The 72,089-nt window shown below is 43.6% G+C and overlaps 1 protein-coding gene and 1 long non-coding RNA gene across 4 annotated transcripts; one reads left to right on the top strand and one right to left on the bottom strand.

Moving 5' to 3' along the window:
* Positions 1-35,511: 35,511 nt before the first annotated feature.
* Positions 35,512-45,129, bottom strand: LOC146189054 (uncharacterized). 2 transcript variants are annotated; one of them, XM_084603976.1, is made up of 4 exons: positions 44,333-45,129; positions 42,891-42,947; positions 39,283-39,357; positions 35,512-38,929 (listed from the first exon to the last, which is right to left on the bottom strand). In XM_084603976.1, exons 1-4 carry the CDS (start codon positions 44,542-44,544, stop codon positions 38,923-38,925), a joined length of 351 nt encoding a protein of 116 aa, XP_084460102.1. In that variant the 5' UTR covers positions 44,545-45,129; the 3' UTR covers positions 35,512-38,922. The 2 variants fall into 2 exon arrangements, with proteins under 2 accessions (XP_084460102.1, XP_084460101.1); XM_084603975.1 differs by having other exon boundaries at positions 39,283-39,360; positions 44,333-45,121.
* A 1,715-nt stretch (positions 45,130-46,844) lies between these two features.
* LOC146189053 (uncharacterized) lies at positions 46,845-63,598 on the top strand. 2 transcript variants are annotated; one of them, XR_014707627.1, is made up of 5 exons: positions 46,845-47,103; positions 48,225-48,313; positions 49,024-49,078; positions 52,899-52,967; positions 62,371-63,598. It is a non-coding gene; the product is annotated as an uncharacterized LOC146189053 (long non-coding RNA). The 2 variants fall into 2 exon arrangements; XR_014707626.1 differs by having other exon boundaries at positions 52,899-52,990.
* Positions 63,599-72,089: the final 8,491 nt, after the last annotated feature.

Raw genomic sequence — 72,089 nt, 5'->3', positions numbered from 1 at the left:
CACAGGGCGCGTCTCCACAATTCTGGGATGCGAAACCTGCCTTCCATGAGTGTGGTGTGTTGGATATGGAGTCGAGCAAGAAGGCGGCGACCCGACTCTGTTTGCGACAAACGCGTGTACTGATTTGTAAGGTGCGCCTCCCGGAGCTCCAGGAAAGTATTCACCATCCCAAGGGCCATAAGACGGCTGTTTGAAGTAGTGATGGGGAGGTCCAGGGCACGCTTGACAATTTTGCGAAGGATAACCTCAAGGGCATCCTCTTATTGTTTCCGTAGGTGGAGATAAGGTGTCGAATATAGAATCCGACTGGTCACGGAGGCGTTTGCCAGCCGCAAGGCATCCTTACTTCGCAACCCCCCGCGTTTGTTTGAAACCCGGCGGACCATGCGGCCCACCTGGTCCCCCACCTTACGTAGTTTGGCCAATGTAGTGTCTGACCATCTGTGTTTGTGTATGTAGAGCCCGAGTACCCGTGTCTCGTCAGCTTCGTGTATGGGACCACTGTCTAAAGAAAGAGTGATTTGAGTTGTGCTCTTTCGCGAGGAGCGGAGGTGCACAAATTCTGATTTTTGTTGGGAACACTGAAGACCACAGCGGCGGGCGTAGCGGTCTACTATCGTCGCCGCTGTTTGCAGGCTGGTTTCAATGTCCCCGATACTGCCATGCGTGGCCCACAGGGTGATGTCATCGGCATACAGGGCGTGCTGCACACCAGTGACACCATCGAGCTGGGCAGGCAGGTGCATCATAGCCAAATTGAAGAGCAGCGGGGAAAGTACGGCGCCTTGGGGGGTTCCCCACATGCCGAGTAGGTAAGGACCATGCGCATTATCTTAGATGCGAATGTAGGACTAAGCATGAGAAATTGCTTCATGTATTGGAATGTGTTGAGACGACAGTCGGTCTGGCTTAGGTGGGTGAGTATAATCTCGTGTGTTACAATATCAAATGCCCCTTTGAGATCTAAGGCGAGTACTACCCGGTCATTATGGGGGCATTCGAGTGGGTTAAGGACTTCCCGATTGAGTTGCAGGAGGACCTCTTGAGCGGATCTGTGTGGGCGGAATCCGAACATGGTGCCTGCGAATACATGTTTTTGTTCAAGATATTCAGATAGCCGGTCCCGCACCATCGTCTCCATTAGTTTGCCCACACAGGAGGTGAGAGAGATGGGACGGAGGTTATCTGTGTCAATTGTTTTCCCTGATTTAGGAATAAAGGTTACCAGAGCCGTTTTCCAGTCGCTTGGCAGGGGGGTGTCCCCGCGCCAAATCGCATTGATGTAGTCAAGGAGGGACTGGTATGCCGAGTCGGGCAGGTTCGTCAAAAGTTTGACGGTGACCTTATCCCTTCCCGGGGCAGTGCCCTGTTTCATTTTGGCAAGAGCCGCCCGCAGATCATGGAGTTGGAAAAGTTGATCCAGCTCTGTGTTCTCTCTGCCTGCATAAGAGTATGATGATCCTTGGGGGTCTTGGGCTGTACACAGATACTGGTCCCGGAGTTTCTGCGCCAGTTGAGTAGTGTTGCCAGAGAAAGCATGCATGGCTCTCTGCAAATGTTTCTGTGTTTGGGTTCGTGTTTTGGTTGGGTCGATGAGGGCTCGAAAGAGGCTCCATGTGTTGCGGCTAGACATTCATCGCGCGGCCGTGTTGCATCTATCCACCTAGTTGGAGTCGGCGAGATGGGCCACGTACTCAGCCGCTTTCTGGGTGAGCTCGGCATTTCGAGCTTTAAGCTTTCTGTTGTGTTTCTGGCATCGCCAACGGCGGACGAGGCTGCGACGGGCTTCCCAGAGGTGTAGGAGGTGGTCATCCATGTCCGTAACCGCCTCTGAGAGCTGGTTATGTGTTTCATGCGAGCGAAGGTGTGTCAGCAGCTGTTGGGAACATGCTGAGTAGCCCTGCTCGGAAATGAGTGTGTTATCAAGTGAGTCAAAATTTTGCCTGAATTTCGTCCAATCTGGGATACGGGCTTGTGTTGTGGGACGTTTGAGCGGGCGTGTATGTATTGTAATGTTAAGGATACAGTGGTCACTACCGAGGGTTTCCTCGGTGTTGAGCCAGTGTGCGTGTGTTATGTTGCGAGTGAAGGTTAAGTCCGAACACGCATCCCGTATCACGGAGTTTCCTAACCGTATTGGGCAGACCGGGTCAGTGTGGAGGGTGAGGCCCAACGTGGACGCAAGTCCCGCCAACTTACGTCCGCGCGACTCCTCCTTGCGATACCCCCACAGCTGACTGGGAGCGTTAAAGTCGCCCACGATCAGGAGGGGATCGCGACCCACTACTCTTAGCGCGCGGCTGGAGAGGTCTGCGAATGTCACTCGCTTGAGTTTGGGAGGGCAGTACACGTTGAGTACATGCAATGGCAGGTCCCTGTGGCGGAGTGGTAGGATTGTCACCATTACATAGGAATAATCTAGTTGGAGATCGAGACCCACTAAGTTGGCTGTGCATGCTTTGTGTACGAGAAGACAAGACGCGGGATCCTGTTGGAACGTCGTGTAATTTGAAAGTGCGGCGCCCACGCCTGGCTCCTGGAGGGAAACCACGGCTGGTACAGACTCAAATGTTTCAAGGTAGAGGCGGAAATTGGCCCGCTTAGTGCGGTCCTTAAAGCCTCTACAGTTCCATTGTGTTATTAATGTTGAGGTGGCCGAATTGAAGGTAGAAGAGCGCCTTTGACAAAGGTGTCTCGCCATGTTGAACATTTTTGGAGGGGAGGAGGAGGGAGTGGCTGCCCCAGAGCCAGCTACCTGCGGCACCAAGGGGGTTGCGGCAGGAGCGGGGCAGCTGTCATCGTTGTCCGAATCAATGATCCGACGGTTGAATTTTGCAGGACGGGATACGTCCCTAATGGGCCCCGACCGACGGAGGAGGCGGGGGTTGTCCGAGATGTGTTTTCAGACGACCGCGGGTATGGCAGATATGACCTTGGTGAAGATCTGGTCCATAGCGGCCTCGATCATAGATTGCATTTTTGAGGATAAGCGCTCCTCCATCGCGGAGATCGCTGTCACGAGGGCTGGCAACAGCTCCGCATCGCTCTCCATCGCGTCCGAGTTCTGCGAGCTCGGAGTGGCGGACGCCAATTTTGATTCTAAATTTTGAATTTTGTTCAGTAAAATTTCATTCTGTGTCCGGAGCACGTCAATCTGTTTTTTGTATTCCGCATCGAGCGCGGAGACGGTGAGTGGGGAAGAGGGGGGCTGGGGAGATAGGAGGCGATCCCCGCCCAGCTGCTCACCTGTTTGCCATGTTGGGGCGCGGATACCCGGGCGCCGGCAGCGCCACCCGTCTTGAGAGCCGGGAAGTGGTGCTTGTCCATGCCGCTGGGCGCTGGCGGTGGAGGCGCCTTCTTCCCAGGTGGCGTTTTGATGTTGGTGGCAGGAGCAGCAGGCGGCGTTCCGCCATTGCCACCTGAAGCTTGTTGCCTTGGCTGCCGCCGTTTTGCTGGGGGCTCACGGCGTTTGGCCTTGGGGCCTGGTACCTTGAGCTGACGGAATTTTCCTGTGCAGTCACGTGAGTTGGTAGGGCTTGCCCGCAGTCTGCACAGGAAGGAGTGCATTCATGAGGTGCCTCGACCCTGTCGACGGTCGGCACCGTTTGGCCGCACAGGCCGCACTTTTCGTTGTCCGGGCAGGGGCATGTGTCCGCCCGGTGGCCCACAGTACCGCATCGCACGCAGGCCGGGACAGGTTGCTTGTACGCAAGTAAAAGGATCACTACTGAATTATAGTGAATAGATCGCGGCACCACTTTGCCCACAACAGTGAGCGCCGCGACGTTTGATTTTCCAAGCTTGCGGATATCGGCAAGCTCTCCAGCACGCCACTGGATCATGTTTTGGGGTGACTCACTGGTCTCGTAGTTGGCTAAGGTGATGACGCCGCGGCACACATCACCAGTGAGTTTCAATTGGCCGTACATGGGGAGCTGACCTTTGGGTGACTCAATTTCGAAATCACGCAGAAGCTTGTCAGCGACGTGCGGTTGTCGGGTGCCTGCGACGATAAGATTTTGTTCCCACGTGGGGAGGAGGCTGAGCGATGCTGCGACCTGGGTGCCCAAGTGGGCCGCGAACGCTGCTCCCAGCTCGCCATGTTGGAAAACATCCTTGAGAGCGACGTTCACCCGGGGCTTCAGGATGATGACAATGTCTTCGGGGTGAAGCCGCGGAAGCGGCTTTGGTTTCCAAACGGGTCCAGAGTTACGCGGGGGCCCGCTGTGAAGTGCTGCAGTGCGCGCAGCAGCGTTTTGCTGTGTTGGGGGGTCATTCAACTTGGTGTCCACCTTCTTGGCGTTCCGCTTGCGGGAGCGGCGTACAACCAATTTAAATAGCCTCGCATTCTCGATGGGCGCAGAATCCGGGCTATCAGGCGCAGAAGTTGCCGAAATATCTGACCAGGTGGCCGGGTCGTAGCCACGTTGTAGCTGTTGAGACATCTTGCCGCTGTTGGGCGACTCGCCCACGGCCGGGCTGCGGCGCAGCCGTTAAGCCTAGCGTCGCCGCCACGACACGCAAGTGATGATCGGCCCAAAAAATGTCTCAATAGTCCCACCTGTGTGCGGGTGGTGTCCACAGGTAGCTGCCAATTTCACGCAGACAATCGCAGCTGACTTGATGAGGTTGAGGTCGAATTTTTTTTTTTGAATTCGGACTGTGTGAGCCACTTGGCTGGGATAAAGCCCGCGCCCCGAAGCAGCCCAACCCGCACCCCTGTGGTTTGGGAGGCCTTGCCCGGGGATGCTGTAGGATGATGATGGCTGTTGTTTGAGGTCTGTATACCCCTTATAGGAAGGCTGCACCCAGTGTACCCTCTCGTCCATCTGAGAAAGCAAGGATCAACGTGCACGTGAACTGTGGGGACAGGCGACACCGCGTCTCTTGTGAACACTTAGTGTTTACTGCTCTTTTATTTGTTTTGTTACTCCACAAGTGTGTCACTGAGTTGCGCCGCACTCCCTTCTGCACATATACCCATTCTTGCAGAATCTGCGTCCCATCATCGTGATGTATGTCTGACCACATGGAAAGAGATAGGGCAGCGCAGTTTTGTTGGATCTTGGGATGGTTAACGTCTATCGGGAATTACGAGAGGCCCATACTTTCAACCAATAGATGCGCCTATCACAAACGTCACCCGGTCACCGCATTCTAGACCGACTACACATTCAAGGCTCTCCCACTTTTGAGTAACGGGTACGAGCGTCAGAACTCTGGAGACGCGTCCTCAGGGTCAGACCCATTCCCCGCACATGCCACACTCTGACCATAATGGCCGTCGCCAAGCGCATACGGAAGCACTGAAGCAGCATCATGGTCGACAATATGTATACTACGCGGTCAATACCGGTCCCTGCCGTGGGAAGTGGTTCATCGCGGCAGTGGTCCACAACATCAACACAGTGGCATGACTCTCGTTCCACACCCACCACACAACCGCGGAGGAATTTGGGATTGTGCTCGCCATCTCCCTCCCCAGAGTAAAACACATAATTTCCGACTCCATGGGGGCCTGTGGGAAATATGAGCTCTTGTCAAGCATATCCTGAACAATTTCTGCCTGTACAGCAACCCTACAAATTGTAATCTCATCTGTGCTCCCGGCTGTCAGGAACTCCTGGGCAATGAGTTAGCCGATGAGGTGGCTCGCGCGCTCTCTCCCCTGGCACTCAACCTTGCTTGGCAAGTCAACGCCGAGCCCACCCAATATCTCACATTCAAAGAAATTATAACATAATATAAGGACAGCCACAAACCGCTGCTTTCCGTAATCTTGTAAAGGTCTCCGGAGAGCGGAAAAAGGCTCCTTCTCAAAATACTTAACAAACACAATGCTGTGCCCGGCAGTCTTGAAGTACTTCAATACAGGCTTTGATGGGGGCTTCAACCTGTGAGTAGCGACCTTCTCGGACGGTTTCCACATGGTCTGGGCTTGACCATCCAATCCCCACCGTTCCCAATTCTTCATTACCCACCCTTCTAAGAAGGCCTGGGGGGCGGCGCTGCTCAGCTGCCATACCTGCAGTCTCTGCGGACCTTGGTCGCCTGGGCGCGAGCGGCGTTAGATGCCATTGGGGCTCCGGAATCGGAGCTCCACTTACATTTCTGGGGGCCTGGAAAAATACGGCCTCGGTCGAAACACCTCCTGAACAAAAGAATCAATAAATGTTTGTCACCACCACCTGCAATGCTGTGTACTTCTTTTGAAGGGACAGCTTCATTACGCGAGATAAATCGAATGTCACATGCATGGGCTTCCGATGTTGTGCAAATAGCTTCGATGTCCAGTTGAAACTTAAGCAATTACAAACTCTGTGTAGCTCTGTTTTTCCGAAGGTTGAAGTCAAAGCCAAGAACAAGTTAATAGGTCAAAGTCCAATAGATGTCCGAAGTAGCTTAACACATGAGCAACTGCGCGGTGAGGTTAGGTACATGGTCTCTGACGTCCATCTTGAGCAGCGGAACCCGGCCAGAACCGTGCCTTGGAGGACTCAGATGAAAAACACTGGTGGTGGTTTAGCTCTAGTTAAACCTAGTAGAATGGCGACAGCTAGATACCCCAGACTACGCTTAAGTTTCGCTTGAAAGTAAGACACACGGTTTACATCGCGGCTTAACCTTTATTGTTTATACCAATCAAGATGCTCTGGTGGTCAGTAAAGTAGTAAGACTTTCCACTTGGGCGATAGCGTGGTTTTAATCAGCAGAGTTTCGCTGAAGCAATGGGTCATGAATGCCTCCCTATTGCGTGGTGGAAGTCGGTTGTAGTGGACCCAACTCCAGTTAAAATCGGTCTTCGGCGCCTTGAAGAAACGTCACGTCGTCTTTCGGGTCGTGTGCAATAAGGGCCACTTTTGACCTCTAAAGTGCAATGAGGCCAAAGCGCCTGTTACGCGGTGGTTTAAGCCCTCCAATACCAGCACCTCTTTTTCTCTATCTTCACAAGCTATTTTCAATAGGTTCTGGCAAGCACATAATTCCTGTGGTAAGGATCTAGAGGTAATGAAATTTTAACGATGCCCAAACGCGCAAAATAGACGAAGACAAGAGGTTGGCAGAAGAGAAAGAAACGAGGGAGAAAATGCTTGTGCCATTAAGCTTTCAAGCGAAACTAAGTGTAATTCAGTAACATTTTTCTCACAGACTAGCAATCCAACCGTCTACGAATTCGGCCTCTACTACGACCTCCCTCATATACTGAGTAGCATCAGGAGGCTAAACCCTCTAAATTAACCAAACTGATCTAGTTATCGTAGTTTGGCAAGTTTTACACTTTGCTGGACGCAGTTCATCGGGCGAGAAGACATCGCCGTACGAATAATTGAGAAACACTTGGGAGAGATACGCATACGCCTTCATATGAGACTATGGCTCAATCGTTCATTAGCAGAATTCAGGGCAGAGTAAATCATTTCGAAGCCTGTTTATAATTTATTTGCTAGTCAATTTGGTGGCAAGGTTCTTATAGCGTCTCGAATCGACGTGTGTACCTCTTAGTTTTTACCGTTAATGATAAATGTATGTTTACCCGAGAAGTGAGGATAGTTCTACGCATTCCTGTTCCAAAGTAAAAAAAAAGTATTGCTAAATGAAAATGTGATGTTTAAAGCGCTATCTGGCCTCTCTTAAGCGATGTTTAAGCGAGCCTGTAACTTATCTCGCAGAAGTAGCATTGCATTTTTTTATGTCTTCAAGTTAATTAGAATAAAAGCTGCATTGATAACCAGAGGCTTCAAATGCAGATGATGGCCCGTTAGTGAGATTCTCGGAAAGCAACCTATGTGATCTCAAATACCAATTTATAATCACAAAATTTACGAAACGTTTTCAGCATGACTACAGACATTTCACGCACAAATCAATCGTAATCATCTCAATAGCCTCGACGCAAGAATGATATTGGTGCACCAATAACCCCAATAAGGGTAAACAGCACGGCGCCCGCGTGCTGTCCACAGGCGTTCTGTCTGCACACCGCTAACCGCTGGCGCCACAACTCAATGAGCCGTGCTGAATCCTGCACTGGCTCCGTGGGCGGAAGCGCCGGTTGCAAATGTTGTAGCGATGATTGAGCGAAGTGCCATAGCCCGCAGCATGCCGCCTTATAGGGCATTGTGGTTGAGGCCCAGCCCATTGCTGAAGCTCGCGGTGCGTGAAAAGGAACCATTCACAGTAAGTACTTTAACTATGTTTCTCACAATCTATAGAACTAAAAGTATATGAATTAAACTTAGGGTGCAATTGAATTGTGCGTCGTATTTAGAAACGTAGCCGGCCACGCATAACGCAAGCCTTCGGTCATCTAGGTTGCATTCACTGGAAATTCAAGCGGTGCGCTAAACACCGCCTCGTCTTCAAGATAGTAGAATGGATTGATAACAAGCACGTTAGACTGATAGCCGTTTTCAGTGGAATTCAACGTTCAAATCGTCATGCGGTTTTATAGCGTGAACGCGCCAGTAGGTGCAATATAGGGCGCGCCGCCTACCCTGCAGGCGGGATCATGGAGGCGCCATTAAGACAAATGCATTGTAGGAGCACGGCGCATTGTTCGATACATTTGATGTTATATGAGCGGAAGATTATCTTTTTCCTGCTATCGCTTTTATATAACTACTGTACCTGTGTTATCATAGTGGTATTTAGTCCCTCTATGTATGCATTGTGCACATTATAGACCACTTTTTGTGGTTGGTTTAGTTGTGAATGCCTATCGCTCATGTGATGCCCCTTCGGGGGTCATTGAAGTAACAAAAATAAATAAAGTTCAGTGAACGCCGAAAACTTATCTATTTGCATTGGCATTTTAAAACATTTTTTCCGCCGTTAGATGATTATACATTTTGATATTTCTTTTTTCGATTGTACCAATCCTGATAAATGCATGCCTTTGCGCTTCATAACTGTTATGTCCTAATTCCTAAGTAGATACTTAAAACTGACAGCAATCAAAGGGGCTTGCTGAAAGTCTGAATAATAGATTATTTATTCGCCACAAATAATGAATGAGGCGAATATGTGTTAAACTTAGGCTCGATGCTAGGCGTCACGTATACACGAAAGGCTTGCTACGCTGTTTGAAGCTAAAGACGTATTAACTATGGCAGAAAATCATGTCATATGCATTTCCTCAATACAGTTTTGTGTTTATAACGTATTCAAAGTCTTTATTTGAATAAAAGTATGAAGCAGCTCACTAGGTGTCCTCCTCATTATCTGTCCACCTGAATACTACTTTGCAGTCTTGGAGCAAAGAAGACAATAAGAAGCAGCATAGAGTTTTACAGCAGGAACAAATATTATTCCTCTAATTTCTTTATGATTCATACGTAGACCGTCTGCTTGCAAAGTTTGTTCAAGGGGGCCTGTTTTTAAAGTTTTTAGATATGTCGATGACTTTTTAATTCTTTTAGAAAGGGGGACCTTTACATCCCCCGATCATGTTATTAATCTAGTTTTATCTTCTTTTAATCAACTCGGACAAGGGTTAGTGTTCACCTAAAAACTTCCCAATAATAATACTTTGCGTTTTTTAGACCATAAGCTGATGTTCTGCGATGACCATCTTTACTGGGTGTACTCCTCCCGATCCAGAAAAGATTTATTAGGTTATGATTCGGCGCATTCAAAAGCGGTTAAAAGAGCCATAGCCTCACTTTGCCTGGAGTCGGCGCTTCAAAAGTCTTGCCCTCACAAAATGCAAGCTGGTCTGAATGATCAGGTTTTGAGGCTAGTAGCAGCAGGTTACCCAAAACCGGTCATATCAGCTGTAGCTGAGGCCATCCTGCAAAAAGAGAAGGGCACCCGAAGAAGAAGAGCTGAACCCCTTTCTTCCAAGCCGGTTGCGGTGCCCTATGTACACCGTTTGTCTCGCAACCTTAGAAAAGTTGCAGGCAGGCACAACGTGCCCCTGGTGTTTACAGCTCCCAACAAGCTTTCTAAGCTTTGCCCACGCATCACTGGGTGTGCCGGCGGGGCTGCAGCAAAAAACACGTGTCGCCCTATGTGAACTGTGCAGTGGGAGTGGGTTACCGAATCCCCCTCTCTTGTGGTGCCTCATATGTTGGACAAACTGGCCGCTGTGTCAATGACCGGTTGAGGGAGCATGCTCGAAACGTTGAAATTAAAGATGAAAACGCCAACCTTGTGCGGCACATTGCTTCTTGTAAGTCTAGGGCAGGATTTGGGAAGACGACGATTCTGGGCAAAAGTGGGAATGATAAGCCAAGACTTCTATAGAGGCATATCATATAGATAAGCTATCCGATCGTTGTATTAGCGATACATCTGTACACATGTACTCGGCGGAATGTGCCTTTCTAGATGTTTTTGTGCTGACTACTACTGTTTTATCTGCCCCATTCTGCGCATGCTCGATTTTTCCATTAAAAGCTGTGTACTACGGCTTGAATAAAGAGTTGGTAGTTAGCGCTCGTCAAACGTCCTATGTGTTCTTCTTTGTCCTTTGTGTTCTTTTTTTGCGCTAAATGTTTTACCTGATACATACTTTAGTTTTCTTCACTATTGAGGTTATATACACATGACTCGTGTAAAATACTTTTCAGACCACGGCCATCGATCTGTACTCTTTTGCGGTGCTCACAAACAAATGTGGTTAATGCATTTGTGCACTGCAGCCAATTTTTGTGCCCATGTTAGACTCTATTTAATGGTTTTCAAAGTTGAATGGACGAATTGACAATTTTTTTCGAAGTTTATTTCATGATTGGCAGTAGCACTTGCCATTGTTTCATGCACCACCAGCATTCAAAAATAGTTATTGCATGTGGGCACATGTCTGGGCAGTGTACACAGGCCGTCTGTTGGCTTGCTAAGAGCAAGCCATCTTATACATCGGACAGCAGAAATTTCCTGGATATTTGTTCTTCAGTTTGCACAATTCGGCATGCTCACTCATTGGGGGGCATCTGGAGAAAGAAAGGACATATTGCAAAAAGATTAATCACGATAAAGTACAGTACTACCGTTGCAAATTTTGAACCAAAAGTGTGAATTATTATGGCTCTACTTAGTTTCATACTTCATAGATTCATTAGTTTCCATATTCTGTAATCTAAATATCAACCAAGATTCTCTTATGTATGAGTTCATTCTTTTCTATAAGGGTGTATTAAAAAAAATGTCTGAGGGTGACGGCCTAACCCGACTTAGGCGAAGCGAAGCGGTTTGTTCAGTTTTCAGTTGGTTTAGTCGAGGTTAACGCATACGTAGACATAATTTTGCGGACATTTGAAACAAGGATGGTTTCATTTTTAAGAGTGAGCACAGGATGTATCTGTAATCAAAGACCAAAACCAAAGAGAAGGTCATAACTGAGAGTTGAAGCATTGGTAGACCTTAGGTGGTGTCATTGATACGCTATGTCGGCACTTGTGTCGTCTGGATCTTTCAATGTTAAACGACCAAAGTTAAAATGTCAAGGTTAAAGGCTAAGTGGTACAATGCTTAGACTACATAGCCACACAGTGATTTCTTCTTCGTAGCAGCTCAAATAGCTTGCAAGGTTGTACTAGGCTGAAACATGGTAGAGTGACCCTTTCGCTTCAAAATGACGGCGATTAAAGTCATATGATCATGTGCTAATTTGAATGAAATTGCCATATGATGGACGAATATCTCGGCCCAAAAGAGTTGACCAATGTAATCTGTAGCTTTCTTTTGGAAAAATTGCATATCACACAAAACGTCGCTTTCACATTTTGTAAAGTTGCAATTTTGAAGCTTCTTTCATGCACGTGAATGTTTGTTGCACAGATGTGATTTACTGTGTACATCACTGCCACTTTTTCTACGGGGAACCATTTCTGTTGCTGTGATTTTTAGGGTCAAACTCGACAAGCCCTTCGGCCTAGAAGCTTCTGACGGCAATAAATTTACTTTTCAGCCCTACCATGCTGATTCTTTTTTACAGTATCTTTATATAATGTTCTTCAATTAGGTCCAAGAAGGTTATGGTAGACCCGCATAATTTTTTAAAATCCACAGTGTTTCAAGACTTGCAAATAAATATTGTAACATTTGACCGAATTTGATCTTAGCCTAAGAAAAATACACAATCTTAAATTTTCTGTAAAGTCCTCAGCAGCCTTCTGTACTTCGTATGTATAAATCACGAACGTTTATTGTCCTATGCTGGTAGAAATTATAATAAAGGCAAATCTGAGTTCATGCTTTTTATTCCTTTGAAATTGCGTAGTCCTAATTCTTAGAAAGAGAAAGTGCCAGAAGCTGGAATATGTAATAAATGGATGCAGCTCTCTATGTCTTTACTCTCAAGGCCTAATCATTAAATAAGGAATGGGGAAAATTATTAAAGCATAAAACAGAATTAGTAAAACATAGTAAGAAAATATAGTCAGCAACAGCATTTATAAACAACTCGGCAGTAGCAATGTAGTCGATAGAACCGGAGAGGTTGTTTCATTCCTGGGATATCTTGGGTCTGAATGAACTAAAGTGGAAATATTTGTGAACGCTGGGTGGACGAAACATGAACTGGTTGTGGCTACGGGACGAACAGTATGATGGACGCAGAACTATTGAATATATTTGATAAGGTGTCCAAGTTTACATTTTGTGGATACAGCATGTACCTAAAATATTGCGACGAATTGAAGAAGTTTAATTAGTTAATGCTTGCAAATCGAGTGTAGTTTGAAAGAACTAACCGGATGGCACGACTTAGGATAGATTTCATTTGTGCAGTTCGCGAGTTAATCTGTCAGCCCCTTACTGGCTATACCTATTGGATTCTTGGCTTGGCCAGTGCTTTGCAAAGCAGTTTCGAGTTAGTGGCTGCGATCGGAAATTTTCGCCGTAGACATACGAATGTTCAGTTTTCATTACTTATGATATGCTTCATGTGAGCTTGCTAGAGACCTCGCTGCAGGTATAAAAAGCAGGTTTTTTGCAAGATGAAGCCTAGATTAGCAGCGAACCATGAAGTGAGAACACGATATAGCTCATTAGTTTCATGACCACATGATCATAGACCTGCATACACAAAGAAAAATATTAGAGTCGGACTAAGTGTTAAGCCAGTCTGTTGGACCTGTTACTTGACTATAACTAATGCATTTGTTGGCAAAAACTTTACGGAAGTACCTATGTTATATAGTAAGTAGACAGTATTATAAAAAGAGCATCGGCCCTAGCGCTGATTCCTGCGAAACACTAGAGATAATGTCGCAAGAATAAGGGCTATGTTCTCTAGCTGTTATGGACTCTAATTTGGATGGACAAGGCGCATTCATTTCATTTTAACGTTTTAGGGTTAGTCAAAGTGAGGCTTGTTTTGTTTCAGCAGCAGCAGTAGCCTTTGGCAAGCAGTTTCGTAGGCATTAGCGAGGTCAATTAAAATGCTTTCAGTATAGAATAAAATTAAACAACACGAAACAAACTTTTTGTGAACGCTAAAAACCATATCAGAAAACAATTCAAACAATACAGACACTGCTAAAACACGCCACTACAGGCAGGCCTGGCGCGGTAAAAATTTTTCAATCGTACTAATCTTCAAGAAGAGCCATCGATTGCGGCTGCTCCGTTTGTACGAGATACACCTCTGCAACATATTGTCCGTGAAAAGTTTATTGAAAGTGTCGTAGCTATCGAAGCAGCCGAGCATCTGCGTTTTAAATTGCAACACACTTTACAGTGTGAATAAAGGTTTTCCTCTCCGTCAACTGGCGTATATGCGCCAATGCTTTCAGACGTTTTATACGGTTTAACAACATTATAACAGTATCATTTTTTTCTCCAGAAATAACTTTAAAGTCGCGAAGTTGATATGAGCTCGTAAAACGGTCTTCGCTCTAGTGCCAAAAAGACAAATTTCAAACAAGAACTTTTGAGAGACACTGGCTAAGGTCCTTATATTCGGCTAATTTATTTAGCACATAAAACCTCATTCCAATGCTGTCGAAATTGGGGCCAAGGTTCTTATAAGCTAAGTAATCAGGTATGCCGATCATACCAGAATACTTAAGGTAGAATGCCTAATTAATATTCAAGACCGCTTCTGCCGAATTTACCACAAGTTCGAAGCGTTATTTACAATTATTACACTGTGCTTTTTTTCTAATAAAACCGGATCTTTCGTGAAGGGTAACATGCGCACAATGAATATCGTACCCTAAGGGATGACTGCAAATTACAGCAATAAGAGTGCAGCAAATCAAACCTACCTGGCTGTTTCAATTGAGCGCCTAGTTTCTGCTTTTATAACTAATGAAGAAAATTGCTTTGTTATGCGGCCACTGATAGTCAGGTATTGATGCTGTTCTTGAAATAAAAACATGCGACATAAGGTAGTGAATTGCAATAGACAAGAATAACCTACTATTTGCGGTATATACTGAGAAAGGTATTGAGCAGCAACATCTACTAAGTATACATACATATAAATACACAGCGATTATTCATACTGCTATCAGCTTACCTATGCTTAGTATATGAGAAACACCAATTCTAGCTATGTCCGCTACCAGCTTACGTACGTTCAACGCGTCCCTTTGGGAACGTATGCTCAGTCGCTAATTTTCGGCCTAGTGTATACAACTCTGTTATGCACCTCGAGCTGTCACCTTGCTACGACCTATTCACCTTTTGCTTGCAGAACACTTCGAAAAGACACATGGCTTGGTGAAATCTGCTCGATTTTACAGTAAAGATACTCACTCATGTGTACTTATAGATCCTCTTTTGCATTCGACACGTATGCAGGGGTTTCCACCATAGATGTGCTCGCCATCCTTTATTTCCTTACCCTCATGTTGGCAATCACCTGCAATACGAAATCTTGAAATGCCGATATATCATGACACCGTTGACGGGGCACGGCAGCGAATGAATGAAGCGCTCTACACATCGCATTTATTTGCTGTTTTGGGTCGTGTTCGATGACTGAAGGTAAGAGTGAAATGTTTCGTAAGCTGTTGTGTGAGCTTTTATACGCACCAAAGTGCACACTTCTAATAAGAAATTCTCCACAACAAATAAATGCATGCAGAGAACTGCAGTCATATATGAAGGTCTAACGGATGTTTTATTTCAAACCTGGCTTCAAGTAATCATTTATTCTTTTTCCAGGCAAGTTTAACATACAGAGTTGTAATCAAGTAAATGTTGCTTTGCTATTAGCAATCAAGAGAACACTTTACAATAAAATATCAGGAAAAAAGATACTTTAACTACCATTGATTCAGAGGAGCCTTCGAGCGCCCGATTGCTTGATGAATATTTCGTGCTGCGTTTATTTTACCAGAAGACATTTTAATATATTAGATGAGGCTGTCATAAATAAAAAGATTTTTTTTAAAACACAGCTGCCGGATAAATTAGATTCCATCCTGAGTCCATACACCTCTGAAAGGTCAGCTATAAATCTGAATAGAAACTTCCTTGCGCTATATAACACAGCTTCAATTTAGCGCGATTTCAAGGCCCAATGGAGATGAATAAAAATCAAGCCGTACAAGAAGAAACTAAAAAAGACCTTTAGAGGGGCTCGTAATATGTGCGCGATTTACAAATTCTTCTAAAATACGGCCAAAATGCAGTATTCGTACTCATAAACTCTGTAAGATAAACTCGGCAGTCTGACCTTTACAAGTTCCTGCCAGAAACCAGGGAAATTATGAGTCCAGGTATCCTCGTTTAACACAGCGGCTGGCCCGTTAGCTTGATAGTGTCTCAACAATGTTGCAACATTTTAAACTTCAGCCTCAAACTTTCTCGCCAACAATTCTAAAACGCGAAAGAGAGCAAGATTGATATTCGAAATTCAATAGCTTTGAATACCACGATGTTTCTTTTTGGTAGCATTCGGTACGGCGCGTTCTGGTAGGGCATACAATGTGTGGTTTTCACCATTTCTCGACCGCTTTCATCATAGCACTACTCCATTCTCTCATCAAAAATAGTGTCGCCTCCCATGTTTATGACAACCACGCGCCGCCATTCTCCAAATGTTCCCTTCGAGTCATAGAAAAGAGCTAGAACACAGTACCTGTTTTGTTACTGAGGAAATGCAATAAATGTAAAGGATTTCGCGCACCGTTGTGCATATCGTATGCGGAAAAAGTTTCGATTTTCTATCTAAAAAGTGCATTATATGCCATCAGGGTGGAAAACATTTTTAAGAAGCTGGTAAATGCAGCTTGGCCAGTTACAGTGAAATGCGTCGTATAATGTGTTCCCGTTATATTCACTGAGGTAAGAGTTTGACTTACGTTTTTTCCCATTGCAAGGCAGAAAGGCCAAGGCCACGAAAATGACGAGACTGAAAACGAAGGCGGCGCGCATCATGTTCTGGGGGTCTTCGCACAACTTCCCGTCTAGTCGTGATAAATGCGAACATCCACTTTTCTTTTATACTCTAGATGCCGCAGATAATGACGCGAAACTCAGGAACAATGGCAGGAACAACAGCATAGCTTTTTTATGTTTTGATAGGTATGTGCTTCCATTTAAACAGTCCTTTATGATAACAAGAAATGATGGGTGAGTGACTTCTACAACGTTCGAAATGGCCTTGTCGCAGCTGCTGCATTTCGAATTCCATAATTGTCAGTAAAAGTAATAACAATGTTTAATGTTTTCCAGCTGCTCATCAGGGAGACGTATCAAAAAATGGCGATGGGGCTCCAGACTAAATCTTTACCAGGTTTCGTGGTTGCAGAGGACCCCGGACACATTGGAGCCTTCAAAGTTCTTTAGTAGTCACGAAGTTTACGCGTGCTGGCTTTGTGCGTTTTGGCTTCCGCACATCATGGAGCTGTTATTGCAATCCAACATGTCATCTTGTGTTCAGTTAAATTGCCATTGGGACTTCAAGTCAACAGAACACTGAAAAAATACTGCTGTTGTGTTTGAAAATCAACATCTATCGAAGGCAAAAAATGTTGCGAGATCACTGCGCAATCTGCACTGAAGAAATGCGTAAGCCTCAGCATTGCTGTGTTGTCCGCGGGATGTGTCAGCGGGATTCTACGAGTGGCAGACACTGCGCCTTTCTTTTTGTAAAGCAGTATAGAACGACGACAACTTCTGATGCGTTCAACGGAACGCTGGTTGAGTTCGACGAGGGGCGCGCGATTAATCGGGTTTGGCAGCAACGCCCAGGCTTTCGCATTTCTGCACTACCGATTTTCCTGTGATCTCGGAGTTTTTCAGACTGCTGTTTGTTGAATACCTCTCGTTACACATATTTTAACCATTTCCACTTATTGTGGGACGAAAATCCTGCCCTTTCGCTCTCGATCGCGTTTGCACATTTTAATGTTTTCTCTCTTTCCACTTTCACTCCCACCTTCCTCCCTTCCCTTACGGCGCGATTCAGGTGTCCACAGAGGAAATATGACAGTTACGGCGCCTTTCTCTTCCTGTGAAGCAACCAACCAACCAACCAACCAACCAATGTTCTCGCCAGTGGAAGTTAGGTACACACTATAGTACACGTCTCCGAACGTCCAGCATGGCATGACCCCCTTTGGAGGTTGTAAATACCCCTAACGGCTATTTCGACATCTGTTGAAACTAATTGCCTCGAAATATTTACCTAATTACCCGCTTGCGTCTCCCTACTTCCCAAATAACATTTTCTGATGCTATATCGCATGCAACTATTTTTTTCTTATAAACTAATTCGTTCGAACCTAACATGCGGACCCAGGCAGCACCCCAACAATGCACCAACCCTGGCCCAACGTCGACAAAAATTGGTACCAACATTGGCGTAACACTGGCTTTTTGAGAAATTACTACATTTTTAAGTATTGGTCCGGCTTATATGCCAACATTGCACCTGTCATGGCACTGCCAACATAGACTATCAGCTGGCCGTGCCCCTAGTGTCACGTATTGGCATGCCACTAGTATTCATTGGCACATGTGACATTGGCAATAAGCCGGTCGTGCCGCTAGTATCAGATATTGGTATTTATTGGCATGCAACAAGTATTCATCGGTACACGTGGCACTGTCACTGCCACCGTTAAGCCACCTTTAGCCATGCAGTTATTTCACCCTTGCCCTTACTGCTGCCATTTGCTTAACTGTCACTCTGACAATTGTAGTTTTCGTATGCAGTCATTTCCTAATACCACGTACCTTGCATGTCATCTCCCTAAGGAGCTATAAAAACCATGCAATTAAATGAGGCAAGCAAAATATCTTCCGAAAACATTTTATTGAGAGCTCATATACATGTACATGCCACAAGGACATCAGAGGGCCAAAATGCAGTGCAGGAGGCATTGGGTACAGGGTTAATATGAGAGAGGCTAGTAGGTGTAATTGGAAGCAGGGCACTAAGCAGCACATGATCAGGTAGTGCAGGTAAAGGTGATGGGGTGCAGTGTGCATTGGTCATGATGGAAGGGGCTGGACATGTTGAGCAGGGTTGATGCACTATAGCCTTGTAGTGCGAGAGGTGTTGCAGGAATAGGAGGCTGAGCATGGGTGCATTCCAAGGCAGAGTCCACCATGGATGGAGAATGGCAGTGGACTGTGTTGAGCATGATAGTTGGCATTGAAGGGTCAATGGATCAAGTGATGAGGTTGAGGGGGCGGGGGAAGCGCATGGCCCAGGTAGTAAGCTGGGCGCCCCGCAGGAAACAACCATTCAGGAACAGTTTGCTGAGGAGATTGGCCCGTGGGTTTTACAAATGACATCTGCACAGAAGACAAGCATTTATCCCCATAAGATCTAAACTCACCTTCTCAACACTTATCCAAACACATATTTGAAGTCTGGGTGCTCTATACGATTGAGTACAAAATACAGAACCCCGCTATAGTAAAACCTCTGATATAGTAAAGGGAAACTGAAGTCCTAGTTCATCTTCCATAGGCAACTGTAGACTTTCCCCTACTACAGTGAAGATGTTCTTGGTAAAAATCGGTTAAAGTGCTTCTGGCCATGGCGACGACTCCCACGCACTACTTAGAGTCTCGAGGCCAAGACTTTTTGTATTTGAAAACAGAACAATAACCCCGGGTGTTCGTTTAGGTGGCTTTACTACTAGCCGTAGCAGCAGTCAGAAGAAGCCTACATTACAGAAGCCTTGGAGCCGTGAGGGAAAGCGCGCAGCGCGAAGAAGAAAAAAGTAAAGTTGTCTACAAACATAACAAGGAGGCGGTGTGTTCCATTCAGAAACTTAAGGAGTAAAAGTGCAGCAAGAAATAGGGAAGGGTTAAAAATGGGTCAACATTCACTGCAATGTGCAGTACAAATCATGAGGCACTGGTGGCAGAAAGTGGAGGTGCAGCGAGTAAGGTCTTACAGCACTTGAGTGCCATGCGAATTTATCAATTATTGCCTTTTAAAAGACAGAAAGAGCAAAAAGGGACACCATGTTCATGCAAAGCTTTAAGTTTTTACATGAAATCGAACTTGGTTGCATTCGCAATCACGTCTTCATGCTTCAGAGGTACTTCCACAGGATGTAGAGAAGAATGTAGAGAAAAAAATCACACAATGAGATGATAAAAGCGAGATGGAAGGTATTTAGGTTTTTTTTTTTCATTAAGCAACAAGACGTGTTCAGTAAGTGCCTATTTAACTACTAGACAGCACTTTCAGGACCATGCCATCACAGACCACTGATACAGTAAAGACCATGATAAAGTAAATATTTTCGCTGGCCTCAGTGGCTTTATTATAAAGGGGTTCTACTGCATAAATTGAAGGCCTATAGCCACACATTCTTCTTTTAGAGCACTTTGCGACAGGTTTCTGGGCCTGCAAGGGCATGCAACATCTTATGACGTAGGGATAATAAACATATATGCAAAATAATATCCATTCCAGATACAAAAGAGAGATATTTGGAAAACAAACCTGCTTCCGGCAAACCGATAACTTCAGGTAGATGCTTAGTGTTCATATAGAATTACAGTTCAGTTCAGGCTCCAGAACTTACAATTTTAAAAACTTCTTCAACATTCCTGCAATAGACAATATGGATTACTAAGCATGCAAAACTGGATATTAAAGAATATTTTTCTGCAGTACACCAGTTACAGGCACGCATACATTACTGTGGCCAGAATAAAGAAATAATTGCCCTGACAGAATCAATCAAGCTATCTTCAATCAGCTAACTGAGGGAGATGTGTACATCGCAGATATTCTCAAGGCTGTACGCATATAATATTCTCAAGATAACCGTACCATTTCAAGTTCCAGCTTTTTAGTTTTCACAGCCGTATTGCTTGCTGCATTCGACTATAAACAATTGCCTTATTTGTAATGTACAAAGGAATAGTTTTCATACAGTGCTCATTATAAATTAAAGCCACCAGAACAACATGCACACAAACAAGAAAAGAACGGGACAGAGAGCCATTCACAACTGATTTATTGTGCAAAATAAAGTACATATATATCTCACTGCCGGCATATGCGCAAATAACCCATTCAGCATCATGTAGTTTAAGATATGTTCAAGAAGCCCATGCCTCATACCACAACCTCTTTCTCTAAGAAAGCATTTCTTGAACATAGCTTATCCTAAACTACATAATGCTGAATGTGATGTAGCTGAATGTGTTCCTGGCGCATGTGCCGGCAGTGAGATATATATGTACTTTGTTCTGCACAATAAATCAGTTGTGAGTGGAACTCTGTCCCGTTCTTTCCTTGTGTGCGTGCATTGTTTTGGCCCCTTCAGTTTATAATACATAAACACGGAAAAGCCCAACAAGAAGTTCTAGTAATCATACAGTGCATGCTTGTTCAGCTAAAATTATTACAGTCAGCCTGTAATGAGCAATTGAGCAAGTACTAGACATTTACTTTGCATAGACAGGAAAATGTAATGCTAGATCCAAGTACAATGATATCGTACTTCCTTATCAGCTAGCAGCCTATCAGGTATGCATTTTCCCTCATCACAGCTAATCATATGGCCATACCATTGGAAACCTTCCACGTGCAAGATTATATTCAGTTAGGCATACATGGGTGATTTTATGTCCAGGTACCAGGTGTGGTGCTCGGGCATCTGATTTCTTCAAACCAATTCATAGTAGTTGTTGGTATAGAGAATAGTAATCTGCCTGAATATCTGAGGCCAAATATTATTTTCATTGCTTAAGCACACCTCAAAATACAATGCATGATGTGACTATGGGATCATAAAAAACAATACATCTAGCATGACAGTGATTTTTCACTTTCACCCTATCACAAGTTCCTTGGAAAACCAGTTTAATCCTTAGCTTAAAAGTTGTTTCGCACACATTTTATATTTCATTAACTATAAAATGTTGATATTTTGTGAATATATTTCAAAATCAAAATTTCTTAACAGCCTCACAAATTAGTTTTTTTTCAAAAATGGACGATATTTTGTACTCAAATTAAAAATAAGATTGTGTCTGGAGAAATAGTACTGTTTGCAGAACAAAACAGCGCATACGCAAGAAAGCAGCAATATTTCTCAAATTTAATGTGCAATACAAGAACTGAGAGTTCACCCAAAATTACAAGTACAATAGCCCTGTGTACATGGACTCGACAGCACCGGGTTGAATTAGCGTTGAGTAAGCAAGATCATCATTTCGACTCGCCTGATGTCTACATGAACTCGCTTTCTAGTGGGTAAGTATCGTAGCAGAGCATAGCATCGAGATTCGAAGTTATTGTGCAAGTTCTTACTCGTATTTGATCCCATTGCCTTTTACTGTCGAGAGCTTCGATTATTTTTTATCGTTGATGAGCGCTAAAAAGCATTCATTTCGAGTGACGCTCGTCGCCGCTCCAGAGGCTTTTTCATGTCCCAGAGTTCCCCATAACTAGACTCCCTGACTGGACAGCGTCTACATGCCTTTAGATAAGCGGATCAAGCGAATTAACCTACCCCCTGCAAGCGAGTTAACGCGACCCGCTGAGCCGCCTATTTTACTCGACCCGACTGTGTATACATGAACCCAACAACTGAATTTTCACTCGACAGACGTACTCGACCCAATTCTGCCGAGTTCATGTATACAGGGATGGAACGCACGCGTAACAAGTAACAATGCTGCTAAGACTCCAATCTGCTTTCTTCTGGCTCATCCAGTTTTCTAAAAAAATATCTTGTCTGACAAAGGAGGATATTTGGAGTTAAGCAGCTAAGCAACACAAGATCCATATGCTTGCTCTAACGCATGACTCCTCAGTGCACTTACGGTTCCAATTTTCTTGGCCATGTGGCAGCTCACTAAACCGTTTGACTAGACATGACAATAAAAAAAAACGGGGGATCAATTCTACTTTTATTAAGACATGCAAAAGCTTTTTGAGACTGCGGGAGTTTGGCAGTTTTATACGTCTTATTTCGTTTGGCAGTTGCAAGGGGATGTAGAAAAAGAAATATGAGTAAGGAATATATGGCGTGACAACATCCCGAAATGAAACTAATTTGCCAATGAAGCACACTGCGTATCTTAAATTGCGTCACTGGTAACATCAAACACTGAAAATCGGCCTTGAGTATGACAAATTTGAAGCCCAGGAGGTAAGTTGGTTGTGGGCAGGTAGTTGGAAAAGGGCAGTCCCCCTGAGAGGTACGCGGCAAGCAGATCACTGCCACCCATTATGGGGAAAGCCCTGGCAAGTATGCAGGCAAAGGTGCACATATATAAGAGCAATAAATGCACAAGGAATGCGCTCCTGAATGAGCAGGTGCACTAATAATTTCCTTTTGTCTTGCAGCCCACCCCTCCTGCACTGTAAGCAAGTCTGCTCTGTTTTCCGAGCACAGAAGCATATGCAGAAACAAAAAGAATGTTCTCTAAAATTTACAAAATTTGAACGAGTATTGCATGATGATCTTTCTGCAAATGTCTTGGTCTAGGGTTGCAGAATAAATTCATTGCAGCTGCGAATAAAGCGAGTTGGGAGCTAATGGTGAATCTCAATGGCTTGGGGAGATAATTATTTATAATCGTCACTTTAAGAAAAGTAAATAGCATTTTTTAGATCAAAGTAATATTACATCAACATGGCTGAAGCCACTGTAGGCAATCAGAAATGTACAAGCAGTCAGTAACTGCATGTCTGTATGAACAAATACATACAGTGCAGGCAGCAGTAATGAAGGGAGGGTGGAAGGCAAATAATTTGAGCAATACTGAATGGCTTTCTTCTCTGCAACCTCAATACAGGCTTCCTGCGAATTCTTGTAATGCAAGCGTAATCAAGTATGCTAAATATTCCACCACTTAAAGCACCTGCACTCCCGTGTTACGCAAATGACTACTACTTCGTCAGTTCAACAAGCTATGTCTGTTAGTGTGCTATTACACCACAGGTTCACTCAATCATGCCTCCACTTGAAATAGTCACATACTGTTGAAATAAAGCAACGAAATATAGCACCAGCTATTAAAGCACTGCCAGGGACATGAAGGATATTATTTTCTGCATACTGTGGGCAAGACTTATGAACAAGTAAGTCTTGAGCTAAAAAGCCAGAAAAAGTCATATAGCATGCAATCATATAGCAAAAACCAGCAGAGCATTTAAAGCCTTTATATAATGCAAAACAAAGGCAATGTGTCGTACCTACCGAGGCAATGTTTCCTTACACACAGCATGTTTCATGGCAAGGCTCCCAAAGTTGTTGACAGATTTTGCAGCACCAAAATGTTGACGATGTTGTCTGCCTCACATTCAGGCAGCATCCCTTTGATGGCAGATGATTGCTGGTGCAAAAGCAGTGCGATGATACAAGTGGAGCAGCTGGACTGCGGGCGTTGTAGAGCAAAGAGCCCTAAATGCAAGGAAAGAAAGTCCCCTTTAAATCGATGCCTCTAAATCATGATAACAGCATATCATGGCTCTTCTCTGTTTAGTAAATCTATAATTTCAATTAAAAGCTTTCTCAAAAAAATGGACTAATTACAACTCTATGTTACACATGGTATAACACAACTGTGCAGGGCGGTGGGGCGATCAGTTAGCATAACGACCGGAAAATGCATACTGATGTTTCATGCAGTCTTGATTTTGGAGCAAAGTGTCATGGTGCGAAGAACAAAATTAAAAGCATGCACGAGCGCCAAACGTGTGCTACACAACCGACGCGACTAGAGGTGTGCACGGGCATAAATTTTGAGCCCGACCCGGGCCTCAGTCTACAAGCCCGAACCCGGCCTGGAACTGAAATTGCCTGAGCCCACCCAGCGCTCACACTTAAGGCTCCGGCCCTGCTGGACATGCTATAACAGACCAGTTGCAAAACCTACAAGTCGGCTTCCCTGTGAGGCAGGAATTCGTGCACAGTGGCGACAGAACCTGATTCAGGGATAATAGGTGCAGTACATGCATCTACCACAGTTTACGCTGCATAGGATGCAGTTCCCCACGCACAGGCAATTGTCAGAGAAAGGTTTGCGGGCATTATTAACACTGGAATAGAGGGGGGAGCACTGTCACCCTAGGGGTGAAGAAAGAAAATTTAGAAAAGGGACAGTAACCGGAAAGGGTAATAGTGGGGTGACAATGCGCACGCGAATAATACTGTGACGAATGGGCAAGAGGTGCGGGAATTACCCTACCCGTGAGGCGATGTGCTAGCACTATGCCGCCATTGTGCAGGAATATCTGCCGCACCGGGAAGCTGAAGTGTAGGTTTTGCAACTGATCTATTGCAGCTGAAGCAACGATACAAAAAGAAAAAAAAATAGGCGACAATCCCTGGCGATGCATCGCGCGACGACGACGCCAACGCCTGTCGCTGCCGCTGGTGCACATCGCTCAGAGCGAATGACTTCAGCGACACAGACGCGTTTTCAGCTTTGCTTTGTTAGCGCCGCCTCTTCGTTTGGTAAATGAGTACAGTTACGCTATATCCAGTTTCTTGCACTAAACAGCAACACTGATGGAATTTCTTGAAAAGCGTCGAGCCCCCCCCCCCCCCCCCCCCCAAAAAAAAAAAATGGTCCCAGCGCAGCGGCGTGCTACTATACTGCGATGCAGACATGATCGAAAGCAGTGGCGTTTTTCTGCAACTTCCGAAAATTAGCAATATCTAGCCACACTAGCCTTTTTTCTTTTGCAATACTACCCTACCAAGCTTTTACTAAACCGTCTCGATGCGCTCATATATGCGCGGATCAGACGAAATGAGCGTCTGCAGGATTTTCGCTCATACCGGACTAGAGAAACAAACTTTGCATGCAAAAAAATAACAAAAACAAAACCAACGAAGGTGAGTACCCCAAAGCCTTTTGCGATTGGCTGCCTCGCGAGCTGGTTCCAGCATCATGAGCGATTTTCTAAAAACACGGAACCTGGGCGACAGCGCCGAGCGCCAATGCTTTAGCGGTCCTCAGCGCACTGCGCATCGTGCTGCCGCGCGACTCATGCGGTTAGCGTTTTATCGCACCAGACACGAGAAAATATGCTTTTGCCCGGACTCCGCCGACCCCGCCCAAAGCCACCTGAGGGAACCCGAGCGGCCGAGCCACGCGACGGCTATACGCAGTTCCAGCCACCGTAACGCCGTGAATATCCGAAGTTGGCTTTTAGGGCTACGATGCCACGCAGTTGTTTACTTTAGAAAATCAGTACTCTGCAAAAGAGTAACGATTTAATTTGAAATAAGCTGCAAAATGATCGGCATCAAGTCGCGCACACTTGAGAACCACTTTTGAAAAGGTAACAACGTAAGAAATATGCTAAAAAAAGACAAATCTCCCTAGCACATGGCTTACGCAGCCTGCAGCAATAAAATGTAAGACAACGCTTGTAATTTAAAAGATACTCAATCTAAGAGGCTAATATTTTGCTCCAATATACATAAACGCTTTATGAAATCTGAATGAAAAAATTTGAAAACTTACATGGAATATTTCTTGAAGAAAGAAGCATTTTCCGTGCGCGGTGCCACCGAACGTCGAGCTGAATGAATGAATGAAAAACTTTATTTACACAAAGGGAATTCTCCCGGCCTTGGTGGGGCCCGCGAACGGCCCTCTTTGAAACAAAATACAACTGTCGCCGTCATGCTGGCTAAGCGATTGTCGCGTCATCCTTCGAGCTTTTTAGTAATCGCTTTTTCAGCAGCAGCAGCTGCTCATCTATGTAGGGCTCTGTGCCAGCAGCGAAGCGGGTCGTCGCCCTGGAGAGGCGCCTAGCTGTTTTATTTATAACACCCAAACCTGTTCAAGTTTTATTTTGTGAATTCTGTGTTCTACTACGAATAGTTTGCTCACTTTCAGCATACCAACGAATATGCTTTCATGCAATAGTGCTCAATCGAGTGGAATATTTCAATCACCCTGAAATCAGGACTTGAAGCAAGTTTGTTGAAAATTATTGAGCTAAGCATCTCAGTATGACGACTTGCCACCTGTTTATAAGCTAGTTGCCTAAGATGCTTACATGTTTTCTCATATATACGCGCCGTCAGCATCATTCTATCTGCTAGATTAGTCGTTGGTTGGCCCGATTCATTAGGCGCTTGTTTCTTTCTCACAGTTCAGTTTCTTGCGTATATTTTATTGGCCAAGAAAATGCGGTAAAAGCACATTTCTTTATGCAACCTGTTGTGAGAGCCCGGAAATGTTTGAAAGAAGTCTCCAGTCTGTTAGCGTTCGTGTTTTTATTACTGCGCAATTCCTTCCCCTGGGCGGCGGCCGTCCGCCCCTTGGACCCTGAGTGGTGCGTCGACCCGTCCACTGCTTTGGCGCACCTGCGTGGATTTCGACGCGCGCATGCAACCTCGGACCTTGCTCGCATCGCATGCGGTGAGAGTCCGATCCGGGGAACGACAGGAGTGCGAAGTGCGCGAGGACGGGATTCAGCGGTGCGTCAGCACGCAGAGCAGGCGCTGGAAAACTGTGCGAACGAGCGTGTGCTGCGAAACAAAGATGTGTCATTGTAATCCAGTTGTTAATATACCCATTGTACCTTTCCGTATTTTATTTGTGTTTCCAGTCTTTTCTTTCACATTTTTTTTTCGTTCTAATGCGAACAAGTCAGTTTACATATGGGTAGCTTCTCTCCATACACAATATCTGTAAAAAAAAATACCTTCCCCGCGCACGCCTGTAACTGTTCCACCACGGAAGTAGTTAGAGAATAAATAAGCTTTGATACCGAATTAAGCTTAATTGTAGAACAACGACTGCTTTTTTTAGTTTTTGAACTCTACAGTTATTCTTTCTTGCCATATGTAGCGCGAGCATTGTATTGCAGTGAACGACAACGGAATCGCGAAATTGCAGGTTTGAATAAAAGTGGAGGAACCTTACAGACTTCTTTTTTTCGCACTTGTGCAAAAAAAAAATAATCCAGAAATTCAAAAATTATGCTATCAATGCACTTGCATGGCGTCGAATCAAATGTTGTTCTGCTGAGCTGCCGTTCTTGTATACTAGCTGCTAGACGAAGCTATTTTGATTTCCTATGAAATTCTGTGCGACAAAGCCTCATGCGGATATATTTCGCGTTTCAAGTTCTTGTGGAATGTGGAAGCCGGCCCGTCGCCTTGCCGCGGGTGACTCTAGCTGGTTCTGCGATCATTTTTGCCACTGCAGTGATTTGAATATTCGCGGCTTGTTTAGCAAATAACTGGCGTACTCGTTTGCCGAATGAGTGTTTCAAGATAATCATAGAGCATTTATCAGTACCGTATGTGTGCGATATTCCATCAGTGATTAATGCGCCATGGTCATTGCAGTCGTACTTTTGATTGTACACGTATGGAATGGTCTACTCTTGCAAAACCTAAGACGTAAGTTACGCTAGCTCTGCGTATGTCAAATAGGTATATGAAAGAAATAGACCCTAAAGTATAGCGGCTTACGCATTGCGTCGTAAGTTCCCGCCCGGGCGGCGGCCGTGTGCACCTTGAACCACACGTGGAACGTCAGGGCCTGCGTCTTGGATTGCATCGCGCAGCGTGTAACCCGACAACCCCGCCTGCAGAGCGCATCCACTCGGGCAAGTCGGCGCCGCTGTTGCTAGCGCCGTGCCTCCATGTTTTTCTTCCTTTGTTTGTGATGTTTTCAATGTACCTAGCAAGCAGCGAACAGAGCGTCCATATTTCGGCGCGAGTGAGTGCCATCAGTGGACTGGAACAGAAGTGCGCGGTGTGTCGTCAACAAGGGCGGACGCTTGAGAAAAAACAAATGTGCGAACGAGTGCGATGAATAAAAGTGGAACTGTAACCCAGGTATTTGTTTCAGCATAGCCTTAATATTATTCATACTGAGATTGTACGTGCAGTGTTTTCTCTCCATGTTTTTTCTAATACTTCACTTCTTAGAGCGACAACGAAGCAGGAAGCGTCGACACGAATTTGCCTTATGTGGGAATGTCCATGCATGTGCGGACGGACGTTTAATTTACCGCTCAATAACCCAGCTTTACTTATGTGCTGCGATGCTTCGTATTCGTATAGCTTAAACCGCCTAGTGTATTTTTAAAGCGTATTTCGATGGAAGCTCGCTTGCCATAGTCGATCTGAGTCACGTACGAGCCTTAATAGGCCGACGCTTATCGCTCATTGTTTTCATCGCACTGCATGCGTGTCCTGCAGTAATCGTCTACTTGAAGCCACTACTGTTAAAACTAATATACTCGGGGGCAAAGAAATTTCCTAAAACATTTGGAATTCTCTTCACCCAGAGCAGCAGGAATCGCCACGGGAGCAGCCATGGAAGAATCTAGACCATTGCCGAATAGAATACAAAAAATAGCAGCCATTGCCTATGCACGATATATGACATATCGTTTTGATTCTTTCTGATCTCCCGGTGGGCGTGGAGCTATTTATCGCCGCCACCGCCCTGACGGACCAGCAAACGGTGGCGAACTTATTGATATTTGACGCCGTTGACCGATCGTCGGTCTCATCCAAATTCGTCACAGTATACATGCGGATTGATTACAGTGCCAGCTTAAGCCAATGAAAATCTAGTGTAAAAGAACAAGGTGTAATTCCAAGCAACATAACAACAGCTAGGTGGGATTAAAGCAAACACGACGGAAACCAGCACCGCGGAACTATAACTATTGAGACACAAGATTTCCGAGGTATTTAAAATTGCAAAGGTAACTTGAAAACATTGATTATAACAGCACAGTTAACGACTCCAAGTATTAAATGAGCCTGTCAACCACAAAAGCACGCTAATGCGGTTTCCCACGGAATTTTGACCAGTAGGTGAAATAGACAAGACAATGTTGACTAAAGTGTATGCCAATGCATCTGGCGGGACATGGTAACAGAACTGACAGTATTGTCCAGCATATGCCGTATATTAGCCAACGTCCGTGGAGTAATGGCTAACGCTGTTCAATATAGCCATCCTTATGAAAGGGCATGCCAATACTGTTGATTTGTAAGGTATGCCATTGTATATCTGGCATTGGCGGGCCATTGTAACAGAGCTCACATTATTGTCCAGCATATGTCGAATATTGGCCAACATCAGTGGACTGACGGCTAATGCTGTGCGTTATAGCCATCCTTATCTCATGGCAGCGCCAACACCGGTGATACGCCGGATATCCAGGCCCATCATTGCCATCTTTGAATAATGGTACCACCGATATTGTGAGGGCATCGGATATGACGGGCCAATGTTGTTATCAATATAAATAGGTACGAACAATATTGGTTACCAATGGAATCCTCAGGGCCAGTGTTGGATGTGTTATAGAATGGCACAACCAATACCAGCCATAAGATGGCAGCGCTGGGCCTACATAGGGCTGATCTCTGCCAACTCACTGACAATATTGGCCCGAGCCCTTTTGCTTCCTGGGGAGGTGCTCGTGATGACACGGAACCGCAGGCAGCCATGCAAAGCCTAAATGTTAATAAACATTTAGTTCATCCACTATTGCCTTACACCCTGTGGGGGTAGGCAAGTTATTCTGCAGGTATATTAATTCACCATTTTTTGGTTATCGAATTCTAAGAGTAATCTCAACATGGACAGTTCCGATGCTGTTGGTTAAAAAATATGTAATAACCATACTTTCAACCCAGTAAATTAGGGGCTACAGTGAAAGAAACTGCAATGTTTTTTTTTTACCCGAGAATGATTCGATGAGCATGGAATTTAAACGCAGCCTGACTCGTAATGAAGGTTCGAATGCAAACATTTAAAGAATAATATTGCTCATTAGCGACCTTTTTAGAAAACATTTGGGCGGGAGAGTTATTTATGACATGCTTTATCGCATCTCTAACCTGGAAACAAAACCGTAAAAACTACAGCATTACAGTTTTGTGTGTTTCAGTTTGACAAGGTATGGGTATGTATGAAATACTTTCTCATTGGATTTTCTAGTATTGTCATTCAAATTATTAAACCTGAAGCAGAAAATAATGTACGGCGCTTAAATAGGTTTAGATATGAAATGTTTGTTTACTAGAGCTTTATTTCATATGTGCGTATTGCTCCAGCATAATTGATATACCCTATGACATGCAGATATCTGCGGTAAGCAGTTTATTATTACATTCTTCATACTAAATGATTTCGGTTTCTGAGCGTCGGGTGATTTTTGATGTCAGTACAAGTAAAGATCCTATTCATCGGGACGCATCGTCTGTTACGTCATCCCTTCAAGCACACATGCTCAGCTCAACAACGTCTTTCGAATGCTGGCCATGTTGGTCAGTGCACTGACATGCTGAGTACAGACGCCCATTTCACTGAAACCGATTCTTGACCGAAGTCTTTGTCGGTTTCGCGTAGCACAGAGCTCTCCCATTGATCGATCCTCGCTCATTTCAATGACTGATTAGAGGCAGTATTTGTATCACTAAGTATGAGCATTTTAGGCGCCAAAAAAATAAAATTTATTTTGCCACCGAACGGAAAAACACTGGCACCAAAAATTATCTGAGGTCAACATACGCGATTTTAAAGCCAAGAATTTCTTTTAATTTCTTTTCACGACAGAGGCCCACTGCGGTGAAATTTTATTATGGTCAGAGAAATCACGAAGGAGCCCGTCAGCTGGACCGCCATTATTCACACAATGGAAATCGGTGCAGAACGAGGGCAAGGCTGCCACTAGTCACTCCACGCCTTCAAAAACCATTCTTGCTTGATTTTCAACGATATCAGGAACATACTGTTTCAACACCGAACGTGGTCTCGAGAAAAATAGTAGAATAGAAAAGAAGGGAGGTGAAAGAGGTGCTGACCATAGACTACATTTTACAACTGTGTAAAGGATGCACGGTGGCGAAAGAGCGTCGAAGCGCAGGGCGCGCTAATCGAGAATAGCACCTTGTCTGCTAGTCGAACCTTAGGAATCTATGAAGACGGAGATTCCTTAGTTCAGAAGGGCCGAAGCGCAGAAAACAAACGGCACTGGAAGAAGAATATGTTGATCCCATCCCATATTTTGGCATCCACCCGGCCAGCGCTCCTGGAAGCGACAAAAGTTTGTACACGAGGTGTGTTTAACAAGCGATATCAGATTTCCCTAACTGCAGTATGCGGAAAACATTGACACTCATGGTGAACAAGATCCCTTCTTTCCACACTGCATTTCATGAAATTTCAAAACCGTTTCAGCTTTCATTGAAGCATTGTTGTCCAACCAGCCGTGACGGCTCGGTGGTTAAGATGCTCGGCAACTGAAGCGGAGTTTCGTGTTCGAATTTGACTGCAGTTACCACGTTTTGATGGAGCAGACATAAAATGGCGGCTCTTTGCTTTCCCATATCAGTGCATGTTAAAGAACTCAGGTTAAATGAATTGTTAAGGCGAAAGCATTTAATGGCTCATGCTGTCGTCTATAAAATGTATCCCATTTTTGCGGCGGCTCTGATTGGCTGAGGCTAGAAGACGTCATAAAGGTATCGACCAATGACAGAGCACCGCCACAGTATGCGCAAATGCGTGTCTTATATACCGTATGTCAATTAAGGAGATAACTAAATAAATAATTTCCGTAACCTTCTAACTGACCAAAAGTTAAATAATTTATTATTTAAATAATAATGATCAAGTATTTGAACACCTAAATAGTGAATAACAAATTATGAATAATAATAATAATAATCAATTACTATGTATATAAATCATTACTAATCAGTACCAGTTGCGTAGCAGAATGCGGCCCTCAGTCTTTCGCCTTTCACTACTTTTGTCGTTGAAGTCTCGTAATTTCTGTTTTTTATCTCTCCGGCCCTTGTTTTTCTTTTCATTCCTACTTTGGGCATTTTGTTTACTGTGTGGTTTAGCTATACATAGCGATGCGCAATCGATACTGCACTTTTCCTTTCATACAAACAAATTTCCAGTGTAAAATTTTTGTTTGGTTGTCATTGGTTTAGTAGTGGCTCTACATTGCTTGACGGTGTTAGCGTGCACTCAAGCTCCCTTTTAGTGTTGTAACAATGGAGTCTTTAGAGTCGCTTCTTCAGTGCGACTAAGTTTTTAGGGTCAACCAAATCACGCGTTTATTTAAGAATTATTATATATTTGTTTATTTGGTTTCTTTATAACTTGGTTGTATCAGTCAAGGTAAATCCGGCCCAGCTCAAGGCTACCCTTAGCAAAAAGAAGTACGTTTGGAATACACAGCGGCATATTTTTTACGCATTTTAAATGTAATTCGTATTCACGAATGTGCTCAAAATATGTCTGAAATATGTTCATCAAATTCCTTGCTGAATATTCAAAATGTATTTTTAAAATGTGTCAAAAATATCGTATCTTAAAGTACATTTCGAGTATAGTTCAAATAGGTGAAAAAATATGTAGGCATTTTTTACATACTTAAAATGAATTAAATATGTACTTTTGCAAATATGAAATAAATTTGTCTGAAGTACACTTCAGGTATAGTAAATGGGTGGCCCTTGAAGATATATTTGCAGCACCCTTCAAGCATCCTTAGAAAAACCATGCTTAAAATCATATTTGGGGCAGCATCTTGAAAATGAATTTAAAATGTACTTTTGTAAATGTGAAAGCAATGTGCCTAAAGTATACCTCAATTATGAAAATGGATATTCCTTGAAAATATATTTCAAGCACACTTCAAGCTGCCTTCAAAGATCAGTGCTCAAAATCATATTTGGGGTAGCATATTGGCAATGAACTAAAAATGTATTTCTGCAAATGTGTATTTAATTTGTCAAAAGTACAATTTTAATAAACGGACACTGGGGACTAAATTTAATGATCATTAAACCTTGTGCAAATAAAAATGCATTGTAATGATGTAGATGTGGATGACAGCTCGTGCGGACTGGCCACACGTGCGCATCCGAACAGTGATGCCGTTGTTAGCTGGAACGGTCAGGTAACGTGGCCGCGTGAGACTGGCATTCGGCAACGCATCATGGTACCCTGCCAGCCGCCAGCCCGTATGTTATCCGACGCAAGCGCTCAGCGCTCCAAGCCACATGCAGGCGACGCACGCTGCTGTCCCACACCTTGCTGCCAGCCATTGGCATTAAACAATGCCATTCATGTAGGATGCTCTTTTTGTTTTGTTTTCCTGTCATTTTCGTTGCCGTCCGTGGGTCCACTACATTGCCATGTGTGTTCAAGCTGTCTCTGGCTCCTGGTGGACCTGGGGCCACTAACAATATCACAGACATTACACTACCTATTACCGCGCGAGCTTTTTTAAACACATAAAACAGTGCTTTGAATAGTGTGCAGAACCCATATTCATTGCTCAACCCTTAATTCCTTCTGTGGATTATTTCAAAGGTAATGAAAGATATATTTTTTGCATATGCAACAAAGCTACATTCACAGAAAGAGTGCTCAACAATTTCTGAAATTTTAATCCAGCAGAAAAATTGACACACACATAGGCGCTATTGCACTGTATGGTGACAAGCAAAAGACATAATGTTGCATTTCAAGAAGAGAGCTTTGTCGGGCTGGCTGGTTCATGTTGAATGGAAGGAAGGAAGAGCTCAAACGGACGGGACGTGTAGGAAGGCGAGACAGACACATGAGCTGCTCATGCGCCTGTCTCGCCTTCCTACGTACGGTCCGTTTGAGCTGTTCCTTCCTTCCATTCAATGTTGCATTTACCCACAAGCTCCTGTTCCAAGAAACTGCCAAAAAGTTCTTGCACAAAGTGAGACAGAGCAGGTCGGGCTTTTTACTCATTCTGGAACACACTTTTTTTCCAACTTTTGCATGGTTTTAAATATTGATAATGTCAAACTGAGCTACATTCATCAAGCTGACCATCTTTCCCAATATTTTTTCATTTAAAAGGGACTTCTTGCTACTGCGGGTCTTAATCTCTGGCCATTAATGAGCTGGTGGCCAAGCAGCGCTGAATTAAGATGTGGGCTAAGGAGGCTGCGGCCCAGGGTCTTATCTCCGAAGATAGGAGGAGAGGGCCAATTTATTCTAACCTGCTTCATATATAGGACGGCAAATAACGTAACTTAGCAACAGGTATGAAGAGGAAAACTAAGAATGAGACGGGGTCCCTGCTTAATCCGACTAATTTGTTTAGCAACAGGAGAGACCTTGTCGAGCTGCAAAAGCAGGGATTCCCCACCATTCTCGGAGGCCCCTTTCATGTGAGGTGATCTGCACCTGCTTATATTATCACAGAAGTTTTAATAGTTTCCCCTCCATCCTGTGACATATATTATGTTGAGGCATGCAAAAGGAAAGAAAAATAAAGAGCCTCTGCCCGTGCCACAAAGTATAACGGGTTTCCATCCTGTGACAGTGGACTACATAAAAAAAATGTAATTGAAAGAGCTGATGCAAGTAATTTTTTTTTTTACACCGCCACCTTCATCCCTATTACTATCGCCCTTCATCTCTCAAATAGTTCTGTCTGTTCTTTTCTGCTTCTTTAGGGGAGGAAAATGGGCTATGTCAGAGTGAGTGCCGGACTAGTCATGTCTGACTGTTAATGGCTTTGCTTCTGTTCTGTGTGGTGCCAAACTAATGCATCACTCTCGCACTAATTGCAATAATCACATCTTGTCCTTCTTAAATTTAATATATATAAAATAAAATGGGGCATATTGCAGAAGTGTAGGATAAAAGTGAGTAAGGACAAAAAAAAAAGGGGGGGGGGGGTTAGGTAAGCGCTTTAGCCCAGGGCTATTTTTTAACTCTGCAAAAGACAGAAAATTCACGCTCAAAATCCAGTCAGGCTCAGCAAAATGTGGTTATTTTCATCATGGTAAAAGAAAACAGCTTTTCTTTATGCCCTCTAACTTTCCAAACAAGTGTTTGTTGCAATCTATAGTTGTTCCTTTCTGTGCAAAAAAAAAGGAAATCTCTTATCTGGCATCTTTATTTTAATGAATCTGCAAAAAGCTATGAAGTTTCGAGCTCTAGACTCGCTGCTTCATCAAGTAGGCATGGCTGAAATCATATTTAAACAATGTGTTGAAACTTTACGGATATATGGAAGCACAGAAAAAGTGGAAATCATGACTCATGTGTCCCTTTGCAACTTATGAGCTGCTCAGTGATGTATGTATCATTGTAGGACAATAATCACGAAGGTTGCAAGACATTCAAAAAATTTATTACACATTTTAAACCAACAAAGAATGGTGACTGCACAAAGAAAATAATAGAATCAAAATATAACAGCACCTGTTCTACAAAATGAAATGAGTGAGAATACGAGCCATCCATTAGAATCAGCCAAGTGACACCCGAAGAGCAATGGAGTCAAAACAATAAGCTTAGCCCATTCACGAAGCCAGAGACAACCACGGCTTCATTTTGCATTATGAGCCTTTGTTTTAGCCATCCTATGTAGTTCCCTGTAACCCAGTTGTTTGAGCATCAAAAAAAAAAATTTAACAATCGAGTAAGACGTGCGAAAGCTTTTGTGCACAGGTGGCAGTTGATGGAGACGAGGACATCCAGTGCACAGTGCAAGAGTGTGTTGCAGTCTGCACATGGGGGGATCCACTGCAGTTATAGCTACAGCACTTCATACTTGCTTCCCATGAGTAATTCCTGGGTTTGAATCCACTATGTCCCCATTGTTTCTTTTTAGTGTGAAAGCACTACAAGCAGACACACAAGCATTAGACAATTTGGCTATGCCCTGAACCGCTGGATTAGTGCTAAATACATTCATGCTCACATAAGGCACAATAAAAGACACTAACTTCAAAGCATCCTGCCCATTCGTAGCTGACCATATTTGCCAAAAGCCTAGACAGTCAAAGCCTAAGAAGCTGATGCCCACCTGCCCCCTTTGCCCCATTACTGCTGCCATAACACTCAACAAATGGGAGGAAGCCGCTGGCTTGGTAATCGCTGAACAATATTGTTATGAAGACGAAATAATCTACAATATTCTAACTGATATTGCCGCCAACTGACCCTGCCACTCTGTCACTGACACAACAGCTCTAGCCAACTTTGGCACCGACCCTGCACAGAACATGCAAGTTCCAACTGTCGACTTTCAGAATCGGCAAGCCTCGCTGCCTCAAGCATTCACAAGAGCAGTGAATGTTATATGACCTTGCTGGACTCCTTGATTGTGACTTTCAATGGCAACAGAAAGCTATTAATGAATAGATGTCAAGATGAACATAAGTACACCCAACAGCTTGCCTTTTCAGATCACTTGCCCCCCTCTCTCCTGTTTTATATCACCCTTTCAAAGCATGATGCTCCAAGCCTTCATTACCATTTCAAAAGCTGATCAAAGTGGAAGCAAGTGCTTATAGTGCAGTTCGGCAAGCAACTTTTTCTTATAAAGGCAAGATCTTGTCAATGTGCCTGAGTAAGCCAGCAGCGAGGAATTCACTTCACCAAAGACAAGATATCTGGAACGTGCCCACTCTCATTAACTGACAAAGATATATTAGTAGCAGGTTTAGGAGGAGGAACAACTTTTATTTCATTTATCTCTTTCTTCCCAAGTGGAGCCCTGCGTTCAGTGCTCCATGTGCCACCACTTTCCTCCAGGCCCGTTAGACTACAATTGTAAGAGGTGCAAAAGAAAAAAAAAATGAAAGGCCAGAAAGTGAAAAAAGAAAAAAAAACATAGAGACAAAAAATAATGGGAAAAAGAAGATGCACAGAGAACACATCCTTCACTACATCAGGTTTAAACTGTACCCAAATACTCGCCAAGCAGGCAAAATTAGGAAAGATGTATGAAAGGGTAAATGAAGCACAACTACATACCTCATAGAAGCCACATGACAGGAAAAAAAAACAAGCTTACTTGTAACAATGGCAAAACACTTAGCAGGGAGAAGGAAAATGTACATATATATATATGTATGTATACAATTGGAAAAAGAATGAGCAAAAATGACAAATGTAAAAGTAATGGCAATAAAAAACTCAGTAAGCATCCATGACTGGAAAACTTCCAAAATGCATAAAGCTGCACAAGTGGAAACAAGGAGTGAAAGAGGAAACAGACACTTACTAAAGGTAATGCCTATTGCACCAATACTGCAGGCTTCTGGAGCTCAATCCTCAGTGAATAACAGTGCACCACAGAGGAGTTATGAAATGTATCGACACAACTCGTGGAACTATTGTTAAAGCATCTAGCAGAGCTGGTTCAGTCTAAAGGAGTAACTCAGACCTGCACATCGCAGCACCTCCAGCAAAAAAATGATAATAATAGAAAATAAAAGAAATAATAATAAAAAGAAAGAAGTGGTATGCCCAAAGTACCTATTTGCTCGACAAAGAAGCAGGAGCCCTCCTCTGTACAGAGCATGGTAGGGTGTCTGCAGGGGGTCTGACACCTTCCAATTACCTAGCTCAGTCTTCAAACCTCATTGGGGTGCAGGTGATCTCTATTGGAGGTGAGATGGTCAACACCAGGCTATTTAGCTGAGTCAATTTGTATCTTTTCTACCAAGGGCAGTCATACTCGCTTTCTAGCCACAGTTTGAGTAACTGTCACATGACACCAAAGCAGGCACAATGCTGGTAATCGGGGATGAAACCATCCACCACATCAAAACGAGGTCACGGCAAGGCAAGGTCCCTTGACTCTATTAATAAACAGGCACTTAAGATGTGCCTTTTCTAGCCACTTCAATATGCTTCACAGCAGTCCTGCACACTGGAGCAGGATCTCAATATTCGTACGAAGAGCCCCCGGTGTAGTAACACCAGCCACACCCATAAAAACCATTAAATTGTTTATAGTTTCCGACTGCTGAACGAATGGCATCCACTGAATATGCAGCTGCAAATACCCTTATTTGGACCTGTTCTCCATGTTTAACTAATGGAAATCCTAAGGAAAGCTTCTGTAGCTCCTTTGCAAAGAGTGTAAAAAGAGTGATGATGTTTGGCTTTGAAAAACCAAAACAAATAGCAGGCATAAGCCTGTTCTGCTTTCAGACTGCAAGGTCCAGCTCAAGAATATCACACTGAACTGGCCAGATGTCAAACGTTAATTTTTAAAACACTTTAATTCTATCTGTATTCCACAATAGTGAAATATTGTGAGTTGAAAAATCAGCCGACAGCCTGGTAAGTTCTATGCCATCCACTACGTCATCACACTTCCTCCGATTCTTTGCGGAAGCAACTTCAAGTTTTGCTGCCCAAGAATTCGTTGAAGCTGCTCTTTCAAAGGAATTACAAGAAAGGAAGAGCAAAAGGCTATGTCAATATCCCATTCACAGTTCTCGCAGTGAATCTCAATCTGAGCTGTACTACCCAAGTACCTGGTACAATCAAGACAATAGAAGTGGTTCTCAGCTTCAGGAATGTGTACACCCAAAGCTTTGAAAAGCAAGTATATTACAATTTTTTGAGCTTTTCCTGGGTACTAGATGATATTCAGCAGGTCCAGCGGGTCTGTCATCCCCCTGGTCGCTGACTTTATGGTGCATCACAGAGGACATGAGAAGGGCTGCAACTTGTGTCCTCTCATCAGCAACTTGCAAAGTACTTTGTTGAGCTCTGCAGTCAGCATCTTAAAATAAATGAGATATTCCACAAATATTAATTGGAGGAAAATGTTAGTTCACATCAAATTTTCCTACAGTCCACTTATACATAAGTGCCAAATAGCAGAATCTAACTGATACAATGACAGGTGTATTTTACTGACAAACAGTGCGATATGGTTCCTTGCATGATAAATTCCATTTTTTTACATTTGTTAGGGTCAGCATAAAGGTGAGCATGTACTGAACATGCAAGCCAGAGAAAGGTTATCTGCCCAAAATGCTTAACATTTGCACTTGATTCAAAGCTTTTGGTGTCAAGATGGAATTATCTGGCATTTAAATCTTCAGCATTTCAGAAAAAAAGAAACATGCTCACTTGAGGACCTCAGTCTTCATCAGAACCTGAGCTGTCTGCATCACTTGGCACAGGATAAGGTACTGGCACTTCTTCCTGCTTTGATAAAAAAAAATGTGAGTCCAGAGGAGAAAATCTTGCCTCACTCAATAAGAACTTAGCCCAGCTTTCCTTTCTGAAATTACTAAAGCTTAAAATATTCATATCATGGTAAGCTTCATGAACAGCACTGCACGCCACTTACAACTATTATATGACAGTAGCATATTAATCAATGTTGCATGGCAGTTTCATTAAACCAAAGAGGGGGAGCAGAAAAGTGGACACAACAGAACCAATTCTTTAAAAAAAGAGAGGATGGCCACTACATGCAATTCATTTTTATAATCAGTTTATGAGGCTCGATAAACGTTTAAAGAGGCAATAGCTATCTCTGCTAGTTTCCTATTTAACTAAAATTTGTTCAATTACTTTTTAAATCTTCACATAAAGGCTGGTTCACATGCAAGCAATTGAGTGAACTCAGTGCTGAGCGGCATCGACACAGCAAAAAATTTCCAACAGGTTGGAACTGGAGAGCTCGAGCTGCCGTGACGGCTCAAAATAAGTTTTTTAGTTACTCCGGCAGAAATTGCTGGAGTTCTCACTTGCATGTGAAAGGCTTAAGCGCTCATATGGCAATTATAATTTTAAAAGCAACTGTTATAACTGAAATTGATTGAAACGCCCACCTAAAGCCGTATATGTAAACACTTTGGATGTTAAGGGGAGTCAATGGAAGGAAAAGGAGAAATGCTACATGGTGAACGCTGGAAGGCCAAGTTTGCTACATGGCCGCTTGCCAACTGCAAGCCAAAAAGTGTTCGTAATTTCAGTATCTGGAACGATATTTAGCCAGGAAGAGCACCTTTTTTAGTAGTCTTGGCGGCATTAGAGTTAAAATCAGCAATTCTCCAGAACTAAACATTTAAATAACTAAATGTACATTGGAAAAGTGTAAATCTTAAGCAACTACATTGCCATAGGTCAAGCACTCATCTTTTATGTCTTTTATGATAACCTGAGTATCCTAACATTGTGGCATCCTATGGCAGACACGAGTAATTGTGTGCAGCGAGGGGTAATTATGGCGTGCTCTTGTTGCAGAAAAAACGTGAAGATGCACGTGGTAGCACTGACTGACCACGATTTTGCTTCTTCCAGAGCCACACATGGCTCCTCCTAATGGTCAGGCTAGATACGTACATAGATCTGATTCTGCTAAACAATATTTAAGTATATATTTAGCAATTCTTTGCTTCCACCTTGCGCAGCTGCTAAATTAGAGGAGAAAAGAGTAATTCAGGCCCTACCAATCTTGATGCATAGAAGGTGACAAAGCCCTGACTAAGCCTTGAAGCATATTTTTGTTTATCCACTTCCCTCCAAAATCACAGCGACATACCTCTCCAAGACACTGAACTGCTTTTTGCATAATTATTGCAGGCATTACTGATCACAGAATCTCACTCTTGGTAGCGCGAGTGACACTCAAGCTGAAAGAAAACTAAAAAACCTTCAGCGTGGTGCATATCAAAGCCACATCCCTGTTTATGCAACAATGTGACCAGGGCTTAAAGTGCTGTTTTGTGATATGGGTCAGGTAATAAAAGGTGGGAAAGAAAAAAATAAAAAGTATCTGAAGAGCCACTGACTTTTCAGTAAATCCATACAACTATAGGTGTCATTGGCATTAAAATTATGATTTTAAAGTCATCAATAAAGCTTGACAGAAGCAAATTAACAGACTTTAGTGAGTGACCTTATATTTATTGATGACCAACCTCAGATAGGGTGTCCCCTAAGCATGGTAAACACACTTGATAACACTGTGTATTTTGGAAACTGCAACTTGGTGACATTGGAAACCCTGTCCTCCTACAGGTGCTCTCATTTTTCAGCTTTTGTCAAGCCATTTCCTTGCGTTAGCAGCAACTCAGCCACTAATTCCTGTTTCTTGCCTGAGGCTATCAGTGTTCAGAGCGATAAATGGATTTCAAACCTGCAAACCTGGTCCTTTCTCCATGAATATGAGCATAATACTATGCTTTCATACATAGTCATCTTAATTACTGCATTACGACTTGGGATTTCACATATCCTTCACACGTGACATCACACCACTACAACACGTACAAAACCAAGCTTTACGTATATTTACATTCAGCCCATACCGTGCCAATATTCCCAAGTTTTTTCAGCAACTTAACATTCTTCCCATCTCTGCCTTACTCACGTATAACTTAGGCACTTTCACATATTGTTTTGTTAGTAACAACAATCTTCTCTAGTTTATATATCGACAAGATCTTACTGACCCCAATACCATTAGATTTTCATCAAGAAGTAATTTTCTCCTGCCAAGAGTGTGCACTAATTACCGTAGTTGGATTCACATCAGTCAAAGCATGGAATAACATACCTCCGGGCATCAAATCAAGTCTTTTGCTACATTTGTTTAATGGCGCTCATTTTGTTCTTCAATTCTTCAATCATTCAGTGCCACCAACTAATGAAATACTTCATACACACTTCGTAAAAAGTTACTTTTAAAACTTGTTTTCTTGCACATGTTCACTTGTTTGTATTGATATTTGAATAATGGATACTTGTATTTTCTTGTATTACTTTACGCTATGCTGCTGTTCTTTCTTTCATTTTTTTTTATGATATGATACTACTTGTCGTTCTGTCTACGGCTACTTCTTTGTGGGGTATTCGATAATTTCAGAATGAATTTTTCTTCCTTGCCTCTATAACATTCATTTGTTATAGAGGCAAGGGAAAAAATTATTATTGTTATAACATACTACATTTTTACTTTGTACATTTGCTGTAACCACTGCTCCCTTTCATAACTCGTTTTAATTAGCTGAGGAGGTCCCAGTACAGTACATTTCACTATGGGACTCCTTTTGTATTTATTTATTATGTATGTAATGCTATCATATATGAAGTGCAATAAACTTGAAACTTGACAAAAAAAAATTGAAATCTTGGACCCTGGTTGCAGTTTCAGTTTAGATCTTTAGACCTCAATCTTCTTTTTTTTTTCTACTTGCAGCACAATAGGTTACAAAAAAAAAAAAAAAAACAAGCACAAGAGCTACTGTAACGTTTCCATAACAAATTCTGGGACAGGCCAAACTAAAATGTTACAATTTTACATGCGCTGTTGCCGGCTGCTCCAGGAGAGTGTCATGCACATCTGTGCCTACTGGCAAGCAATATCTTTCTTTGGCCTGGTGTAAGAAAGGCAGGGTTATTGGTTATCACATTTATCACTTTTTAGTGGCAGCTCTAATAGGACACCAAGTTTCTCAACAGAGAAATAAAAGGTATTTTGAAACATCTCAAAATAAAGACCATCAAGGAAAGAATGCAGTGTGAGATGTCATGTGTAAACTATGCTAACTGTGCTTAGTTTGAACTGTGCTGAAAATTAGATACCAGATTATAAATCAAGAAACTTCGTACTGTGCGAATATGAAGTTCCTTGTAGTGGGGGCAACTGAAACAAATATGTAATTAAACACTGACAACTTTGTGCCATGAGCATTCTCTTTCTCTGCCAAAAGCCTTTTTCATACCTGGCATCAATCCAGGGGCACCTCTCTATCCTCGTCTTCATCAATGCTCTGTGTAACCTGGTAACAAAGAGCATAGATGTTAGACATTAAATCAGCAGACTTCATGAAACATCGGGCACACCGTTAACATACATTCAAGTAAAGCTTCGAATGCAGAGCTCTATGCAACATGCTGAAGTGCATGTGCCCCCCCCCCCTTACACACACACACACACACACACACACACACACACACACACACACACACACACACACACACACACACACACACACACACACACACACACACACACACACACACACACACACACACACACACACACACACACACACACACACACACACACACACACACACACACACACACACACACACACACACACACACACACAGCAGCCCTTCCTACTATGCTATATATCTAATAATGTAAATAATATATCCTGGTTCGTATGTTAACCGCATGGAACTAAAATAGTAGAGTTAGGGCAAGGGTGATGCATTAGTTTAATTTCAGCTCACAGAATCCAAGCACAAGCTATTTAACAATCAGACGTGGAGGTAATGCATAAAAGACTAGTCCTGGACTCACACTGATATGGCCTGTTTTCCTCCTCCAAAGCGGCAGAAAAACATTGATGGAACTATTTGAGAGATGTAGGGTAATTGTGACGGTGGTGGCAGAAAAATATTTTCCTCATTATCTCATTTATTGTGCAGTTCCATTTTTTTCAATGTTGTCTATCACCACAGGACTGTGAGATTCACAGTAAACCATTAAAATCACTTCTCCAGTTACTAAGCAAGTGCAGATCACCTCACAAAAAGGGACCTCCTAGAAATCCTGTTTTTGCATCTCGACAAGGTCTCTCAACAGCTAAACAAAGATTATGTGGTGTTCTGGTTTTCTCTCTAAGTGCCTGTTGCTGGAAGTTCCATTATTTGTGATTGCATATATGATGCAGCTTAAAACAAAGCCCCTTCCCCCCTCCCTCCCCCTCCTCCTACTCTCATAGGTTGCAGCCCACTGGGAGCAGAGAGCTTATTTAAGTTGACACTTAGTCTATGAAGGTGCTGTACGGAATACCGTGCCAATTACTGTAAAAGGTCAGTAAACATGGCGTCAGTGTAATGTCCAGCGCCCAGGCAGTGAGAGATTCAAAGTAGCAACTTCCGGGATGTTTGGCGTACTTGTACCCCCCCCCCCCCCCCCCTCCGCCACTTTTTTTCTTTTTTTTTTTTTTTTTTACGAGAGATCTCGACTGCGCACACACTTATGCAAATGAGACGCTCCTCAAAGATCGCGCTTTCCGACCCCAGAACAATTATTAGACTCGGCTCTATGTTTTCAAATGAAATGAATTAACACCATGAAAGCAAGCCCAGATTTGAGTAAAGTCTGTCCCCGCGTCTTTAGCCAACCGAGTTCGAACGTATATATTTACCTCTCCGGCCGCCTTGTACTACTGCAGAGTGGTCGGTAGAACTGTCGTCGTCGTAGATCTCGCCAAACTGGGGGCGTCGAAGTCAGAAGCTCCACCGCTCGAAGAGGCATGAGAGGTCTCGGCAGCCATGTGCATTCTGAACCGCCGATTTTCTGTTTTTCTGTGCATGAGCACATATCTTGCTCAAGGTGGCGTTTGCACCTTAAAGGCATAGCGCGCGTCGTTCCACAGGTTTCACAGTCCCCCTTTTGTCACAGAACGCACATCGACGAATCAGTCCAATAAAACGTATCCAGAAATCGTACTGCCTTTACAGCTAGGCCTAGGCCTTCCCTTGGCAAAGCGGTGTGTGTTTGTCGATTAACTCTATGGATCTATGGTTTGGTTTGGTGTGGTTGGTGGTGGGTTGGTGTATAGATAACTGCCACATATCTGGTGAATAGTGTAGATCATGAACGTAAATGTACATACCACTGAAATTAAGTGGTACTATGCGCCACCTGCCTTTTGTATTTTGTGAAAACTACCTTGCAACAGTAGCCTTTAAGCCACAGAATCCTTGGCCTACATCGTTTTAATTCACTCGTTTTCATTCTCGGGATAAAAATTCAAACGCTGAAGAGCGTGAAGGACTGTCCGTTGAACATGCATGCATGGGTACATGAGCGCAGCCGCGGTATCCAAGTTGAAACGGACGTTCAGGGCACAAGATTAATTCCCGGGTCGCTCGAAATTGAATTTGGTTTTCCTGCAGTAACGCACTTGCACAATTGAACCGCTGAACGATTAAGGTCTAATTGCCATAGTTTTTTTCTTCAAGGACCATATATAGTTATTTGATACTGCCCATGGTAAATTGCATGGTCTAATTTGTTTATAGAACCTTTTCCCAGTTGGTATATCTGGCTGGCTTATAGAAATTTCTTGCAAAAAGGGTCCTGGGTTCGCGCTGCAAGCTTTCATGCTCTACGTGCTTCCAGCATTAACACACGCTCGACCCCATGACTAGAGCACTGCACCTGATTTTCCGGTCCGGGCCCGGCCCATGCCCACCGTTTAAAGGCCGAGCCCAGCCCGGGCCCATAACTCCAAGCCCGGGACTGGGCCTGGCCCATGCACACATGAACCAGGCGCGTACCTGGCCCGCGTTTCCAATATAGGCCCGCCCCAGGCCCGACAAAGTCTGCATGCGCAGGCGCCTTAAAAATGTACTGCTTACCGCCAGTACATAAAAATAAGCCAAGATGAGACAAAAAAAAAAAAGAAACTTACAGTAATAATATTCTCAACAGAGAATTAAGGGCAGTAGTATCTGTAGAAGCAAAGGTTTCGTCGAGAGAGTTTTGGGAAGACATTTTACTCCTTTGTTTACAATACGCTTTCTTTTATTCGGCGTCAAATAAATCACTGGACCAAATTCAGCGGCAGGTTTCCTTTATTTCCGAAAGAAGCTGTATACACAGAAAGCCCCGGCCCGCGGCCCGTTCCCATGCAGTGTTCTACCGACCCCCTGCCCCAATCCCGATCACGTATATAACACAAGCAAATATACGGGACGTCGTGTCAGACAAGTATGGCGAGCTTAGTACGGATCACACATATGCTCTTTCACATATGTACTACAATCAGCTGAATACGGCAGCGACGATGTCTTGCGATGTGTTTGCTAACACGTTGAAATGGCCACAGAGCGTAGCGTGGCGGAACGTCCGTGGCCACGATGCCGATCTTCTCTGTCTCTTACTCAAGTGATTAAGAGAGACTCACGTATACCACTTTCAGGACTAGATCATACCTCCTAAACCTCCTGCGTCCCTTTTGTTTTCCTGAATACATTCGAGGGGTGCACATACATCATGACTGATGTTTTGTGGTCGTGTGCGCCTCTCAGCTAGCAGTTCTAGTGAAATGATGCCGAGACAGCGAGAAAGCCGAATTGTTATCCTCTCGAACAATCGTCCTCCTAACGCTGCGGACGAGTTCTTCGTTAACTTCCGGGCAAAAGGAGCAACATGCAGTACGACTTGTCTGACGACGGCGACCGCTAATTGACAAAAAAATAAAAATAAAATAAGAATGGAGTTGATAATGAAATTGCTACGCCTTTGTATATGAAGCTGTACACATTATGGTGCGTTACAAAACCTAAGCAGACACAAAAGCAGATGCAGAAGGAGCTGTGTAAGAACATTGTGTGTGTCAATGTCAAGCGAGACAAAAATGTGTCGTGTAGGCCTATAAAATTTGAAAAATAAATATATAAAAAGGTGGCTTGTATTACGGCCTCCGAGATCACCGTTTGGTGATCTCGGAGGCCATGCTTGTATACATGGTAAAAAGATGTCATAAGTGAAAAAAAAAATAAATGAGGAAAAAGATCGTTAAAATAGAACAACAAGGGCTATATTTGGGCTAAATGGTGTGAATTACTACTAAAAGAAGAGACAGAAACATTATTTACTCCTTATAGGTGGCGGGTGCGACACACGTGCGATTAGGCCATTGTGGGATCCATTGGTGACATGTGATACGGTGATACCTTGTTCAAGTTCGCGCTGTTCCAATTTCCCGATGAGTCTTTTGCTGTAGAGTATGTTAATGTAATTCAGGGGCACGACGCAGTCGTCAAACGTAACTCAAAAACCTTGCCGACGTTCAGCGGCCCTTCACAGAAGGTCAATCGGATAAACGTTGCCTGGCTCGAGAGGATAAAAAACGGCGGGCAACTGGCTCATCAAAGCTGTTCGTCGCGCAAGCTGTCAAGTTCAGCCGTAAGTATACAGACTGTTATTGTATTTTTTGCAGATGTAGAACTGGCGCCCTTGCATTGAGCCAGATAGCGTTGCTATTTCGCTGTGGCGGTATGCATGCATGTTTATCAAGAAGGAGGAATAGACTTCGCGTATCTCCTCCACCCGCGTCTGGCGCTTCGCCTCGGATGCTGGCTGGTGCGCGTTGTTCTTCGGTCAGGTTGATCGCGCCCAGCTGGGTCTCAGGGTCAGAGCTGTGCAGGGTCTCCCAGGTTCTTTGGTTATTTATATTTACGGCCCTCCTTGGGGAGAAGGGGCATGCACGTAGTGCTCAACATGTCGACAGTGCAGTAATTTTTTTTTCCCCAACGTTGGTATTAAGGGAGAAAAAAATACGATGTCACGCCACAGAAAGACTTTTGGCACATATCGCAGTGTCCGGATTTTGCAGTGACGTAAACAAGTGGAGCCATGGTTAAAATACTTTATGCTTGTTTCTGTACTCTGAAGGGACGGAAGAGGAAAGTTTTTCGTCAAGAACTGGTCCTAGATACCAAAAACCGGCGTTATTGGGTTTTTCAGATGCCGTAATTTTTTTACCGGCGAATGTTTTTTGGTTAGAACCGGAAAGTACATTGCCTGCTTGTGCCGTCTGTTTTTTTTTTTTTTTAACGATATTTACTGCCTAAGGGCATCAGTAGGGTATGAGATGAAGAATGAAGAAATGATTAAATTAATGGAAAAAGGTTGGGTGATTTTATGAAGTGAAGGAGTGAGCATGATGTCCCTCCGTCCAAGTGATATACGAGGCAGGATTGTTTGCTGGTAGGCTAGCTATCGCCAAATGCCGGATTCGTGTCAATTTCAGTGCTGGGCAGTCCCACAGCAAGTGGTGAATGTCGGCTTCAACATTTTTGTTCTTGCATATCGGACACCGTGGGTGGGGATATAAGTGTCCCCGCCCAGGGTGTTCGATATGTAAAAACAAATATGAACGTAGTCATTACTTTTTCAGAGCAAGAGCTCAATTTTGAACTGTGCCATTTGTATGTTAAGGCAAGTGATGTCATTCACAAGCCATAATATAGAGTGAAGCAAAGACGGGTATGAGAATGTCTGCTAATAGGTTTTCTTCTTCCTAGCTGTGCGCAGCAATCTGGAAATATTACTGAATGCAATGCTTGAGGAAGAGGAGGGATATGGTGATGCCCATCGACTGAAGACCAGCAAGGTTTCTGTCTTCTGTACCTTCCATTCGTGTGTTATAGGCCATAATGAGCAAATGTTTTGTATTGCTTTTTAGATTTCTGTAAAAATGTATTGTTTTCCTTCTTTGACAACAGCATAAAATGCTTACGTTTGCAATCTAATCCCTGAGACAGAGTCAGAAATTAAATAGATCTGCGGGCCATTAAGATATGTTTTAAGATCATCATGTAGCAACTTCCTTATTCGAGTTAGCAGTGTGCTGCAGAAGCCTGTTTGAGCCAGAAATCCTGTACAGGGTGGGCGTGAACCCCATGTGTATCGTCCAGCTCCACAGCATCTTGGAGCTGGTAGATTGTCAAATTATTCAGCAGAAAGCTTTTTATGTTATTCAGTAAGTCTGGCACACCAATTTCAGCGAGTTTAACATGCAGTACATTGGCAAAATAAATTATTTTTCTGAGCCTTAATGGGCAGCTTGGTGGCATCACCTGTTGCCTTAGTGTTGATGCTAAGCTTTCACTATTCTCTTAAGTACCACAGCTTGCTATTGAAAATAATGTTCAAATTGCATTCTTCATTATACCATTAGTCTCTTACATTCCTCCAGGCCTCTTATTGATGAATGACTGCTGCTTGTTAAAAGCTAGGAATCAGTTCTAAATTGTTTGTGTTTAAGCAGTTAAACCTCATTTTTGAAAAAAAAAAATATGGTGTTTCTTTTTTGTATAATAGAAGCCAGGAAAAGGAAAGGGGGAGACAGCATCTTAGGCTGGAATTAGATCAAAAGGTAAGCAACTACATGTTTTTGGCTATGTTGAAGTAGTTAGAAGGCTTATCTATGCATAACTCATATTGAATAAAAAATTGTCATTGGCAATTTAAATACACTTTTGCAATATTATGATCCTCCACATAAATAAGAGTTAAAATCAGTCAAAAATTTTTCATATTGTGTCTACTGGAGAAATGAATGGCTTGTTTGCAATTTTAATGGCCTGGGAATGCATCATCATATTATGCATGTAGTGATCACACAGCCTCAGCTCTCTGTGTCAATTTCTACAGGTCATGTTACAGCTAATGATTACTTTTGTAAATGGGGAAGGATTTTCACGGTACAATTGAGTGTCACAATTAAAGGCCTGTGATCAATCATTACATGGCACTCTCTGGCACATTAAATGATTGGCATGGTGCATGTGCAGAATTAGACATATGATGAGGAATGTTTTTCAATGCCTGTCCCAGTCCTATCTGCCATCACTGCAAATTTGTGACTGCCTGCAACCCAGTATTGATTTCAAAGCTCTGGCTTGACTTAGAAAGGGGTCCATTCACAGCTGGTTCATTTATTGCTATGTCTTGAAGCCGGTTAACCATTGGAGGGCCTGTCTAAGAGTGCACTGTCTTAGCTCAGCGAAACTAACAATAAACGAACACGCAGCGCAGTGCTAATACAGTGGAACCCCACTATAGTAAACTCGGATATAGTAAAATGAAACTGAAGTCCCAGTTCCTCTTCCATAAGTGACATCTTTTGCCTAAATGGTAAAAACATTTTTGGTAACAATCAGTTGTCGTAAAGTGCACCTGGCCACGGGGATGTACTTCCCTTGAAATTACATCACTGCACACGCACTACTTAGAATCGAAGGGCAGATATCAAAAAAAAAAAAAAAAAAAATGCAAAACTGCTTTTTTAATGGCTTTATCATCAGGCTCACCAACACTAAGGAGCCAACTTTACATAAGCCTTAGAACCGTGAAGGAAAGAATGCAGTGCATAGGATAAAAAAGTAAAGGTGGCTATGAATATGGAAGGAAGGTGGTGCAGTTCACTCAGAAGTAAAAGAGTGGAAAAGCGTAGCAAGAAGTAGGGAAAGAAAGAAATTTCCGAGCTGCAGGGCGAAACACAAGGGAGTGATGGCAAGAAATGTAGGCGCGGCATGTTCAGTTTTGCTGTGCTTGACTGTCACATACATTTCTCATCTATTGCCTTTTAAATGCCCTAAACAGTGGAGCGCAATGCCGTGTACATTCAAGGCTTTGGTTTTCACATGAAATCACTCAGTTGAACAATAATAGAGTAGAATGTTGAGCTAATTGGTGTAACATCTTGGAAGGAGGCAGCAGAGCAGGGGAACAAAACCGAAGAAGCGCACACAGACACAAGGACAACGCTGCACTGACAACTATATTGATCTGAACCCGCGCATCTTTTCTCCCTTCACTTTACCTCTGCAGCTAACTTATTCCTTATCTTTAACATCCTGCCAACAAGCGTAATCCGATTCCTTTTTCAACAGTACCACTGAAGGCGTGGTAACACACTGGTCTTCCAAGCTCCTGATTGCACGTGCTTCGAAAATTTTCCTTGTTAACCTGTCCTTATTCCTTCTCAAAACCTTCACATTGTGAAGGTCAGCTGGACATTTTTGGTCTTTGCAAATACAAATAAAGCAGCCTCTGCAGTGCACTGAGAGGTTGGTGTCTGACTTCTCCGATATTGCTGCAGCGTGCTCTCTAATTTTGTCATTAATGAATCTTCCTGTTTGTCCAATGTACTGCTTGATGTAGGTTTTTTTTTTTTTAGCGCAAACAAAGACAAGAAAGGCGAGACAATTGCGCTAAAAAAAAACAACCCTACATCAAGATGAACTACCAACTCGCCCAGCAGGAAGTTTTAATCAATGTATTGCTTCCCACAATGTAAGGGAATCTGGTAGACAATCCCCTGGATACAATCGGAGTACCTTGTCTGGTGCGCAGTTTGGCATCTAGACTTAACCTCCTGGTTATTCACTCGAGCAAACTTGCCTTTGGCTCTCTTTTATGTCGCAGGACACAATCCGGATGCCATGTCTGTGTCCAATCTTCATCAAATTATGGGTCAATCCATGAGTATATGGTACCACTGACCACTTATTTCTTTGTTTAAAGAAATAATGTAAAGGGCATCCTCGGAAAAAGGAGCCGTCCAAGCTTACTTTGCGTGCGTCTTTACTGCTGATTCTGATCACATGTCGGTGGCAGCACTTTGCAAAGTGTGGAGGCCACGTGCTCCTGTGTTCTCTCATATTGCTTCTAGCTGTACTATGTCGCATAATTACATGCCAAAGTTATTGGCACGAGCACAAGACTGCCTGTCTTGTTTGCGTGATAGAAAAAGTTATGCGTTCATATAACCTTTACTGTGTTGAAGAGCTGGAAAGGAGCAGACATTTTCTGCCAGCCAAATAGTCTGTCTCATCATCATTATCATCATCCTTTTCTATCCCTTAAAGGCCCCAAGGGGGGTATTACATTGGGGGGGGGGGATCGATAACATATGTATCAGCGGTCAGGAAATGAAAAACGAGAACAGGCACTACAATGCAGTAATACAACAGCAATACAGGAATGCCATAAATTGTACCTGAGCACAATTCAAAAACTCCTAAAACAGACTATGGGCAGTATAAGAGCAAAAACAAATGCAACATAGACCACAATCACATAAACTCGAAAGAATAAAAATTGCACAGAAAGGAAACCATTGTAGTTGTTCGTTTAGATCGGCAGCAAGTATAGCCGTAAATTTAAATGTCATGCTTGGAGGCTATTGATTCGGATAATTTATTCCATGCTGCAATTGGTCTAGGAAAAAAGGACCTGTTGAAAGCATCAGTGTGACCATGAAGACGCTGAACGCTCATTGAATTATAATGGCAACAAGAAGTGCCTAGTGGCAACTCTAAGAGCAAGTTTGGTCAATGAGGACAAAGTTGTGCAATTTTCCGTCGGAATTTCCAGTGGGTGAAGGTCAAGGGAGGCTTTGATACCAGTTATGTAATCCAAATAATGTGCGCTAAAATGTTGTTATCTGAGCACTGTTGCGATACAGTGCTTGTCGTTCAGACTTAGCACTGTATGCGACTACTTTTTTAGAGTACAAACATTTTCGTTGAATTGGGAACCAGAAATCTTGCATCTAGAAAGAAAAGCGCAAATTTTCTTGGGCTCACTCATTCAGAATGCACCTTGAATATTTTATTCTGAGTGCTCGCTTTGTCTGTTTCATCTGAGGCAGTTGAGACCATTGCGCATTATTTTGAGCAAGTGAGTCCATTTAACCGAGCAGCTGGCGGGTGCGTATGTAGGCACACCTTCTTCCTGTAAGTATTGCTTTATGTACACTGGAATATGGACACTGCCTCCTTGCATTCCAATCTTATAGTTGGTGCTGTGCAGTGGTAGCTCATTCGGCGTTGGTTGTACAATACATAGCTGCCTTTTGTGGTGCCACCTCAAGGACGATTTCTAAACTCTGCAAGTGATACCTTTCTGATTATGTCTGCAGACCTTGTGCAGGAGCAAATGAAAAAAAAAAAGAAAAAAAAAGAAGGTTATTTTCCTAAGGCCCAGACAAAGGCAAATAAGTTTTACTCAGTAGCATTGTTGGTTGCTGCACGACATAGTGCAAATGATTTCTATCTGAGTAGCATCTTTGTGTTGCTCTGTGCTGTCGGTAGCTAAATAAGTTTGCGAAATTTAAACTTCACCCATCTGAAGCTCCAATGTGCAGTGTTGCTCATGTTTTCTTTCTGTAATGTTCTGTTGTTTTATAGAGTTGCCAGAACTTGTTGACGTCTTCAATACTTCTGGGATGGCTGGTGCAGCAGCAGGAAATACTGGAGGTACTGAGTGTTTTGGCTGTCCTGTAAGTGTTGATCAACTGTTGCAATGAAAATTAAGTTAACCTGTAGCCCTTTATAAGAGGCACCTATTCCGCATTATTTTTTATACCCGTTGCTAAGCATTATTCTCTCAGAAAGTACTGTGTGTCAAGTTGGGTAGTGTAAATGCCTCATTGGGGCACTGAAAATTGACCTGACAGAGCTGCACAGTCTAAGCAGTACGAAATCTAATCAGCCCAGATACACCTTCAGTTTTACTATGAACAGAAGAGTTTAACATCAAGTCTAAACAATGTTTGTTGCGCTGTTGGGACCATGAAGGTGGCACATCTATTAGATCAAAGTAGGGAATTCGCTTGTAGGATGAAAGAGCACTGAACAAGTGTAGAGGGGGAGCCTCAGTTAGCAAGCCGAGCCATTTCGACAAGGGGACTTGTCTTCGTCTGGGCAGCACAATTACTAGTGGAGGTTTTAAATACGGTTTTGCTTCCGAAGAAGACAATCTAGGGGGGGGGGGGGGGGGAAAGAAGCAGGGCGAGAAGTGAAAGAATGTTTCCTTGGGTATGAATTTCTATGAGCATGGAACCAGTGCTTTCATCATCGCATGAAAAAAAAAAAAAAAAAGAAAAGCAGCAGCAGCAAGAAAATTTAATATGCAAAGTAAACGATTGTCAGCACCTAAAGCAGGTTCGATGCTGACACGTGTTTCTTGAAAGGGGACAGGTAGAACGAAAGGAAGATGGTTTACCCGGTATGAAGAAGTACTGAACAAGGGTAAAAGGGGTGCGCCTCAGTTCACAGGTCGAGCCAACTTTTCGACAAGTGGACTTGTTTTCGTCTGGGCAAAGTGACTATCACTGGCAAGGGTTTAAATATTCTTTTGCTTTCGAAGAAGAAAAGATTAGGAGGGGAAAGTGGGTAAGAAGAAAGTAGGTGAAGGAGTGTGGAGGGGAGGATGGGTGAGAAGGAAGTAGGTCATGCAGTGAAAAAATAAATAAATCTTCAGTATGTATTTCTCAGCCTGGAACCAGGGATCTTGTGGTGGCCTGCAAAAGAAGTAAAAGCAGCATACCAGGAAAAACTAAAATACCGGGTAGATGATTTGTCACCACTTAAGAGGGTTTGGTGCAGATACACCTGACAAAGGGACAGGCTTTGCAAAGGGCCCTGATAAGGAATATATCTAAGGGGGCCAATTCTTAAAACTCTGCAAAGCTGGTGGTGGTGGTGGGGGGGGGGAGGTTAGTACAAAGTCACAGGATAATAACTGCACAGTGAACCACAAATGACATGCAAAAGAAAAAGTTTGAGGACAAACTCAAGCAACAAGTGATAAGGGGGAAATGTGTTTGGAGAAGCATGTACAGCTTATGCTATTGCAGAAGGGAATAGAGTGTACATGCGTTGTGAATAAACTGTACAATTAACGCTATGTGGGATTGTTTCCACAAATAGTTATATTGCATAGGGAATATACTTAAGGGATTCTCTTAAGTGGTGACTAATAATCTACCCGGTATTGTAGTTTTTCCTGGTATGCTGTTTTACTTCTTTTGCTGGCCACAGGATCCCTGGTTCCAGGCTGAGAAATACATACTGAAGATGTTTTTTTTTGTTCACTCCATGACCTACTTTCTTCTCATCTTCTCACCCATCCTCCCCTCCCCACTCCTTCACCTGCTTTATTCTCACCCACTTTCACCTCCACAGCTTTTCTTCTTTGGAAGCAACAGCGTATTTAAACCCCTGCCACTGATGATCGCTTTGCCCAGACGAAGACAAGTCCACTTGTCGAAACGTTGGCTCGACCTGCAAACTGAGATGTACCCCTTTTACATTTTAGGAAACGTAGCGCAAAGAAGACAAGGACAAATGCAAACGCACCAACTCACCCAATTCAGCATTCTTGTACCCCTTTTACCCTTGTTCAGTGCTCCTTCATACATTGAAAGGGACAAGCATTCCAAAGGGACCTGATGAGCAATACAGCTAGCTGCATGGGAACAGCTATCAAGAGGTTTTGGAAAGGGGAGAGAAGGACAAAAAAAATTAAAATAACAACAAATCAGAGTATACTATACCTGCCAAGCATGGCATTATCTGAAACGATTCAAGGGGGAACCAAAGTAAGAAGTAATGAGAAACGAACATGTTTGAAAAAACACTTGGAGCTTTTGCTATTACAGGAGGGGGGCGGGGATACAGAGTATGTACAGGCTGTTTCACACTTAGGGGAAAACTCGGAGCGAGTGGCATCGCGATGCGGCGAGCGCTGCAATCGGGAGCCGCCAACAGCTCGAGCATGCGCAGATGCTCGAGGGGCGGAGTCTAAGCCGCGTCGTCTGCTACGACTCTCGGCGCTCGCCGGGAAGGGCACCACTCTGGGCAGTGCGCGGTTTTCGTTGTTTTGCGGCAACTAAGCCGATATGCTGCACTAAAATTTTGCGATGCCAGCCTCTTGGCCTTCATTTGCGAAACTGAGGTTGTGCACACTTCTCCTGACAGCATGCTTCTTTTTTTTCATCATCGGGATACTGACCGCGAGCAGGTGTATTTGTCCACTGTGTCTGCTGCAGTAATACGCCGCGACTAGAAAGAGACACAGAAACGTGTGCGCAGTGTGCTCAGTCTTTATTTAATCACGAGAGAAAAATTTAATAAATGAAAAACAGTTCCCAAACGGCTGTAGGAGTAAGACACAATGAAACAAACCGATACGAATGAAGGAAATATATGCTGACGGTGCTGCGTCTCGGCAATACTGTCTTACCCTCACACACCGGTGCCCGCCGGCGGGAAAAGGCGCACGTCAAGCTCCGAACTTAACTTAGTATCTCGTCATGTCTCCACCAGCAGCAATGACAGCGCTCATTCTGGATGGCAGTGAGGCGTAAAGTGACTCAGTAAGGGACTGGTTCATGCGCAGCGCTTCCCATTCGGCGATAATTGTGGACCAGAGCCTATCCTCGGACAGCCCATGCAGAGCGTGGCGCGCCAAAGATGCTTTTAACTATCCCCAAACATTTTCTATAATATTTGAGGTCCGGTGACTGGGGCGGCCACTCGAGCACAGTAACACCGCGCTCTTCGAGCAGCTCGTTCACAACGCGAGCGGTGTGCATGGGCGACCTGTCTTGCTGAAATATGTAGTCGCCTTCTGGGAATGGGCCGTCAAGAATGTAAGGAATCAAAACGTCGCCTATAATTCCCGCGTACTTTTCGGCGGTGAACTTTCCTTCGAGACGTATTAGCGGTCCAAGTCCATCTTTACTGATGCATGCCCAAACGCTGACACTTGTACGCCCGCTCGCCGCGACCCGTTGCAGATACTGAGACATGTAGCTGAAAAAAAAAAAGCGAAAAAGCGTCCATTGAGTTCCGATATTTTAAACCACATGCCTCAACCTTTCTTCGAATCTGGGCTAGCTTCACTTTACTGGTTCATGTTCACAGAACCGTTGCGAGTGCTGGTTCAAATCACAAGCTCATGCACCCTCCGTAGACTCGGTGATTAAATTGCAATACAGGCTGAAATAAGTGATGTCATTGCGGCGCTTTAGGTCAATTTAATAAGCAGTTCCAGTAACCAAATATATTTAAATATTTGTTAGACCAAGGACTATTTTCTGACGTTTTATGATTCATCTGCCGGATGCTGAAAAAATAAGGCTAGAGCCGTACCTCTTTAGAAAAACGTAAATATTATATGTTAATCTCCAGATTTAGCAAATGAATAATTAGTGGGTATACAGTAAAGACTATACCGTGTCTTGACAGGGCGCCACACTCGTGCTCTTTCGTCACCAGTGGTCGTAAAAGTGGATTCGTCACTGAAGACAACATTTTTCCACTCTTCAATGGACCACCTCTCATGTTCTCTTGCAAAACCTAGCCGCTTTGCCTTATTCTCATTCCGAAGCAGAGGTTTTTGAGCTGCCGCTCTACTCTTCAGGCCTGCTTCATTCAGTCTCCGCCTGACGGTAGCCTTCGATGCCTTCAGCTTCAAGCTTTGCTTTATTTCTTGAAGTGATGCGCGGGGGGCGTCTGCAGCAGCCGCAACTATCCACAAATCCTCATCTTCTGTTGTGGCCCTTGGCGGACGTCCACGGGGAGCATCCTTGATGCGTCCTTCTTTCTTGTATGCTTGTAAAATCCTGTTCACAGCTTTTAGAGATCTTCCTATAATATCAGCTATCTTTTTTTGAGTATAGTCCCTGCAATATAGTTCACAATTTTGAATCAGTCTTTCTCCGGAATACGGGCCATGTGCACAAGACAAAATCTTATCGCCGACGGTATAGTACCGCTCTTGTCAAATAAAAAAGCTGGAATGAGGCAGGGAAGATGAGCGCCGAGAGCAGTCTTCAATCTTTTAAAGCTACCGGTATCTTTATCGAGTCACGCCAGTATTTTCGCAGCAGTGACTGAAGGAAGATGACGAGGCTTGTTGGCTTTTCAGCACTATTTCTTTTGACCTTAAGCAGTTTAAAAAACGAAAATCACCAGTAGGTCCACCACTAATACCTCATGGCGCGTACTTTGATTTGAGGTCCCTGACGGAGACAATTTACACACTGCTGCCTTCTAGAATGAGCACTGTTATCGCTGTGGCTGGGGACATGAAGATATACTAGGTGAAGTTCCAAGCGTGACGTGTGCGTTTTCCGGCCGGCGGGCACGGCTGTCTGGGGGTAATAAAGTGTTGTCGAGATGCAGCACCGTCAGCATCCATATCTTCCTGTAGACATTTCTTTCAATCGTATCAGATCGTTTCATTGTATTAGACTCGTACAGCCGCATGGGCTATTTTGCGTTTAGTAATTTTTCATTTCGTGGTCCAATAAAGGCTGAACGCACTGCGCGCAGTTTAGTGTCAGTTCTTGGATTATTACGGGAACGCACACTGGAGATAGGGCTGCTCGCATTTAGTACCCTTGCCCTCCTAATAAAGAGAAAGTGACACATGCTCTGAAGGGAAGTCTTTACAGGCCCATTATTGGCAATGAAGGCCTACATGCTGGCGTCGCAAAATTTTAGTGCAGCATATCGGCTTAGTTGCCGCAAAACAACGAAAACCGCGCACTGCCCAGAGTGGTGCCCTTCCCGGCGAGCGCCGAGCGTCGTAGCAGACGACGCGGCTTAGACTCCGCCCCTCGAGCGTCTGCGCATGCTCGAGCTGCTGGCGGCTCCCGATTGCAGCGCTCGCCGTTTCGCGATGCCACTCGCTCCGAGTTTTCCCCTAAGTGTGAAACAGCCTGTACATATGCTATGAATAAAGTGTACTATTTACACTTTATGGGATTGTTGTCATGACTAGTTGTGGCAGAGAGGAAATATATTTAAGGAATACTAATGCTTCTTTCAAGATATTGTTGCAAGATAACGACAACGAAGTGTTTCCTTCACTTGCCTTTTGGAAGGGACAAGGAGATGATAACAAAGTGGGCCTGGTTCCATGTTGCTGCTCGCGGCTATGCTTGTTGAGGCTGTTGTAAATATACTGTAAATACATAGTTTCCACGTAACAATATTTGCTCCTGTTGGTTCCAATCTTCTAAATTTATGGATTAGATATGCCACCCTATATTTTGTGTCCCTTGAAGATTTAAAGCCCAACATGGAGAATAAATAAATAAATTTCAATAACCTTACGGCCCATCTGATTGAAATGCTGGGAAGCTGCTTTTGGGAGGTTTTTGCCTGTGTCTGCCCGATGTTCATTTACCCTTCTGTTCATTGATTGCCCAGTCTCTTTCGGACAAGTTCGGAGCCATAATTGAAAACCTGCTTGAAAAGCCATGCCCTTTGCTGACTGCAAATATCGCTCTGTAGGATGAGTAAATGAATGCGCTTCTTCGACTGCGATGGGCAAGGCACTGATGCGTGGGGTGCAGCACAGATGTCCGCACAGCTTCTCCGCACCTCCAGTTCCCCCAATTTACTGCATGTAACACACTGCTCCCCTGCAAGTCCACCGTCGTCTGGGGAAGCCATCGCGCAGGGCAAGCCACGAAACTTTCGCTTACCAGTGACGACTTGAAATGTGCCCATGCCACAAAAGTGTAATGCGATGATTAATTACAGTACTGGTACCGGCAGCTGATCAGAGTTATCAAAGCTTATGCTACGCCGCACGTTCAGACTATAAGGATGGTCGACTCTGGCAAAAAAAAAAAAGAAAAAAAAAACAGATCTCCCGCTCCAAGCGGCCTGGAGTAGAAGTTGCAGTGAAGGCATGTCGTGAATGTGGCAGTTAGTCTTACCGCCATATTCACGACTGCGCCTTCACTCTAACTTCTACTCCAAGCGGCCCCCGAGGCCCGTTTTTCGTTTCAGAAAACAACCTCCACTCGAATAACTCCCAACAGTGGCAGAGAGAACTCGAGTTTTCTCAAGAATCTCTAGTCCGCAGTGCCGCTGCCTTGGCGCCGCTCCTCGACCACTCCACTTGTAAACACTGAGGACATCACATCGTTTGCTCGCTGTGTGGACTTTGTTCTACCGGTATACCAAACTTCACGAAAGTGGATATGACGAGGATACACCAAACCTTTCTCTAAAGCATTGGCTGAAAGTGACAGCGACCCAGGACATCTGGCACGTTATAGTTTTACAGGTGTGGCCGTAGCCTCTTGCTGCCCGTGCCGAGCTTTTATAACTGTGATCAGCCGCCGGTACCAGTACTATAATTGATTATCGCATTATGCGTCTGTGGTGTGGGTACATTTCAAGTCGTTGCCGATGAAGCGAACAACTTTTCGGAGCCTACTGAGTGCAGAGTTGAGGCGCGCATTTCACGGTTAATGGTGAGCTTGCTTGCAGGTGGACTCAAGCTGTGGGGGAGGCGCACTCCTTCCATAGCTCGCCTTGTCTGATGAACGGCGGCAAACTTGTCGTGGGGGAATAGCATGTCACATGCAGTAAGCTGGGGTGCACCGAAGGCGCGGTGGGGCTGTGCGGACATCTGTGCTGCACCCCACGCATCAATGGCTTGCCTGTCACCTGAGGGTACGTAGTGCGTCTTCGGACGCGCGGCACTGTCGAGGGAGTGCATTGGTGTGCTTGTCCTACGGAAGGATATTCGCTGCCAGCAAAGGCATTCTCTTCAAGCACATTTTCAGTTAGGGCTCCGAATTCAGTGTGTATGCGCTGAAACGCACTGTGAAGCAGCATGCAGGTTTTCACCGTTTGCCCCCGAGCCCTCTGAAGGCCAAAGCCATGTTCATAGAAAGTGCCGGCTTTTACTTTTTTTTTTTTTTCAAATGTATTTTGATGTCTGTCAAAGCATGGCAATAAAAAAAAAAAGGCAAAGCAGCAAAGGGCGAGAACATCTTACAACAAACAAATAAAACTCTGTCACCAGCAGCGACTGTTGCCAGGCGCAAAAGCATTTTTGGTAGTTTTTCACAGCCACCCTTTTCATCTAGCCCACAAAACAAGTTCCACTATGCTCTTAACATCGAACTTGCTTGCGAAGGTTGTTGAAGACTCAACATGAAAAACTAAGCGTGCTACTTTAGCACACAGTTTTCGGGCCAAAAGTACGCCTTAATTTCATCCCCATACGCCATTTGCGCTGCTTCGAGTAGAGAGAGAACTTGTCACAGGAAATGCAGAGTTGGATTCATGAATCCTAATTGGCCCTGAAGTGGAGGAGTGGCTGTTTTCTCCACTCCAAGCACTGGTGGTAGAGCGTCGAGTCGAGGCACGTTTACAGTATGGGCGCTAGTTTGCATTCATGTGAGAAAACCATTGAGAACTTATAGTACAAGAATCAAACTGAACTTGGTGGTCTATATTGCAGAGACTTTCAGTTTGCACATCCCATTCCTATTATACCTGCAATGCAGTTGCAGGCTTTCAGGCACCGTTAAAACATTCACAGCGCCAATTGGTTTCGTATTGAGTGGGAGCACCCATTTCATGGCAGTTGTATCAACACATGAAGCTCATGATAATTTTTGATGGCAATGTTTGTACCTCCAGCCGTCAGTCAGGATTTTAATTGAGATGTCCCAAGTTTGGTCAAAAGGTTTTCTGTGGGTAAAATTAATGGTAGAGCACCTGTTTGGAGCAGCTTGGCTCCACAGAAAATTAACTGTACTGATATTTTGAGGTATGCAATTGTATGTTACCAAAGCTTTACTTGTTTCGTTTGCTGTTTCTTCCAAATTCGCTTGTATTATAGTCACAAATGCATGCATTCAAGATTAAGCGGAAAGGGAAGGGTTTGAAAACTTGGGTTTTGTATTTTCTACACCGCTAAAAGACAAACTGTTCATGCAGTGAAGTTCGTAATATAACAGTGTTTTTTTTTATATAAATGCTGCTGTGTAAAAACAAAATTTCGTTGTAAATTAGGATGGATTAGGGCGGACGTTAAGAAGCGGAGATTTTTTTTTTCTTGTTTTTTTGCCAGAGTCGACCGTCCTTGTCGTCTGAACGTGCGGAGTAGCATAAGCTATGGTGGATGCGAATGTTAAGAAGCGGCACATTTATTTTTTTTTTTTTTTGCGAGAGTTGTCCATTCTTGCATTTATAAATCAACGAAAGCATGCAGTCAGCTGTGATCATGACACCGGCTTTTAGAAGGGCGGTACTGGTATATCTAACCTGGCCAGATTTGGGCTGCATTTGAGAATTTTATTCACTTATTTTGCGTAAATAGGGGCTGCCATATTTGTTACAGCTTACAGTATTTATTATTTTGTTACAGTATTTGATTGTTTTAAATGTTAAAAAGAGGGCTTTAATTTGTGTCTTGTTACCTTCCTCTTCAGTTCATGCGATGTCAAAATTTCCCCACCTACCTTACTCTATGGTCCAGAGTTTTTTGCGTCACAAATTCAACAATGCAGCGAGTGCATTGGAAAGCAAGTAAAGAATCATAAACAGGAAGGGTCAGGGTTCGGGCTAGTGGGTAATCTACATGAGGTTCCATAGTGCACATTAAAGAAGGGACAGAACACGAGCGCTCGTGTTCGGTCCTTTCTTTGATGCACGCTATGGAACCTCATGCATAAACGGGAAGTATGTTTCATTTCTCATTCTCTGATAAAAAAAAAAAATATGCTTCCAAGATTCTAACCCGCACTCCTTTATTCTGAAAAATGGAACTATTATATTCATGTCAGGATCAGATAAAAAAACAGAATGCCCCATTGTGGTTTCCATTACAGGTTGGTGGCTTTGCCATAGTCTACATTTCAAATACGGCGTTTCAGACATTGCGGTTTCCAACTCCAGCTCAGCTTTTTTACTTTTGTTTTGTCATCATTCATAACCATGTTAAGAAGGAACGAACCATCTGGTTTCTAAAGCTTGTTCTTGTAGCAGTATATGATTGTTAATTGGAATGTTAAAAAGCCTACTTTAATTTGTGTCTTGTTTTCTTCCTTTTCAGTCCACGTTGCGTCCAAAGTTTGGAACCTATCCAGATCTGCGGTCCGGACTTTCTACTTGCTTTCGTTTAGCACGAGATCAGTGTTTTGTTACTCTATATATTGGTGTATTTTAGCACTGTTTCTTAAAAATTAAACTCTGTAAATAGATATTGAGTGGCATAGGCGTATTTCTTTTCCATGGACTGTATTGTGATTTAATGTGTGATATGATATGGCCGAAATTGTTTGCTGCGAGTACTATGAAAGACCCCATAGTGGAGGGCTTTGGAAATTTCGACCACCTGGGGTTCTTTAATGTGCACTGACATTGCACAGCACTCGGGCGCATTGCTTTCCACCTCCATCGAAAAGTTGCTGCTGCGGCCAGGATTCGATCCCACATCCTCGGGCACAGAAGTCTTGCACCCTAACCACCGCACCACCACGGTGGGTCATTGTACTCAAATGCTTCAAATAAAGATATAAAGGAAGTTGTGTCACATATATTCAGACTGGGTGGGTAAAATACGGACGGAAATAACGGTAAGTTAGCTTAAGTAACATTGACTTTTGAAAACTGTCAACCAAGGAGCATGAAAAAGGGTCATGACAATGGACACAAATGTCGCATTGAGGTGTTTGTCGGTATTGCCCTTCATTTATGTTTCTCGGTAGCTAGTTTTCAAAATGTCGGACGTATTTTCAGCATTTGGCAGCTATATTTTTGGTGCATTTTTGCAACATTTTTGTAATGCATCAAAAATATGAGCGCATCACATTTTTCATGTATTTTTAGTGCATTCCGAGAATGGTATAAATTTATGCTTTTAGTATATTATTAGTATATTTTTCTTGGTTTGGAAAATATAACTGCAACATATTTGTAATGCTCCAAAAAATATGAGCGCATCCTATTTTTCATATATTTTTAATCCATTCCAAGGGTACTTTCTCCCAGCATGAAAAATAGGTCAAGTACATTAGTAATACTTTCAAAGTACATTGTCAGTCTATTGGTGGAAGATTTTGTGAACCCTGCCAAGCTGAAGAAAGTACATTTTCAGTATGTTAGAAATATGCTCAATAGGCGAAAAGCATATTTTAAACATATTTATATTAAGATATGCAGTGTTGTACTCCTAGTATATTTATAACATATTTGTATGGCATTGGGACAAAAAAATGCGAAATTAATACGAAATAAATACAATGCGTTTGAAGTACATTTTTAGTGTGCCTGTTTTTTGCTAAGGGTATTCAGACGCAGCTCAGTCATTTAACGAATTGAGGTGGAATGCAATGTTTGACCCCTAGTAATCGAGCTTAAGGTAAACAAATTCATTTCGTTATGGCGCTTGTGGTATTCACCCTTTCTAATAGCTTTTCCGCTGAGAAGTAGTTTCACAATAATTATGTTACCATGGCCTCCATTCTCTCGCAGACTTGTGGTCCGGATACATTAAAGAATGGCCGAAAAAAGTTGTGGCAGATATCTGAGCTGTCATATTTCTTAGGTTTGAAAATATCGCTACAACCCATGTTAGATTTTTGAGAGTGGTAGGGATAGTATGTTACGTGGAGAAGGCGGAGGGGGAAAGAGATAGCCGAAGTATTTTTAAATCATTGTGAGGTAGAGTTGACAACATTGTTCGTCAAACAGTGGTTTTTGTCACTCCTTAGGTACTGTAACCGAGGAGGGTAAGGCTTATCCTCTAGACTATTTTGTTGCGCAAAGGAGAAAATGGGAGCCAGACGCTTATTCTTGCGAACTGCCCCTGGTCTTTTAGAAGGGTATCGCTGCTGACCGACTGGGAGGAATTCACACCACAAGCATGTAATAGGCGCGCACTAAATGCTCGCCAAAATGAGCGGAGCCACACAGACACGGTGTGGCAAACAGATCAGGAATGTGGTTACCGCGGACGCTTCCTGACGTAGAAAACAAGAAAGACTTTAAGCGGACACCGTAAGAAATGGCATCGCTGTGTGAGCGCATGGGTCCGCAAAAAGTGATGTGGAAAAAATTTCATTTTTTTACTGACAACCTTTCCTATGCGCTTACTGTTCAAGGGTGAGATAAGGCACTGAAAAGCAAGACTAGTAATGGCTGAAATTTCCAGTGTCCTCTAATACGGAGTCCTGCGGCCTTAGCCTAAATCTCTATCGGATATTAAGCCATATAAACGGAACCAAACTATTCAAAGCAAGCATGCAATATTGAGGTGGAATGCTTCAGGTACAGCATGGTTCAGAATTCGGAACTGTAAATGACGGAACACGTTTTCGAAGCGGTAAGAGGGATATTTGACAGCAAGTCTAAATTGAACAAAGTTTGAATTTCTATACTCTTCGCCAGTAACGCAGACACTCGTCCTACCCAGCTCGTCACCCTGCAGTAATATGAGTACTTTCCTTGATTCAGTGTTAGAAATCTGTTAGTGTTTATGATCCGTCAAAAAATTAAAGAGCACTGCAGAATCTGCATGGGAGTAATGCGAAAGCACGGATGCTGCTGTTGGTTGCTTGTGGTTGCTTCTAGTTGCTTAATTCAGTTATTTACCCATTTTAGTATTTGGTACTTTCAAATTTCGGGCCAATCCCTAAAAAAATTTACCACCCCTAAGTAGGCGGCCAGCCTTCACATTATAGTCCATTTACCTCACATGTTCGCCATTGAAATGAAATTTTCCGCTATATGAAGCAGGAGGCAAATTAACAAATATAATATTTATTTGAAATACGCTGGCATGGCTGATATGCCAAAGTACTCAACATAGAAGCACGTTTCCACTTAGAAGTAATACTAATATTCCTGTCTAAATTTACATGTGTTTTGTACCTTGTAAACTGGGTGCGACGCAGTGTGGGCGGGTTTCATGAGCAATTCTCGAGAACACGAGGTTATTAGTCCTGCGTAGTTTTGTAGACTATATTATAGAAAATAAATTATTTAAGAGTCATGGGTAAAGCAAGGATTAATTTGATTTCTTACGCTCTAGGATATACACACATTAGGCAACATTTTCTGGCATACGGCTTCTTCTTTCCCACTCCACTTACCCCAACGACCACGGCGCGCTTCTTCGGCGAAGACAGTAAAGGATCGGGCTCACTTCACTCTGGCGCGGCCAGACGTGCCATAGCAATTGCGAGGCGTGGCTATGTAGGCGGCCATGCCGCTTCGCAATGTTATTTGTCTCGTCATTGTTGGTTTTAAGGCGAAAGCTTTTAATGTCTCAAGCTGTCGTGGACAAAGTGTGTCCCGCTTTTGCGGCGTTCTGATTGGCCAAGGCGGGATGCGTCCCTGCCATCTGCAATTCCACACTTGACCGCGCTCCAAGGAACGCCACGCGACAGGAGCGATGGCGTACCGTCCAAACACACTTGCCGGATAAAGTGTGATAGATACTGCGCCTTTCCTTTCCTGTAAACCAATTATAATTATATATAGCACTGCAACTTTACATTTACATTTTTTCCTCACAGTCGACGTGTAGATGTATAAGGTGTTCTCTTTTTTTATTATATGAAAAAACCACATACAGGACTAATGACGTTTCACTAAAAGCGATCGCGTCCTCACATTGCTGTTCCGTTGTCTCGTTCGCACCGCTGCCGCAGCTGCCCGCGAAGGCAAGGGATAGAAGGGAGAAGGGCCACCCGCGTGATAACGTGCGTGCCTTTCACCCGCCATCCTCGCAGCTGTTTCGAGGGGGGGAAAGAGGATAAAGTTGCGCAGCTGGCCACGACAATGTGCGTGTGGGTGTTCGCTGCATGGGGCGGATAAGAAGAATAATGAATTGCTGCGAATTATACAGGCGGGTTTTGAAGGTCGTGTGGTTCGACGAAACTTAAACACGCCCAGTGACGCACGGGAAAAAGCAAACGACCTTTTTTACAAATATATCGACCATGAATTGGTCTTCGTCAGTGTTATTGTTGAAACTGTGACGTTATAGCTTCATTTTTTTTAATGGTGACGAAGAACATACTTTGATCGAAACTTAAGGATCTAATCATTTGTTTTGCACTGTGCGTCTCACAAGTACTTAAAGAAATATAGCCGAAGAATGTCTTGACATTTTGACCAAGGCCGGATCTGAATGAAAAGGTTACGCGTCCAATTAACTTCTGTGCACAGAGTCAGGGAAACGAGAGGGCGCAGAGAAATGTAGGAGGAAGAGAGTTTGAGCAGCGCAACACGTACAGGGGAAACACGCCTGAATAGAAGTAGAGGGTGCGCGCATAAGAGTGAAGGTGCCATATGTGAGCGAGCGTGCGGCCGCTGGCCTTACGCCGGTATCGTCCGCTGCGATGCAAAGACCAAAGTACAATGGGTAACTGGAATAAATAGTGGCACCATACGGTGTCACAGGTAAGGTTCACAGAGTCAGACTACATAACAAAACCTTTATACACAAGAAAACAAATTTGATGTCACCGTGAAAAATGCGGATAAAGGAAAATGCCATTCCATTACACTAACTAGCAGCTGAGGAAACTCTAGCACGTCTGGGAAGCGCAGAATTGAATGAATTGCATGCACCAGGGGTTATAAGGTATCATAGAGAATACAAAAACACAAGATTGTTACAAACAATAAATAGAACACAAACTTCACCCAGTGAAACAGTGCTCGAGAACAACTAAGAACAACAGCAAATAAACTAAGGTCAGTCCAAGTGAGGATTTAGGGCTACACGTTGAGTTTGTCTTTAACAACACAAGATGCTTTAAATCGAAATTACAAGAAAACAATAAGCTTACAATTACCATAAGTACTTATCCTAGCTAGGTATATTCGTGAACGACATCATCGTCATCATCACGAACAATATCAAGGTACGCAGTTTCGTACAATCCTTTCTTAAAAATAGAAACTTTGCAATATGGCTCCTGTACGCGGCGTACCTTAGGCTCAAAACTGTCGCCAACGTTATTTAACATCGCATTCATTCCTCTTGCCGGGCGCCTACATGACGTCCCTGAAGTCAAATGTTTACTCTATGCTGATGGTATCACGGTGTGCAGTACGCACCATGGCCTGTTGACACAAGCGGCAGTCTTACAGGCAGCCTTGGATATTATTCCCAATTATGTTAAATCTGTCAGTCTCTCCACGAGCAAAACTATTTTCACATCGGTCGTCAACCGCTGGGGTCACCGTAAACTCGCTGCTACGCCGAGTCTTCTTCAACTATCTCGAATCCAACTGGATTCCACTCAAATAAAAGTTGACGGCATCTGGGTTCACGGGATGCTAACTGGGCAAGTACTGATGTGGAGGAACGGATATAGAGAAGAATGAATTGTCGAGAATTGTGGTAGGCGGCAATACACGAGGAAAAATGGAAATTAACAGGCAGTCCGCTGTGCTGCTGTATTGCAGGCGAATGTGCCGAACTGTAAAATAGTGTTCCAATTTCGATGATCCGGTGTGACGTACATAGAGATAATATCCAATAAGGTGCGATTAAATTGTTCTGTCAGACCGTTAGTCTGGGGTTGGTAACCTGAATTTGTCTTATTGAGGGTCAACTTCGGCGATGAGTGTCGATAAGAAGGTCGCCCCGCGGTCACTTAGAAGCACCCGAGGAGCGCCATGCAGCGATGCAAAATATCGCAAAAAGAAATTTGCAACTTCTTTAACCGAGGCAGTGGGCACGGCTGCTGTCTCAGCGTAGCGCGTAAGCTGATCGGCAGTCGTGATGATCAAATGGTTGCTTCGATCGGAGAGAGGCAGGCCACCATATAAGTCCGACTACTTCGAATGGCATGGCAGCACGAGGAAGTGGCAGTAGGTGGCCGACAGATGAAGTCGGCTGTTCGAGACGTTGACACAGGGGGCAGGAAGCGACGTATTTAGCTACAATGGAGTGTACTCCAGACAAAAAGAATCGTCTCTTCTCGCTGTCCTAGGTTTTGTGAAAACCTACGTGACCTGCAGTAGCGTCATCGTGTAAAGTCGCTAGGATACGTGGGCAAAGCACACGTGGGACAACTGGGATCCAGCTCGTTCCCTCAGGGTAATACACGTAGCGGAGTAGGATGCCATCTTTGAGCTTGAAGTTGTGTAACTGTCGGTGGAGCTTATCATTGGGTGGTTTCGAAGCGCCAATAAGGCGGTCGATGATGGCACCAAAGCGGGCATCGGCTGGCTGCTGCGAGCGGAGAACGTGTTTGTTGTCAGAGGCATGAAAAGAACTTATGCGATATGCGTCGGAGGGAGAGAGGATTGGCTCGCTCTGGTCAGAGAAGGCAATGCATTGCGTAGCGAAACAGCACGTTGATGGCGAAAGTGTGCAGCGAGAAAGTGTATCGGCATATTGGTAGTGGCGACCCGATTTTTAAACGATGTCGAACTGGTACTTTTGCAGGCGTACAATGCAACGACTAAGTGGGCCTGCTGAAGCTTTCAGCGAAGACAACAAGCAAAGTACATGATGGCTGGTCACAGCTGTGAAGTGGCGGCCATATAGATAAGAGCGAAATTTGTGGAGACTGGCGGTCGAGACTTGATCCCATTGAATTCTTGTGCGCTGCATCTCCCTGGAGCTACGTACCGGTCGCTGTTTCGTATATGCCACCACCGTTATGTCAACCGAGAGATCCACTAACTAGCCGGACCCTTACCTCGACTGCACCACACCCTCCGACTGTACTCAGCAGCTCACCACTTGTGGAAGAAGGCCAGGTCGAGACGGCAAGGGATGCCGTGTGGGGCGTTTATTCCGATGGCCAATCAAGGCGCATGTCATCAGCGGTGCCGCGGGATGATGACGATGGTATGTACACGTGAAAGAAGATCTTTAAGGTTCACAATACGTAGATGCCAGTACTGACGGATGTGAAAGGACAACTCCACTTTATGGTCCTTGTAAGCCGGTACTTATCAATTTGCAAAAACTCCTCCTTCTTTCTGTGCTGAGCTTGTTGCCCTCCAAGACGTGTTTCGTTCTGTATCCAACATAACCTTACCATCTACATCCAAAATTGTCATGTGCACCTACGCTCCCCACGCAACACGTCTGCTCCTACGCGTCAGTCGCAGCCCAGAAATTAGCCAGAATATACATCGTCTGGCGGCTCGCATCTCGCAAGCCTTCCAAATTGAGTGGGGCCCATTTGAACTACTAGGATGGCAAAGCTCTGCAGATTCTGCAACCCACCCGACGACTCTACCATCAATGCCACGCTTCTTCAGTATGGATGATGCCACCCTGCTTCTCTCAGGAAAGGAGCACTTCCGGCGCCGCACACGTGCACTTATCCCATCGTGTGCGGTAACCCTCCCCAGCGGTCTTATCCGCGCAGAGGGGAGGATCTGGGTCGGGCTTCGCCTCATAACAGCTGTAAACGAATATGGCCTCAATACCGATATTTATATCAACGTCAACCCATACAAAAATGGTCTATGTACTTCAATGGAAAAGTTTATGGTCAGCTATGTCTATCTGTGGATTTTTATAGTCAGCTATAAAGTGCCATTGAAATATTTATAGGCAGCTATGAAAAATTCTATACCACTTTGTCTATAGCTTCTGGACCATACAAAATCTCTTTAGATAACTATAGAAAACCTTATGTCCATGAAGCTATAGACTATTAGTCATACAGTTTTCGTTATCTTTCTATAGAAATTTGAATGGCTCTAAAGCTACAGACTGCGAGCCATAGAATCAGTTTTAGCAAGCTATAGAAAAGTTTATGCTCCTGGAGCTATAGATTATTAGTTATTCAGTTATCTTTCGCTGTCTATACAAATTTGAATTCCTCTGAAGCTACAGAATGCAAGCCATAGAATCAGTTTTAGCAAGCTATAGAAAAGTTTATGCTCCTGAAGCTATAAAATATTAGTAATACCGATATCTTCAGATGTCTATAAAATTTTGAATGTCGCTAAAACTACAGACTACAAGTCATATAAGCTGCTTTAGCTGGTTATAGAAAAGTGTATGTTCCTGAAGCTATAGACTACTAGTGATACAGTTACCTTTAGCGGTCTATAGAAATATGAATGTCTCTAAAAGCTACAGACTACAAGCCATATAAGCTGCTTAGCTAGCTATGAACAGTGTATGCTCCTAAAGCTATATACTATTAGTTATACAGTTATCTTTAGCTGTCTATAGAAATTTAAATGGCTCTAAAGCTACAGACTGATAGCTATATAAGCGGCTTAAGCTGGCTATGGAAAAGTGTACGCTCCTGAAGCTATAGACTAGTAGTCATACAGTTATCTTTAGCTGTCTATAGAAATGTCAATGCCTCTAAATCTACAGACTGCAAGTCATATAAGCTGCTTTAACTGGCTATAGAAAAGTGCATGCTCTCGAAGCTATAGACTAGTAGTCATACAGTTATCTTTAGCCGTCTATAGAAATGTCAATGGTTCTAAAGCTACAGACTGCGTCATATAACCTGCTTTAGCTGGCTATGGAATATTGTATATACCAAAAGATATAGACCAGCCCTTATATGAAAGTACATATATCATCGGTTCGAATCCCTCGTGCGACTTGTACTCTAGCTTGATTAAGAGTTGTGTGCTGTATGCAAGAAGAAACCGTATGTCATCAACTACAACGCTGTACGACAAAAGGATTATGTCACAATTTTGGTATAACTGATGAGAGCACTGTCGCCGCATGGAAGTACGCCTGCAGTGAGTACCTCGGACCCATGATTGTTTTAGCCGTGGGGACTGCTGGCCAATTTTCAGTTATTTATTCATGGAATTGAAATTATGTCAGAAGATATAGAGCATGACACACATGCACATACACACATGAGCATGCACACGCACGCACATACACACACACACACACACGCGAGCGCGCGAATTTTCTATAGCTGACCATAGAAAATGCTAAAGACTGCAAATACTCGCATTATGACACGAGAATTAGTCCATAGGTTATAGTCGTCTATAGCAGGCTATAGCCTTTTGGGCCAAATATCTATAGCCGATGATACACGGGATTTTCTATAGCTGGCCATAAACGTTTGTATGCGACCATAGAAGATGCTAAAGACTGCAGTACATAGGGAACCATAGGTCTATAGAATAGGTTAAAGACTTCTATAGAATAGACTATAGAAAAACCTAGAGACTACCATAATAATAGCTATAGCTTTTTGGGCCAAATATCTGTAGCCGACCATACAAAGAATTTTCTATAGCTGACCATAAACGTTTATAACTGATCATAAAAAATGATAAAGACTGCAGTAAATAGGGAGCCATAAGTCCATAGAACAAGCTAAAGATTTCTATAGAATAGACTATGGAAAAACCTAAAGACAGCCATAGAAGCGGCTATAGATATTTGGGCCAAATTTCTATAGCCGACCATACAAAGGACAGTAATGTATATTGCGCAAAAAGACGAGACAAAGAGGAGAAGTGGACAACGACGGCGCAGACGTTGTCCAGACGTTGGACAACGACGGCGCAGACGTTGCGCCGTCGTTGTCCACTTCCCCTCTTTGTCTCGTCTTTTTGCGCAATATACATTACTGTCCATCATGGTTCACCAACTCGCCCAATCAGCCGTTCTTCTACATACAAATGATTTTCTATAGCTGACCATATGAAATTTTTGTATGAGAAGGAAGCCTCTCTGCAACTCGCAAAATTATGAGCCAAATATTACCTATTTGTTGTGGGTTTGCCCGGCACTGAATCCGACTAAAATTCAGTACCTGACGGCAGTGGGCCTTTCGCCGAACAACCCAT

The sequence above is a fragment of the Amblyomma maculatum genome, chromosome 5 (genome assembly GCF_055883805.1).
Source record: "Amblyomma maculatum isolate TAMU_Amacu chromosome 5, ASM5588380v1, whole genome shotgun sequence".
Lineage (NCBI taxonomy): Eukaryota > Metazoa > Arthropoda > Arachnida > Ixodida > Ixodidae > Amblyomma > Amblyomma maculatum.
This window is presented reverse-complemented; position numbering and strand designations above follow the sequence as displayed.

Bases quoted from the DNA above. Each gene is read 5' to 3' on its own strand.
- LOC146189054 (XM_084603975.1), bottom strand. From the start codon at position 44,544: ATGCCTTTAAGGTGCAAACGCCACCTTGAGCAAGATATGTGCTCATGC. The intron at 42,948-44,332 runs GTAAATATATAC...CTTTGTTACCAG, and splicing joins AGTACAAGGCGGCCGGAGAG to GTTACACAGAGCATTGATGA. The intron at 39,361-42,890 runs GTATGAAAAAGG...TTTTTATCAAAG, and splicing joins TGCCCCTGGATTGATGCCAG to CAGGAAGAAGTGCCAGTACC.